At 42.6% G+C, this 72,089-nt stretch overlaps 1 protein-coding gene across 4 annotated transcripts; it reads right to left on the bottom strand.

Annotated features, from left to right (window-relative positions):
- Window positions 1-21,704: 21,704 nt before the first annotated feature.
- Window positions 21,705-53,637, bottom strand: LOC129649665 (keratin-associated protein 5-1-like). 4 transcript variants are annotated; one of them, XM_055577316.1, is made up of 13 exons: window positions 53,509-53,637; window positions 48,939-49,040; window positions 46,493-46,594; window positions 45,461-45,562; window positions 43,007-43,108; window positions 41,999-42,100; window positions 39,544-39,645; window positions 38,523-38,624; window positions 31,457-31,564; window positions 25,711-25,812; window positions 24,398-24,508; window positions 22,145-22,284; window positions 21,705-21,969 (listed from the first exon to the last, which is right to left on the bottom strand). In XM_055577316.1, exons 1-13 carry the CDS (start codon window positions 53,594-53,596, stop codon window positions 21,934-21,936), a joined length of 1,299 nt encoding a protein of 432 aa, XP_055433291.1. In that variant the 5' UTR covers window positions 53,597-53,637; the 3' UTR covers window positions 21,705-21,933. The 4 variants fall into 4 exon arrangements, with proteins under 4 accessions (XP_055433291.1, XP_055433292.1, XP_055433293.1 ...); XM_055577317.1 differs by having other exon boundaries at window positions 22,145-22,281; XM_055577318.1 differs by lacking the exon at window positions 38,523-38,624.
- Between the last annotated feature and the right edge of the window lie 18,452 nt (window positions 53,638-72,089).

The raw sequence follows: 72,089 nt of genomic DNA, 5'->3' as shown, positions 1-72,089 counted from the left end.
TCTACAGGGCTCAAGTTTTGACCTAAGAGTTGGCGCTGGCACCCTCTCATTTCCCCCAACCTCCATGGAACTCTAGAATTCCTTCCTGAGTCACATAACCTGAACTGCTAACAAGGAGAAATTCCTTCGGTAAAGTAAGTTTCATGCCATGCTCAGGTGAAAGGAAAACCCCATCTGAGTGTAATAGCTGTTTTCCCTCCTCCTGCCTTGTACAGAATCCTCATGCCTCCTTCTACCACAGGTTCTCCATAACGTGGACCTAGTTTTTCCACCTGACCCCACTGTGCATTTTATTGGCCTAGGAGAGGGAGTATTTGTGAGCCCTGGGATTTCAGCTTGAGGTTGAGAAAGTGAAGCTCAGTGAAGGGGAGAAAAGGGTAAGGTAGACAAATATTTTGGAACTGGACCAGCTGGAAATAAGTACAGGTTTCTGGGGTACCAGTGACTTTCCATTGCACAAATCCAAATGTACCAGCCAGCAAGCAGCTGCTTCTCCAGGTAGCATCACGTAGGCTTTAGGCTCCAGGGACATTGCAATCCACTGTCAACTGAGATGGTGCTCTTCTCACAACCCAATGTTGGAGGTTCCCACTCCCTCCCCTCCCCGCATCATGCAGCATGTGGGATCTTAGTTCCCAGACCAGGGATGGACCAGCAATGCCTGCAGTGGAAGCACTCGAAGCATGGAGTCTTAACCCCTGGACTGCCAGGGAAGTCCCAGAGGTTCCCTCTTTATCTCTCAAAGTTTCAGGAGGACCCAGTACCCATACCCTCTCTGTTAGGGACTGTTTGGTTATCTTGGCCCTGAGACTACATAATTGCTTCAGGTCTTTCAAGCTCTGATGGCTTCCCTGATAGCTCAGTTGGTAAAGAATCCACCTGCAATGTAGGAGACCTTGGTTAGATTCCTGGGTTGGGTAGATTTCCTGGAGAAGGGATAGGCTACCCACTCCAGTATTCTTGGGCTTCCTTTGTGGCTCAGCTGGGAAAGAATCCACCTGCAATGTGGGAGACTGGTTTCGATCCCTGGGTTGGGAAGATCCCCTGGAGAAGGGAACAGCTATTCACTCCAGTATTCTGGCCTGGAGAATTCCATGGATTATATAGTCCTTGGGGTCGCAAAGAGTTGGATGCAACTGAGCGACTTTCACGTTTCAAGCTCTTGGTGGCCCAAATGGTAGCACCGATCCTGTAGCAAGTCAGTAACCAAGTGTTATGAAACCCTGCTGTGTCAATTCCTAAGGCCTCAAACACTATGAGTGCTTCTCGCTGTAGGAGCATGGTGAGTACAATAGCTTTCAAAGTGGTTGGCTGGAATTAAATTTCCAGATTGACAGGGGAGACTGACAGGCTGCAGTCCATAGGGTCGCAGAGAGTCCGACTCAAGTGAAGTAACTTAGCATGCACAGTCATTCTGCATTTTTGAATGTAGTATAGTGAGAATCCCCATGGACAGAGGAGCCTGGGGTTGCAAACAGTTGGACACAACTGAGCGACTAAGCAAGCACAGCACAGCACATAATATAAGAAAAAGAAGGAATCTTGGAGCCACTAAAATCTGCATTTAAATGCATGTTCTACCACATCCTGGCTGTATGACCCTGACAATCTCTCCATGCTTCTCCATCAAGAGTTAGAAGCTCAGCATACGCAACTCATGGGGTTGTTGTAAGGATAAGGAAATAACATCGGGGAGTATCTGACATGAATAATATACCAAATAAAATATTTTCCTTCTCCTCTAAATGTTTCCCTACCCTCAGTTGGATTTCAAACACCTAAAGGCAAGAGGCTATCCTTTGCGACCTCTCTGGAGCATGTGTTACCATGAAAAGAACCACGGGTTTGAGAGCTGCCCTGAGGATCTGGGCTTGGATGTCCAATATGGCGGCCATTAGCCACCCGTGGCAAGTGAGCACTTGAAATGTGGCTTGTGCAATCAAGGAGCAGGAGAGTTCTACCTTTATTTAGTCAGCTGTTAAGTCATTTAAGTTTACTTTTAGAAGCAGATATTCAGCTTAGTCATTGGAGACATTTAAGCATGTTTGGAACAAATTTGGTACTTGAATCTTCTTTTTCAACTGTACATTTTATGAAATCTAAACACAGGTCAAGAATTTTTGATGAAAATTTAAAGCCCAGAATGAGATACACTATAAATGGAAAATACACACTGGACTTCAAAGATTTAGTGTGAAAAAAAGAAGGCAAAATCCCTCACTAATTTTTTTTTGCACTGACAACATGTGAATGTTGAGATAAATGTTAATTTTACCTATTAAAAGAAAAAAAAAAAAGAATTTAGTTGTCAGTCACTACTTTGGGCATCTTCCTCCAGACCAGGGGTCCAACAAGGCCCTCAGCTACTCTACCATCTCCAGAGATCTGCTTTCTATTTCGTGTGCCCTGCTCAGAGGGTCCCCGTGGGAAGTGCTATGTAGACGACACGATTGGCCTCATCAAGCTTCAGTGTGTGGTAGACCACAGGAACTTTGATTGGAGTCCCAAAGTGAGGTGAGGTGGGGCTTGGAGCCAATCCCAAGGAAGCAGGAGGCATGCACTTTGAGGAGAGGAAAGTGGGAGGGGACGGTGGCCGGGAGGTAAAGAAGTAAACACAGACAGACAATGGGAGCCGGGATTTCATCTGTGGGGTGGATGGCAGCTAGATTGAAATATGGAGTCATAGGACTTCTCTGGTGGTCCAGTGGTTAAGATTTTGCCTTCCAATGCAGGTGGTACATTGTGGATCCCTGGTCAGGGAACTAAGATCCAACATGCCTTGGGGCCATAAAACCAAAACATAAAACAGAAGCAATATTGTAACAAATTCAATAAAGACTTTAAAAAAGGGTCCACATCAAAAAATCTTTTTAAAAAAAATCTCAAAAAAAAAAAGCAAATATGAAGTCAAGGCATAGTTGCGTGACCAGTAGAGAGATTCAGTAGCAAGGGAGACTTCTACCCAACGGAGGTAACAATTAGAGAAGTCTTTGATGCATAAGAAGGGGTGTTAGCCAGACTGTATGAGGAGGCAAGTTAAGCTTTAGTCGTGACTGACTCTTTGCGACATCGTGGACTATCTCCGCCAGGCTCCTCTGTCCATGGGATTCTCCAGGCAAGAATACTGGATTGGGTTGTCACTTCCTTCTCCAGAGGATCTTCCTGATCCAGGGATCAGACGCCCATCTCCTGCTTGGCAGGCAGGTTCTTTACCACTGAGCCACCAGGAAAGCAGGAAAGCCCATAAAGCAGAGTAAATAAGTACAAATATACAGGGATAGAAAAGGAGGGAGTTTCTATTACAAGTTGCAAACTTGCCACTTTTTTCTTTCTAAAAGATATTGATTTACTTTTGGCTCCATCAGGCCTTAGTTGTGGCTCTTGGGTCTTTGTTGCAGCTGGTGGGCGTCTCTCTAGTTGAAGCATGTAAGCTCCAGAGTGACATGCGGGACCTTAGTTCTCTGACTAATTCCTGAAATGGGTTCAGGAATTGAACCCATATCCCTCATATTGGAAGGCAGATTCTTAACCACCAGATCACCAACAAAGACCCCAGGTCAGTAGGTGCCCAATAAGCTACTGGAGATCAGTGGAGAAATAACTCCAGAAAGCATGAAGAGACAGAGCCAAAGCTAAAAAAAACGCCCAGTTGTGGATGTGACTGGTGATCGAAGTCAAGTCTGATGTTGTGAAGAACAATATTGCATAGGAACCTGGAATGTTAGGTCCGTGAATCAAGGTAAATTGGGAGTGGTCAAACAGGAGATGGCAAGAGGGAACATTTACATTCTAGGAATCAATGAACTGAAATCGACTGGAATGGGTGAATTTAATTCAGATGACCATTACATCTACTGCTGTCGTCAAGAATCCCTTAGAAGAAACGGAGTAGCTCCCATAGTCAACAAAAGAGTCTAAAATGCACTACTTGGGTATAATCTCAAAAACGACAGAATGATCTCTGTTTGTTTCCAAGGCAAACCATTCAATATCACAGTAATCCAAGCCTGTGCCCAAGCACTAATGCTGAAGAAGCTGAAGTTGAATGGTTCTAAGAAGACCTACAAGACCTTCTAGAAATAATACCAAAAAAAGATGTCCTTTTCATCATAGGGGACTGGAGTGCAAAAGTAGGAGTAACAGGCAAGTTTGGCCTTGGAGTACAAAATGAAGCAGGGCAAAGGCTAACAGAGTTTTGCCAAGAGAACGCACTGGTCATAGCAACCACAGCAACTCCCTTCCAACAACACAAGAGATGACTCTCCACATGGACATCACCAGATGGTCAAAACCAAAATCAGATTGATTATATTCTTTGCAGCCGAAGATGGAGAAGCTCTATACAGTCAGCAAAAACAAGACTGGGAGCTGACTGTGGAACAGATCATGAACTCCTTATGGTCAAATTCAGACTTAAATTGAAGAAGGTAGGGAAAACCACTAGACCATTCAGGTATGGCCTAAATCAAGTCCCTTATGCTTATACAGTGGAAGTGACAAATAGATTCAAGGTATTAGATCTGATAGACAGAGTGCCTGAAGAACTATAGATGGAGGTTTGTGACATTGTAGAGGAGGCAGTGATCAAAACCATCCCCAAGAAAAAGAAATGCAAAAAGGCAAAATGGTTGTCTGAGGAGGCCTTACAAATAGCTGAGAAAAGAAGAGAAATGAAAGGCAAAGGAGAAAAGGAAAGATATACTCATTTGAATGCAGAGTTCCAAAGAAAAGCAAGGAGAGATGAGAAAGCCTTCCTCAGTGATCAATGCAAAGAAATAGAGGAAAACAATAGAATGGGAAAGACTAGAGATCTCTTCAATAAAATTAGAGATACCAAGGGAACATTTCATGCAAAGATGGGCACAATAAAGGATAGAATTGGTATGGAACTAACAGAAGCAGAAAATATTAAGAAGAGGTGGCAAGAAAACACAGAAGAACTATACAAAAAAGATCTTCATGACTCAGAGAGCCACGATAGTGTGATCATTCACCTAGAGCCAATCATCCTGGAATGCGAAGTCAAGTGGGCCTTAGAAAGCATCACTATGAACAAAGCTAGTGGAGGTGATGGAATTCCAGTTGTGCTATTTCAAATCCTGAAAGATGATGCTGTGAAAGTGCTGCACTCAATATGCCAGCAAATTTGGAAAATTCAGCAGTGGCCACAGGGCTGGAAAAGGTCAGTTTTTCTTCCAATCCCAAAAAAAGGCAGTGCCAAAGAATGTTCAAACTACTGCACAATTGCACACATCTCATAGGCTAGAAATTCTCAAAGCCAGGTTTCAACAGTACATAAACCAAGAACTTCCAGATGTTCAAGCTGGATTTAGAAAAGGCAGAGGAACCAGAGATCAAATTGCCAACATTTGTTGGATCATAGAAAAAGCAAGAGAGTTTCCGGAAAACATCAACTTCTGCTTTATTGACTACACCAAGGCCTTTGACTATGTGGATCACAACAATATGTGGAAAATTCTGAAAGAGATGGGAATACCAGCCCACCTTACCTGCCTTCTGAAAAATCTGTATGCAGGGCAAGAAGTGACACTTAGAACTGGACATGGAGCAAGAAACTGATTCCAAATTGGGAAAGGAGTAGGTCAAGGCTGTATACGGTCACCCTGCTTATTTAACTTATATGCAGACTTCTTCATGTGAAATGCCAGGCTGGATGAAGCACAAGTTGGAATCAAGATTGCTGGGAGAAATATCAATAACCTCAGATACGCAGATGACACCACCCTTAAGGCAGAAAGCGAAGAAGAACTAAAGAGCCTCTTGATGAAAGTGAAAGAGGAGAGTGAAAAAGTTAGCTTAAAACTCAACATTCAAAAACAAAGATCATGGCATCTGGTCCCATCACTTCATGGCAAATAGATGGGGAAACAGTGGAAACAGTGTCAGACTTTATTTTTTTGGGCTCCAAAATCACTGCAGATGGTGACTGCAGCCATGAAATTAAAAGATGCTTGCTCCTAGGAAGAAAAGTTATGACAAACCTAGACAGCATACTAAAAAGCAGAGACATTGCTTTGCTGGCAAAGGTCTGTCTAGTCAAAGCTATGGTTTTTCCGGTAGTCATGTATGGATGTGAGAATTGAACCATAAAGAAGGCTGAGCACAGAAGAATTGACGCTTTTGAACTGTAGTGTTGGAGAAGACTCTTGAGAATCCTTTGGACTTCAAAGAGATCAAATTGTCATACTAAAGGAAATCAGTCCTGACTATTCATTGGTAGAACTGATGCTGAAGCTGAAACTCCAATATTTTGGCCACCTGATACCAAGAACTGACTCATTGGAAAAGACCCTGATTCTGGGAAAGATTGAAGGTGGGAGGAGAAGGGATGACAGAGGCTGAGTTGGTTGGATGGCATCACTGACTCAATGGACATGAGTTTGGGCAAGCTTGGGGATTGGTGATGGACAGGGAAGCCTGGCGTGCTGCTGCCCATGGGGTTGCAAAAAGTCAGAAACGACTGAGTGACTGAACTGAACTGACTGAAGGACACAACATACCCCGATTAGAATCAAATGGGTCCAAGATGGCAGACAAGTGGACTTTGGTTAGACCTTGATCCTCAATCAGCAAGCTAAATGACACTCCCAGAGGCACCGTGACAGTTCCAAGGCACTGTCAAAAGGCCAAGGAGTGGGCAGTGGCCCAATTCCTTGGGTGGAAATCTCCACCCCTTTCCAAAAATAGCTGGGGTAATCTCCCACTCATTAGCATATGAAATTACCCAGCCTCTAAAAACTAACCTGCCACACTCACCCTCTGCGATGACCCACACTCTGTCTGTGGAGTGTACTCCTCTCTAAATCTGAATAAAGCAACTACTTACTTATCACTTTGTCTCTCACTGAATTCATTCTGCAATGAGACATCAAGTACCTGAGCTTCTTTAGGTCCTGAAACCAGGAATGGGGCAGTGTTTTGGCTGGGTTTGAGTCCCAGTCACGTGGGTTCAAGTCCCAAGCAGGATTTTGGCCGGGTTCAAGTCCTGGCTGTTGGAACCAGCCCAACAATGAACCGACCTGAAGGAGTGGTGCCACAGAAGAATAAGGAAAAATAAGACTCAGAAATAAAAGTGGGGACCAGGGGGCTGAGGCCATTCGCAGGCAAAAGCCCAGATCCTAATCCTTGCATGCCTTTTATTGCTAACATCTACTTCCTTGTTAGTGCTCTAGAGATATCTGTTGTTTACAATCTCAGATCAGAGATAAAGATACACAATGCACAGTCCTCAATGTCATTTCTCAGCAACTCCCTCAAGGCTTAATGGTTTTCTATCAGTCACATCAGTACTTCAACCAATTGTTTTCAAGATGTCTTTCCACGATGTACATTTTACTGCTCCCAGCCCTTTGACTGGAGGTGATGAGAAACTCGTTCTTATTTTTCAAAGAAGTCCTGTTAATTATAGTACAGGCCTGTGCATAGCATATTCCCTACACTGGTCACACGGGTTCACGTGCCAAACAGGATTTTGGCTGGGTTTGAGTCCCAGCACACCGGTTCAAGTCCCAGTCTGAGGTAAACAGTTTCACTGCCAGGACGCCCCAATCACCTTGCGAGTTTTGAGGGCAGGCCCTACAGCTCTGTGTTGACGGTGGGGAGGATGATCGAACCCCTGCATTCACATCATGCTGCTGAGCGGACTCTGCTTTGAGGACGATGCACACGGGCAGCAATGGGCTGTGAGTTATACTCATTCTCTCTGAGCTCTGCGTCATGGAACCTGGATCAGGACACAGGTAACTGCAAGTGTACTCCCTGATAGGCAGCTGACCTTTCTGGATTAATCAGATCTGGGTTTAGCGTTGAGTAATGTTGTTCTTTCAAATAAGTCCTCTGAGCCAAAAGAAATAATTTGTTCTGCCTAATTATCAATACTACTAAAGAATGGAGGCCACTTTGAGTGACAGAGGAAAAGGAGGTGGGAAGAAAGGGACCTGGTATATACCAGGCACTTCTATGTGCCAGATTTTATAAACAAACACACGTTGATACATATATGTATTTTATTTTATTTATTTATTTTGGGGGGAGGCTAATTACTTTACAATATTGTATTGGTTTTGCCATACATTGACATGAATCCCCCACAGGTATACATGCGTTCCAGTATTTTAAATATATATAATTGTGTGTATGTGCTCAGCCGATCAGTCATGTCTGACTCTTTGTAATCTCATTGACTGGGGCCTGCCAGGCTCCTCTGTCCATGGAATTTTCCAGGCAAGAATACTGGAGTGGGTTGCCATTTCCTATGCCTGGGGATCTTCCCAGTCCAGGGATCAAACCTGCATCTCTTGCATTGGCAGGCAGATTCCTTAACACCATGCCACCTGGGAAGCTCCAATATATATATAATTACATATACATATAATTTATATATACATACACACGTTATTTTCACTCCTTTTCAAGATCAAAAATACTCTCTCAAGGGTTATCTCCATTTCACACATGGGGAGATAATCACTCCTCCAGATTCACACAACTTCTTAATTACCCAAGTCTTTCTGACTTCAAATCCCAAGCTCTCTCCTCCACCTGACACTGTTTCTGCCTTTTCCTTACATATTGCCACTCACCAGATTCTAGACCCCGGAGAAGGCAATGGCACCCCACTCCAGTACTCTTGCCTGGAAAATCCCATGGACGGAGGAGCCTGGTGGGCTGCAGTCCATGGTGTCGCTGAGAGTCGGACATGACTGAGTGACTTCACTTTCGCTTTTCACTTTCATGCATTGGAGGAGGAAATGGCAACCCACTCCAGTGTTCTTGCCTGGAGAATCCCAGGCACGGGGGAGCCTGGTGGGCTGCCGTCTATGGGGTTACACAGAGTCGGAAAGGACTGAAGTGACTTAGCAGCAGCAGATTCTAGACCCAAATATTAATTCTACAGGGCTCAAGTTTTGACCTAAGAGTTGGCGCTGGCACCCTCTCATTTCCCCCAACCTCCATGGAACTCTAGAATTCCTTCCTGAGTCACATAACCTGAACTGCTAACAAGGAGAAATTCCTTCGGTAAAGTAAGTTTCATGCCATGCTCAGGTGAAAGGAAAACCCCATCTGAGTGTAATAGCTGTTTTCCCTCCTCCTGCCTTGTACAGAATCCTCATGCCTCCTTCTACCACAGGTTCTCCATAACGTGGACCTAGTTTTTCCACCTGACCCCACTGTGCATTTTATTGGCCTAGGAGAGGGAGTATTTGTGAGCCCTGGGATTTCAGCTTGAGGTTGAGAAAGTGAAGCTCAGTGAAGGGGAGAAAAGGGTAAGGTAGACAAATATTTTGGAACTGGACCAGCTGGAAATAAGTACAGGTTTCTGGGGTACCAGTGACTTTCCATTGCACAAATCCAAATGTACCAGCCAGCAAGCAGCTGCTTCTCCAGGTAGCATCACGTAGGCTTTAGGCTCCAGGGACATTGCAATCCACTGTCAACTGAGATGGTGCTCTTCTCACAACCCAATGTTGGAGGTTCCCACTCCCTCCCCTCCCCGCATCATGCAGCATGTGGGATCTTAGTTCCCAGACCAGGGATGGACCAGCAATGCCTGCAGTGGAAGCACTCGAAGCATGGAGTCTTAACCCCTGGACTGCCAGGGAAGTCCCAGAGGTTCCCTCTTTATCTCTCAAAGTTTCAGGAGGACCCAGTACCCATACCCTCTCTGTTAGGGACTGTTTGGTTATCTTGGCCCTGAGACTACATAATTGCTTCAGGTCTTTCAAGCTCTGATGGCTTCCCTGATAGCTCAGTTGGTAAAGAATCCACCTGCAATGTAGGAGACCTTGGTTAGATTCCTGGGTTGGGTAGATTTCCTGGAGAAGGGATAGGCTACCCACTCCAGTATTCTTGGGCTTCCTTTGTGGCTCAGCTGGGAAAGAATCCACCTGCAATGTGGGAGACTGGTTTCGATCCCTGGGTTGGGAAGATCCCCTGGAGAAGGGAACAGCTATTCACTCCAGTATTCTGGCCTGGAGAATTCCATGGATTATATAGTCCTTGGGGTCGCAAAGAGTTGGATGCAACTGAGCGACTTTCACGTTTCAAGCTCTTGGTGGCCCAAATGGTAGCACCGATCCTGTAGCAAGTCAGTAACCAAGTGTTATGAAACCCTGCTGTGTCAATTCCTAAGGCCTCAAACACTATGAGTGCTTCTCGCTGTAGGAGCATGGTGAGTACAATAGCTTTCAAAGTGGTTGGCTGGAATTAAATTTCCAGATTGACAGGGGAGACTGACAGGCTGCAGTCCATAGGGTCGCAGAGAGTCCGACTCAAGTGAAGTAACTTAGCATGCACAGTCATTCTGCATTTTTGAATGTAGTATAGTGAGAATCCCCATGGACAGAGGAGCCTGGGGTTGCAAACAGTTGGACACAACTGAGCGACTAAGCAAGCACAGCACAGCACATAATATAAGAAAAAGAAGGAATCTTGGAGCCACTAAAATCTGCATTTAAATGCATGTTCTACCACATCCTGGCTGTATGACCCTGACAATCTCTCCATGCTTCTCCATCAAGAGTTAGAAGCTCAGCATACGCAACTCATGGGGTTGTTGTAAGGATAAGGAAATAACATCGGGGAGTATCTGACATGAATAATATACCAAATAAAATATTTTCCTTCTCCTCTAAATGTTTCCCTACCCTCAGTTGGATTTCAAACACCTAAAGGCAAGAGGCTATCCTTTGCGACCTCTCTGGAGCATGTGTTACCATGAAAAGAACCACGGGTTTGAGAGCTGCCCTGAGGATCTGGGCTTGGATGTCCAATATGGCGGCCATTAGCCACCCGTGGCAAGTGAGCACTTGAAATGTGGCTTGTGCAATCAAGGAGCAGGAGAGTTCTACCTTTATTTAGTCAGCTGTTAAGTCATTTAAGTTTACTTTTAGAAGCAGATATTCAGCTTAGTCATTGGAGACATTTAAGCATGTTTGGAACAAATTTGGTACTTGAATCTTCTTTTTCAACTGTACATTTTATGAAATCTAAACACAGGTCAAGAATTTTTGATGAAAATTTAAAGCCCAGAATGAGATACACTATAAATGGAAAATACACACTGGACTTCAAAGATTTAGTGTGAAAAAAAGAAGGCAAAATCCCTCACTAATTTTTTTTTGCACTGACAACATGTGAATGTTGAGATAAATGTTAATTTTACCTATTAAAAGAAAAAAAAAAAAGAATTTAGTTGTCAGTCACTACTTTGGGCATCTTCCTCCAGACCAGGGGTCCAACAAGGCCCTCAGCTACTCTACCATCTCCAGAGATCTGCTTTCTATTTCGTGTGCCCTGCTCAGAGGGTCCCCGTGGGAAGTGCTATGTAGACGACACGATTGGCCTCATCAAGCTTCAGTGTGTGGTAGACCACAGGAACTTTGATTGGAGTCCCAAAGTGAGGTGAGGTGGGGCTTGGAGCCAATCCCAAGGAAGCAGGAGGCATGCACTTTGAGGAGAGGAAAGTGGGAGGGGACGGTGGCCGGGAGGTAAAGAAGTAAACACAGACAGACAATGGGAGCCGGGATTTCATCTGTGGGGTGGATGGCAGCTAGATTGAAATATGGAGTCATAGGACTTCTCTGGTGGTCCAGTGGTTAAGATTTTGCCTTCCAATGCAGGTGGTACATTGTGGATCCCTGGTCAGGGAACTAAGATCCAACATGCCTTGGGGCCATAAAACCAAAACATAAAACAGAAGCAATATTGTAACAAATTCAATAAAGACTTTAAAAAAGGGTCCACATCAAAAAATCTTTTTAAAAAAAATCTCAAAAAAAAAAAGCAAATATGAAGTCAAGGCATAGTTGCGTGACCAGTAGAGAGATTCAGTAGCAAGGGAGACTTCTACCCAACGGAGGTAACAATTAGAGAAGTCTTTGATGCATAAGAAGGGGTGTTAGCCAGACTGTATGAGGAGGCAAGTTAAGCTTTAGTCGTGACTGACTCTTTGCGACATCGTGGACTATCTCCGCCAGGCTCCTCTGTCCATGGGATTCTCCAGGCAAGAATACTGGATTGGGTTGTCACTTCCTTCTCCAGAGGATCTTCCTGATCCAGGGATCAGACGCCCATCTCCTGCTTGGCAGGCAGGTTCTTTACCACTGAGCCACCAGGAAAGCAGGAAAGCCCATAAAGCAGAGTAAATAAGTACAAATATACAGGGATAGAAAAGGAGGGAGTTTCTATTACAAGTTGCAAACTTGCCACTTTTTTCTTTCTAAAAGATATTGATTTACTTTTGGCTCCATCAGGCCTTAGTTGTGGCTCTTGGGTCTTTGTTGCAGCTGGTGGGCGTCTCTCTAGTTGAAGCATGTAAGCTCCAGAGTGACATGCGGGACCTTAGTTCTCTGACTAATTCCTGAAATGGGTTCAGGAATTGAACCCATATCCCTCATATTGGAAGGCAGATTCTTAACCACCAGATCACCAACAAAGACCCCAGGTCAGTAGGTGCCCAATAAGCTACTGGAGATCAGTGGAGAAATAACTCCAGAAAGCATGAAGAGACAGAGCCAAAGCTAAAAAAAAACGCCCAGTTGTGGATGTGACTGGTGATCGAAGTCAAGTCTGATGTTGTGAAGAACAATATTGCATAGGAACCTGGAATGTTAGGTCCGTGAATCAAGGTAAATTGGGAGTGGTCAAACAGGAGATGGCAAGAGGGAACATTTACATTCTAGGAATCAATGAACTGAAATCGACTGGAATGGGTGAATTTAATTCAGATGACCATTACATCTACTGCTGTCGTCAAGAATCCCTTAGAAGAAACGGAGTAGCTCCCATAGTCAACAAAAGAGTCTAAAATGCACTACTTGGGTATAATCTCAAAAACGACAGAATGATCTCTGTTTGTTTCCAAGGCAAACCATTCAATATCACAGTAATCCAAGCCTGTGCCCAAGCACTAATGCTGAAGAAGCTGAAGTTGAATGGTTCTAAGAAGACCTACAAGACCTTCTAGAAATAATACCAAAAAAAGATGTCCTTTTCATCATAGGGGACTGGAGTGCAAAAGTAGGAGTAACAGGCAAGTTTGGCCTTGGAGTACAAAATGAAGCAGGGCAAAGGCTAACAGAGTTTTGCCAAGAGAACGCACTGGTCATAGCAACCACAGCAACTCCCTTCCAACAACACAAGAGATGACTCTCCACATGGACATCACCAGATGGTCAAAACCAAAATCAGATTGATTATATTCTTTGCAGCCGAAGATGGAGAAGCTCTATACAGTCAGCAAAAACAAGACTGGGAGCTGACTGTGGAACAGATCATGAACTCCTTATGGTCAAATTCAGACTTAAATTGAAGAAGGTAGGGAAAACCACTAGACCATTCAGGTATGGCCTAAATCAAGTCCCTTATGCTTATACAGTGGAAGTGACAAATAGATTCAAGGTATTAGATCTGATAGACAGAGTGCCTGAAGAACTATAGATGGAGGTTTGTGACATTGTAGAGGAGGCAGTGATCAAAACCATCCCCAAGAAAAAGAAATGCAAAAAGGCAAAATGGTTGTCTGAGGAGGCCTTACAAATAGCTGAGAAAAGAAGAGAAATGAAAGGCAAAGGAGAAAAGGAAAGATATACTCATTTGAATGCAGAGTTCCAAAGAAAAGCAAGGAGAGATGAGAAAGCCTTCCTCAGTGATCAATGCAAAGAAATAGAGGAAAACAATAGAATGGGAAAGACTAGAGATCTCTTCAATAAAATTAGAGATACCAAGGGAACATTTCATGCAAAGATGGGCACAATAAAGGATAGAATTGGTATGGAACTAACAGAAGCAGAAAATATTAAGAAGAGGTGGCAAGAAAACACAGAAGAACTATACAAAAAAGATCTTCATGACTCAGAGAGCCACGATAGTGTGATCATTCACCTAGAGCCAATCATCCTGGAATGCGAAGTCAAGTGGGCCTTAGAAAGCATCACTATGAACAAAGCTAGTGGAGGTGATGGAATTCCAGTTGTGCTATTTCAAATCCTGAAAGATGATGCTGTGAAAGTGCTGCACTCAATATGCCAGCAAATTTGGAAAATTCAGCAGTGGCCACAGGGCTGGAAAAGGTCAGTTTTTCTTCCAATCCCAAAAAAAGGCAGTGCCAAAGAATGTTCAAACTACTGCACAATTGCACACATCTCATAGGCTAGAAATTCTCAAAGCCAGGTTTCAACAGTACATAAACCAAGAACTTCCAGATGTTCAAGCTGGATTTAGAAAAGGCAGAGGAACCAGAGATCAAATTGCCAACATTTGTTGGATCATAGAAAAAGCAAGAGAGTTTCCGGAAAACATCAACTTCTGCTTTATTGACTACACCAAGGCCTTTGACTATGTGGATCACAACAATATGTGGAAAATTCTGAAAGAGATGGGAATACCAGCCCACCTTACCTGCCTTCTGAAAAATCTGTATGCAGGGCAAGAAGTGACACTTAGAACTGGACATGGAGCAAGAAACTGATTCCAAATTGGGAAAGGAGTAGGTCAAGGCTGTATACGGTCACCCTGCTTATTTAACTTATATGCAGACTTCTTCATGTGAAATGCCAGGCTGGATGAAGCACAAGTTGGAATCAAGATTGCTGGGAGAAATATCAATAACCTCAGATACGCAGATGACACCACCCTTAAGGCAGAAAGCGAAGAAGAACTAAAGAGCCTCTTGATGAAAGTGAAAGAGGAGAGTGAAAAAGTTAGCTTAAAACTCAACATTCAAAAACAAAGATCATGGCATCTGGTCCCATCACTTCATGGCAAATAGATGGGGAAACAGTGGAAACAGTGTCAGACTTTATTTTTTTGGGCTCCAAAATCACTGCAGATGGTGACTGCAGCCATGAAATTAAAAGATGCTTGCTCCTAGGAAGAAAAGTTATGACAAACCTAGACAGCATACTAAAAAGCAGAGACATTGCTTTGCTGGCAAAGGTCTGTCTAGTCAAAGCTATGGTTTTTCCGGTAGTCATGTATGGATGTGAGAATTGAACCATAAAGAAGGCTGAGCACAGAAGAATTGACGCTTTTGAACTGTAGTGTTGGAGAAGACTCTTGAGAATCCTTTGGACTTCAAAGAGATCAAATTGTCATACTAAAGGAAATCAGTCCTGACTATTCATTGGTAGAACTGATGCTGAAGCTGAAACTCCAATATTTTGGCCACCTGATACCAAGAACTGACTCATTGGAAAAGACCCTGATTCTGGGAAAGATTGAAGGTGGGAGGAGAAGGGATGACAGAGGCTGAGTTGGTTGGATGGCATCACTGACTCAATGGACATGAGTTTGGGCAAGCTTGGGGATTGGTGATGGACAGGGAAGCCTGGCGTGCTGCTGCCCATGGGGTTGCAAAAAGTCAGAAACGACTGAGTGACTGAACTGAACTGACTGAAGGACACAACATACCCCGATTAGAATCAAATGGGTCCAAGATGGCAGACAAGTGGACTTTGGTTAGACCTTGATCCTCAATCAGCAAGCTAAATGACACTCCCAGAGGCACCGTGACAGTTCCAAGGCACTGTCAAAAGGCCAAGGAGTGGGCAGTGGCCCAATTCCTTGGGTGGAAATCTCCACCCCTTTCCAAAAATAGCTGGGGTAATCTCCCACTCATTAGCATATGAAATTACCCAGCCTCTAAAAACTAACCTGCCACACTCACCCTCTGCGATGACCCACACTCTGTCTGTGGAGTGTACTCCTCTCTAAATCTGAATAAAGCAACTACTTACTTATCACTTTGTCTCTCACTGAATTCATTCTGCAATGAGACATCAAGTACCTGAGCTTCTTTAGGTCCTGAAACCAGGAATGGGGCAGTGTTTTGGCTGGGTTTGAGTCCCAGTCACGTGGGTTCAAGTCCCAAGCAGGATTTTGGCCGGGTTCAAGTCCTGGCTGTTGGAACCAGCCCAACAATGAACCGACCTGAAGGAGTGGTGCCACAGAAGAATAAGGAAAAATAAGACTCAGAAATAAAAGTGGGGACCAGGGGGCTGAGGCCATTCGCAGGCAAAAGCCCAGATCCTAATCCTTGCATGCCTTTTATTGCTAACATCTACTTCCTTGTTAGTGCTCTAGAGATATCTGTTGTTTACAATCTCAGATCAGAGATAAAGATACACAATGCACAGTCCTCAATGTCATTTCTCAGCAACTCCCTCAAGGCTTAATGGTTTTCTATCAGTCACATCAGTACTTCAACCAATTGTTTTCAAGATGTCTTTCCACGATGTACATTTTACTGCTCCCAGCCCTTTGACTGGAGGTGATGAGAAACTCGTTCTTATTTTTCAAAGAAGTCCTGTTAATTATAGTACAGGCCTGTGCATAGCATATTCCCTACACTGGTCACACGGGTTCACGTGCCAAACAGGATTTTGGCTGGGTTTGAGTCCCAGCACACCGGTTCAAGTCCCAGTCTGAGGTAAACAGTTTCACTGCCAGGACGCCCCAATCACCTTGCGAGTTTTGAGGGCAGGCCCTACAGCTCTGTGTTGACGGTGGGGAGGATGATCGAACCCCTGCATTCACATCATGCTGCTGAGCGGACTCTGCTTTGAGGACGATGCACACGGGCAGCAATGGGCTGTGAGTTATACTCATTCTCTCTGAGCTCTGCGTCATGGAACCTGGATCAGGACACAGGTAACTGCAAGTGTACTCCCTGATAGGCAGCTGACCTTTCTGGATTAATCAGATCTGGGTTTAGCGTTGAGTAATGTTGTTCTTTCAAATAAGTCCTCTGAGCCAAAAGAAATAATTTGTTCTGCCTAATTATCAATACTACTAAAGAATGGAGGCCACTTTGAGTGACAGAGGAAAAGGAGGTGGGAAGAAAGGGAACTGGTATATACCAGGCACTTCTATGTGCCAGATTTTATAAACAAACACACGTTGATACATATATGTATTTTATTTTATTTATTTATTTTGGGGGGAGGCTAATTACTTTACAATATTGTATTGGTTTTGCCATACATTGACATGAATCCCCCACAGGTATACATGCGTTCCAGTATTTTAAATATATATAATTGTGTGTATGTGCTCAGCCGATCAGTCATGTCTGACTCTTTGTAATCTCATTGACTGGGGCCTGCCAGGCTCCTCTGTCCATGGAATTTTCCAGGCAAGAATACTGGAGTGGGTTGCCATTTCCTATGCCTGGGGATCTTCCCAGTCCAGGGATCAAACCTGCATCTCTTGCATTGGCAGGCAGATTCCTTAACACCATGCCACCTGGGAAGCTCCAATATATATATAATTACATATACATATAATTTATATATACATACACACGTTATTTTCACTCCTTTTCAAGATCAAAAATACTCTCTCAAGGGTTATCTCCATTTCACACATGGGGAGATAATCACTCCTCCAGATTCACACAACTTCTTAATTACCCAAGTCTTTCTGACTTCAAATCCCAAGCTCTCTCCTCCACCTGACACTGTTTCTGCCTTTTCCTTACATATTGCCACTCACCAGATTCTAGACCCCGGAGAAGGCAATGGCACCCCACTCCAGTACTCTTGCCTGGAAAATCCCATGGACGGAGGAGCCTGGTGGGCTGCAGTCCATGGTGTCGCTGAGAGTCGGACATGACTGAGTGACTTCACTTTCGCTTTTCACTTTCATGCATTGGAGGAGGAAATGGCAACCCACTCCAGTGTTCTTGCCTGGAGAATCCCAGGCACGGGGGAGCCTGGTGGGCTGCCGTCTATGGGGTTACACAGAGTCGGAAAGGACTGAAGTGACTTAGCAGCAGCAGATTCTAGACCCAAATATTAATTCTACAGGGCTCAAGTTTTGACCTAAGAGTTGGCGCTGGCACCCTCTCATTTCCCCCAACCTCCATGGAACTCTAGAATTCCTTCCTGAGTCACATAACCTGAACTGCTAACAAGGAGAAATTCCTTCGGTAAAGTAAGTTTCATGCCATGCTCAGGTGAAAGGAAAACCCCATCTGAGTGTAATAGCTGTTTTCCCTCCTCCTGCCTTGTACAGAATCCTCATGCCTCCTTCTACCACAGGTTCTCCATAACGTGGACCTAGTTTTTCCACCTGACCCCACTGTGCATTTTATTGGCCTAGGAGAGGGAGTATTTGTGAGCCCTGGGATTTCAGCTTGAGGTTGAGAAAGTGAAGCTCAGTGAAGGGGAGAAAAGGGTAAGGTAGACAAATATTTTGGAACTGGACCAGCTGGAAATAAGTACAGGTTTCTGGGGTACCAGTGACTTTCCATTGCACAAATCCAAATGTACCAGCCAGCAAGCAGCTGCTTCTCCAGGTAGCATCACGTAGGCTTTAGGCTCCAGGGACATTGCAATCCACTGTCAACTGAGATGGTGCTCTTCTCACAACCCAATGTTGGAGGTTCCCACTCCCTCCCCTCCCCGCATCATGCAGCATGTGGGATCTTAGTTCCCAGACCAGGGATGGACCAGCAATGCCTGCAGTGGAAGCACTCGAAGCATGGAGTCTTAACCCCTGGACTGCCAGGGAAGTCCCAGAGGTTCCCTCTTTATCTCTCAAAGTTTCAGGAGGACCCAGTACCCATACCCTCTCTGTTAGGGACTGTTTGGTTATCTTGGCCCTGAGACTACATAATTGCTTCAGGTCTTTCAAGCTCTGATGGCTTCCCTGATAGCTCAGTTGGTAAAGAATCCACCTGCAATGTAGGAGACCTTGGTTAGATTCCTGGGTTGGGTAGATTTCCTGGAGAAGGGATAGGCTACCCACTCCAGTATTCTTGGGCTTCCTTTGTGGCTCAGCTGGGAAAGAATCCACCTGCAATGTGGGAGACTGGTTTCGATCCCTGGGTTGGGAAGATCCCCTGGAGAAGGGAACAGCTATTCACTCCAGTATTCTGGCCTGGAGAATTCCATGGATTATATAGTCCTTGGGGTCGCAAAGAGTTGGATGCAACTGAGCGACTTTCACGTTTCAAGCTCTTGGTGGCCCAAATGGTAGCACCGATCCTGTAGCAAGTCAGTAACCAAGTGTTATGAAACCCTGCTGTGTCAATTCCTAAGGCCTCAAACACTATGAGTGCTTCTCGCTGTAGGAGCATGGTGAGTACAATAGCTTTCAAAGTGGTTGGCTGGAATTAAATTTCCAGATTGACAGGGGAGACTGACAGGCTGCAGTCCATAGGGTCGCAGAGAGTCCGACTCAAGTGAAGTAACTTAGCATGCACAGTCATTCTGCATTTTTGAATGTAGTATAGTGAGAATCCCCATGGACAGAGGAGCCTGGGGTTGCAAACAGTTGGACACAACTGAGCGACTAAGCAAGCACAGCACAGCACATAATATAAGAAAAAGAAGGAATCTTGGAGCCACTAAAATCTGCATTTAAATGCATGTTCTACCACATCCTGGCTGTATGACCCTGACAATCTCTCCATGCTTCTCCATCAAGAGTTAGAAGCTCAGCATACGCAACTCATGGGGTTGTTGTAAGGATAAGGAAATAACATTGGGGAAGTATCTGACATGAGTAATATACCAAATAAAATATTTCCCTTCTCCTGTAAATGTTTCCCTACCCTCAGTTGGATTTTAAACTCCTAAAGGCAAGAGGCTATCCTTTGCGACCTTTCTGGAGCATGTGTTACCATGAAAAGAACCACGGGTTTGAGAGCTGCCCTAGGATTTGGGTTTGGATGTCCAATATGGTGGCCATTAGCGACCCGTGGCAAGTGAGCACTTGAAATGTGGCTTGTGCAACCAAGGAGCAGGAGAGTTCTACCTTTATTTAGTCAGCTGTTAAGTCATTTAAGTTTACTTTTAGAAGCAGATATTCAGCTTAGTCATTGGAGACATTTAAGCATGTTTGGAACAAATTTGGTACTTGAATCTTCTTTTTCAACTGTACATTTTATGAAATCTAAACACAGGTCAAGAATTTTTGATGAAAATTTAAAGCCCAGAATGAGATACACTATAAATGGAAAATACACACTGGACTTCAAAGATTTAGTGTGAAAAAAAGAAGGCAAAATCCCTCACTAATTTTTTTTTGCACTGACAACATGTGAATGTTGAGCTAAACGTTAATTTTACCTATGAAAAGAAAAAGAAAAGAATTTAGTTGTCAGTCACTACTTTGGGCATCATCCTCCAGACCAGGGGTCCAACAAGGCCCTCAGCTACTCTACCGTCTCCAGAGATCATTTGTTTTGGAGTGTGCTAGCTTTCCATTTCGTGTGCCCTGCTCAGAGGGTCCCCGTGGGAAGTGCTATGTAGACGACACGATTGGCCTCATCAAGCTTCAGTGTGTGGTAGACCACAGGAACTTTGGTTGGAGTCCCAAAGTGAGGTGAGGTGGGGCTTGGAGCCAATCCCAAGGAAGCAGGAGGCATGCACTTTGAGGAGAGAAAGTGGGAGGGGACAGTGGCTGGGAGGTAAAGAAGTAAACACAGACAGACAATGGGAGCCGGGATTTCATCTGTGGGGTGGATGGCAGCTGGATTGAAACATGGAGTCATAGGACTTCTCTGGTGGCCCAGTGGTTAAGATTTTGCCTTCCAATGCAGGTGGTACATTGTGGATCCCTGGTCAGGGAACTAAGATCCAACATGCCTTAGGGCCAAAAAACCAAAACATAAAACAAAAGCAATATTGTAACAAATCCAATAAAGACTTTAAAAAAGGGTCCACATCAAAAAATCTTAAAAAAAAAAAAAAAAAAGGAAATGTGAAGTCAAGGCATAGTTGCATGACAAGTAGAGAGATTCGGTAGCAAGGGAGACTTCTACCCATTGGAAATAACAATTAGAGAAGTCTTTGATGCATAAGAAGGGGTGTTAGCCAGACTGTATGAGGAGGCAAGTTAAGCGTTAGTCGTGACTCTTTGCGACATCGTGGACTATCTCCGCCAGGCTCCTCTGTCCATGGGATTCTCCAGGCAAGAATACTGGATTGGGTTGTCACTTCCTTCTCCAGAGGATCTTCCTGATCCAGGGATCAGACCCCCCATCTCCTGCTTGGCAGGCAGGTTCTTTACCACTGAGCCACCAGGAAAGCAGGAAAGCCCATAAAGCAGAGAAAATGAGTACAAATATACAGGGATAGAAAAGGAGGGAAATTCTATTACAAGTTGCAAACTTGCCACTTTTTTCTTTCTAAAAGATATTGATTTACTTTTGGCTCCATCAGGCCTTGGTCGTGGCTCTTGGGTCTTTGTTGCCACCGGTGGGCGCCTCTCTAGTTGAAGCATGTAAGCTCCAGAGTGACATGCGGGACCTTAGTTCTCTGACCAGGAATTGAACCCATATTCCTCACATTGGAAGGCAGATTCTTAACCACCAGATCACCACCAAAGTCCCACAGCTCTTTTCTTAATGAAAGATGTGGCGAGAAAGATGGTGAGACTGGAATGGTGGAGGTTGGAGTGAGAGGTAGATGACATGGGTGTTTGAAGAAAGAGAAGTGTGACATTATCATCTTGGTGGTTGGGAGAGTGAATTTTCTTGGGAGAAAGCGTGGATAGATATCCAGGCAGTATTGAGTGCCTGGGCTGGTTCCAGGAAAAAGGATGAGGAGGAAACCAGGCCATGAATTGTGATGGATAATGAAAAAGAGAGAAGGTCTGTGGATTGGGGTTAAGTACTCGTTTGCGGTGGAGGTCTTAATGTAAGTGAACTAGAAATCTTACATAGAAAGAATGACTTACATAGAAAGAATGATAATGCCACAGAAATCATTTTATTCAGAAAAAAAGATAATTCTAAAAGCAGTCACGCCATGAATCATCAAACAATTGCCAGAATCCAACACTTAAAACTGAGTTATTTTGGATCCACATCCTGTGATCCTGGGGTTCCGGAAAAGACAGTAAGAAAGCACAGATCTCAGAATAAAGATACATTTGGAAACAATTACTGAAGGAGGCCAAGGTTCATTTATCATCCAAACGGATAGTGAAGCCCAGATCCTAAAACACAAAGATAATTATGTTACTTTCCAGAAATTCCTGCTCTTTGCTTCCAACCAGCTTTCTCCATGTGCCACCCAGACTCCCACGAGCAGAGTGGCAGCTGGAGTCCCTTCTGGGCTGGCAAAGGCCAGCAGGGACTCAGCCTCCCCGTAAGTAGCTCCGCGATACTCACAGGGACTTGGCAAGATTTTCCACACCCATTGCTGCAGCATTTTTGGCCTGGGGGACAGGATCCATCTCCTGTGCACCTTTCAGCACAAGTTCCAAACATTCCTTCTGGCACCCTTGGACATGTTCCAGGTCTCTGTTCTGCTGAAAGACAAAATAGACCTTCCATAACCCAGGCTGGCTCTATAGAAGGGAGTGGGACCCAGTGCTGAGAGATAGCTTAAGAGTCTCACTTCCTGAGGGACCTCTAGCCTCTTCCCTTCTTGATGTCCCCATCACCCCCCTTTCTCAACTTTGGAGGCACACAGGGCTGCTTTGTCTATGGGAAAACACACTGATGACCATGACCAACTGCTGTAGCGTCTTGGGAGAAGAGGAGAGAGCCTTGCCACTAACCCCCTTCTTTTGGTTCCAGATGAAACTAGATAATTAAATCCCAGATCACAAACAGCGCCAGCTTCCCACCGATTCTACACGCCTCCAGGTGCCAACGAACACTGAGTCCCACAGTGAGAAAAATCATCAGGCCATCAGCAGCATCATTCTAGTACAGGGTTCTGATGACTGTATTTGGAAAGAAATAGCCGATGAAAGACAAAAGGCCAGGTTTCAAGTTTTTAAAAGGGAGCTCCCTGGCAGTCCAGTGGTTAGGACTCGGAACTATCACTGCCATGGCCTGGCTTCAATCCTTGCCCGGGGAACTAAGATCCCCAGTCCAGTATCCAGTGCAACTCACACTGGGTCCCGTGACCCGGAAGGATCAGCATTCCCTAGGAGCTTGTTAGAAATTCGATTCTTGGGCCCCACCCCAGACCTACTGAAACTCTAGGGTTGGAGCAGAGCAATCTCGATTTAACAAACCTTCCACTCAGGTTATTCTTACACATGTAGCTATTGGAGAAACTGCTGTATATCATCCCCCCAAACAGTCTACCCTATTGAGTTGGGGGCATGGAAAATGCAGGCTGGAAATTACTCTTGTGCATCAGGTGAAATGGGGGTCGACAATTCTCTCTACTCCGTGTTGGGCAGAGACCTCCTTGATCTGTGGGATTCCCTTACATACTCCTCCAACACACACACGCCCCCTAAAAAACATCTAAGTGTGGTCCTTGAGCCCAAGACAATGGAGAGGTGTGTTAGCAAGCTGTTCTTTGGATTACACATGCAGTCTTAACTCTACAGCCTCCCTAGTTCCCAGGCCACTTTATCTGTTTGTTGGTTGCGCTGCATAGCATGTGGGATCTTAGTTCCCTGGCCAGTGATTGAACCCGCGCCCCTCTGCATTGGAAGCTCAGAGTCTTAACCACTGGACAACCAGGGAAGTCCCTCTCAGGCCACTTTGATTCACCCACCAAAATTATAGCAGCAGTGCTCGACCCTAGCCTTCACTCAGGAAAGTAAGGGAACTGAAGGTTCTGCGGGGAAAGTGCACCTGCCCGCCACTGCTGGCAAGTATCAGCCTGGATCACGAGGTAAATGGGACAGTGCACAGAGTAGTTTAGGATAAGCCTTAGTCATCAGATGTATTAAAATAGAAAAATGTTAAAATAGCCATGTTGAGAAAAATCACAAGTTGCAGAATAATACATGTGGTGTAATATTTATATGATAGTATGTGTAACTCTATCATGCTCATGAAATCTCATATATGTATAAACTTATAAAAACAAGCAAGAAGAGATTAAAAACCAAATCAAGTTCATTATGACCTCTGGGAAGGGAAGAATGGAATGGGAAAAAAGATACTTGTTCAAGTGGTTTCAAGTGTCTTTGAAATGTTTATCTATCTAAAATAAAGATACGAAGCAAATATAGAAAAATGTTAAAAAAAAAAAAAAAAAGAGAGAGAGAGAGAATCAGCCTAGGCAGGTGTACATACTGGGGGACTGAATGAATGGACCTGAGTGTCACACTGGTGTGTTTGGGTGTGAGACATCGGCTAACTTGTTCGTAACCATGTTCTTTTCGGCCCTTGTGGAAGAATAATTTGGTACCTGAACGTTATTTCACTTTTGTTTTAAGAATATTTCCAGCCTTTTCAAGTTTTCCAATACTTCTAAAGCAAGATATTATCAATCCGCCTTCATGGTCTTCTAGACTTGGGAGACGGGGCATCTTTTCCTACTCTGTCAGAGGCTCTTGTGGCCCCACGATAGCAGCCTCCTCTCTCTATGTGCAGCGGGTCTGATAGCCACTGTCCTAGCAGGGCTGAGCATTCAGTGGGTCAGGGACGTGGAAGCCTTGCAGCTCTTACCTCGCCGGTCCTGGGTGGGTGAGCAGACACGGCCACATCCATTGCTGACACACCGGCTTCCTGCCGGGCAGTCCCGGTGTCCTTGGCATTGGTCCAAGCAGATACCTACCCCTAAAGAAAATTCAGCGGAAAACTGTTAAGCCTGGCAGGATAGCAGGGGAGGGCTGTGAGAAGGTTTGCTTGTTTTAAACTTTTATTCAATTCAAAAAATATAGACAAGCTATCTACATATTTTGCATCATCATGAAAGTAGTACATTTCAAAAGTTTTAAAACAAAAAGTACTCAACTATATAAAGTAAAAAGAAAGTCTCGCTTTCCCCCAACCCGTTCAGCCCATTTCCCAGGAGATATCTCCTATTTCCTGTAGCTCCTTCTGGAATCTTCTCTGTGCTTTTACAAATATAAAGGCAAACACACCAATAATGCACAGATGTATACACACAATGCAAGGAGATGTTTATCTATTAAATTACAAATATGTGGCGTGAGACTATACGTATTTTTGGTATTGAAAGATGTCTTCATTAGGCAATTTAGTAATGTATATCAAAAGCTTTCAAATGTAATTGGCCATTCCATGTTTAGGAATTTATCCTATGAAATGTGATTTAACTCAAGGACATTTATCTTGTACTTGTTATTAAAAAGTAACTCAAAATGATAGATTATCTAATTCTTCAATAGTAGAAGAGGGTATGGAAATAAGGCATATCCACATACTGGGAAACAATGAAGCTTTTAAAATGTGTGATAGAATTGTGTTTATTGATTAGGGGTGGTCTATGACACCACATTTGTAAAAATCATATATCCTGGATTTTTGTTGGTTTGTTTGTACGTCTGTCTCTGCTACTACGAGGTCTTTAAAGATGCAGATCTCCGCTTTGCTGTCTCCCAGCGCTCAGCACAGTCCCAGGCATGCAGTAACCACAAAAATGGACATCTATTCCCTGTGAAATCTGAAAAAAATATATCTGTGTGTGTATGAAATATGGAAGCTTTTATTTTAAATGCTAACATCTTTATCTGAGTAATGGGATCATGGATCATGTATCTTTCTAATTAGTAGTATTTCTGAGTGTTTTTTTTTTTTTATAACGAACATTATAAGCTGTATAACAAAATAAAAGAAGGAGTTTCAAAAAGTTAGGACACAGCTCTGTGACACGCTTTTCCCTCCGGAAGAACAAGCCTGAATGTGGAGACTGTGGGAATTAACCATCTAAGGAGGGAAGTTGGGGCAAAGCTAAGCACACAGTCTCCCTGGGTTGTGTGGGGTCTGGGGACCTGGGCAGGGCTGGGTGTTTTTACCTGCTGTGCGGACTGGAGAGCAGATGCGACTGCATCCCTTCCTGATACATCGTTCTCCAGCCCCACAGTCCCAGTGTCCTCGGCAGCGTTGCACACAGATTCCTAATGTCAGAAAAGGATCAGTGAGTTGGTGGGAATGTAAATTGGTACAGCCACTGTGGAGAACAGGATGGAGGTCACTGTATCCAGTGGCCTTTGGTTCAAAGGAATGTCTCCTCTTTGAGCGACTTGACTGAATTTGCTGCTTGTGCTTCTAGAGTCACGTGGCTCAGTGGTAAAGAATTCTCCTGCCAATGCAGGAGATGCAAGAGACACGGGTTTGATCCCCGGTTTACTCTTGCCTGGAAAGTCCCATGGACGGAAGAGCCTGGTGGGCTGCAGTCCATGGGGTCGCTGAGGGTCAGATGCAACTGAGCGACTTCACTTTCACTTTTCACTTTCATGCATTGGAGAAGGAAATGGCAACCCACTCCCGTGTTCTTGCCTGGAGAATCCCAGGGATGGGGGAGCCTGGTGAGCTGCCGTCTATGGGATCACACAGAGTTGGACACGACTGAAGTGACTTAGCAGTAGCAGCAAGGAACTAAGATCCCACATACCTTCTGGCCAAAAAACCCCAACATAAAACAGAAGCAATGTTATAACAAATTCAATAAAGACTGTAAAAATGGTCCACATTTTTAAAAAATCTTTTAAAAAATAATTTAAAAAAGAAAGAAAATCATTCAGAGGCACAAAGATTTGATCTAGGGATCTTGCTTGAGGGCAAAGTGGGGGAACAATTGGGTATGTAACTTGTTAAGGGACCTCTCAAATTTTCTTCTGATCCAGCTGTGCAGAGAATTGAGCAGAATGGTTGCTAGGGAGATGGTGGGGGGGGGGGGCGGGGGGGGTAGGATAGGATGCCCTGAAAGAGTGAGCCAAATTAAATGGAATATGCAACCAAAGCCTTTTTAGGGGATGGGAAATGGGGTCCCAGAAATAGAAGGCAAGAGGAGGAAATGGCAAGTCCTGGCAGCTTGCAGAGAAATGGACATCTCTGATCAACAGTGAGACTGGCACCCCTGTGGCTTTGAGAAACCAATCTGATGTGGTCACCAACTCACTGCCAGTGAGTTTGGCTGGGAGACCTTGGCTTGGGGTTCTGGACAGAGGCCCCCAGGCCCGACGGGAGGAGAGTTCATGTCCCAGGTTTCCAGCTCCTGGCTCCTGTCTCGAGGATGGTCTAACCTGCACATCCTAATTCTCTGGTCTGGTGGGACTGTTCTATGAACGAGCTCATCTCCTGTAAGATTTCCAGAGCTTTGCCATTAAGGGAAGAGAAGAACAAGTAATCCCTGTGAAAGCTCTGCAAGTTGAGCCTGTGCGCTCACACCAGCTTCCTGCAGCATCTATTTATTATCCAGGATAGACTTGTCATCTGAGATGTGGAGTTTCTTACACAAAGAAAGTCATCTGAGAGAAGAAGCTGATCCGTATCCAACAGAGTATGTGTCAAAGCTGAATCTCATCTGTTCCTTTCCAGTTTTTATTCCATTTCCCTCTTCTGGGTGACCTAAATTAAATTAGCCAGGTTTAGAGAATCCCAGGGACGGGGGAGCCTGGAGGGCTACCGTTTATGGGGTTGCACAGAGTCGGACATGACTGAAGCGACTTAGCAACAGCAGCAGCAGCAGCAGAGGGATAAAAGGTATAAGTGGACTGAACACTAAGATTCCTTTTGCTTGTCCCAGCTCCCATGAGTTCAGGCACAGGGTGGCCCCATGCAAGGAGTCACTGGTTATCTGAGCACATATGCTTTGCCAGAAGTTTATACTGTGAAAATGTGTTAAGGAAACCTAACTCAAAATCAGAGTGGGGATGGGAGGAGAGTTTGGGGGAGAATGAATACATGTATATGTGTGGCTGAGTCCCTTTGCTGTCTACCGTAACATTGCTAATCAGCTATTGTGTTGTGTTAATTGCTCTGTCCTGTCTGACTCTGCAAGTCCACGGACTATAGTCCTCCAGGCTCCTCTGTCCATGGGATTCTCCAGGCAAGAATACTGGAGTGGGTTTCCATGCCCTCCTCCAGGAGATCTTCCCAACCCAGGGATCGAACCCAGGTCTCCACATTGCAGGCAGATTCTTTACTGTTTGAGCCACCTGGGATTCCAATCAGCTATACTCTAATATGAAATAAAAAGTTCAGAAAACAAATAAAGTGAGGAAACCACGAAGGGAGAGCTCGCACACAGGTACCACTCAAGGCAGCTTGTATTCTCCAGCAGGAAAGAGGAAGATTTCCTGTTGGCTGGCAACTGGGAGCCGCCCTTGCCTGTAGCCAATGAGAAGCCACCACCACTTCAGACTCTCACTTTCCTCCAATGAACTTCTGTTCAAAACAACCCTTCCCAACTTTCTCCTGTCCTCTATAAAAATGCTGCTGTCCTTCGCTTTCCTGACTTGCCCCTAGTTTACCACATTTTTCTTGTCTCTAATTCTAAATCCTCTGCTATTCTCAAAAAAACTTGATTGTGCTGGCTGAATTGCTTACCATTTTCTTGTAAAAGGCTGACAATACTGTATAAATTCATATATTTCATTTAGTCCTTTTAGTAACAGAGATATCATTTTCTGGGTTTCCTTGATGTGGAACTGAGGGTAATAAAATATTACATACGGGCTTCTCTGGTGGTGCAGTGGATGGGCGTCTGCCTGTCAATGCATGAGATATGGGTTCTTATCCCTGGTTGGGGAAGATCCCACATGCGATGGAAAACTAAGCCCATGCGGCACAGCTGCTGGGTCTGTGCTCCAGAGCCCAAAGCCACCTCTAATGCACCGGTGTGCTGCAGCTACCGAAGCCTGAGCACCGAGAGCCCCTGCTCTGCAACAAGAGCAGCCACGCCAATGAGAAGCCCACACACCACAGCGGGAGGAAGCCCGAGCAAAGCCAGGAAGACCCAGCGCAGTCAAAAATAAAATGAATAAATAAATGAATTTTTTTTTTAAAAAATTACATACCTTTCCCCAGTGTCCCCAGAACAACATTTTGAAAAAAATTCCTAATTGCATGAAGTGTTGCCTCTTACTGACAGTGTTTCCTATTACTCCATTCTTTTCCCTATTGTTACTTTTTTTTTTTTTTAGAAAGTATGTGCTATGGTCAGGACCAAATACAGATCTACATTAGCTCATTGAGCCATCACCATATGCTCTGACATAGGTGTTGACCCACATAACAGCAGAGGAACTTGAAGTTAAGCAGCTTGCTCTGAACCCCACATTGGTGAGCTGCAGAGGTAGAATTTGAAGTTTCTGGAGCCTTGCCCTCCACCTCCCTCTATGCCAAGAAAGGACCTGGAGTCAATCCTGACTCAGCCACTCACTGGCTTTATAACCATGAGCAATTCACAGTCACTTAGACCCAAGAAACTTCAGTTTCTTCATGCAGTATAATAAGGGGGTATGTAAAATCTAGTGAGAAGAACCAGCATTGAAGTATTGCTTAGAATAGCAACAGTAAACAAAATCCCACCTGATATGTCCACTAGAAGGTGATTTACTGAGGTGATGTAGTATGTTCTATATGGTGGGATAGACGAAATTTAGTTAAATAAATAAATTTATTGAATTAATAATTAAATATGTGAAATAAAGTAAAATTAACTCTATTAAGTGTTTACAGTGAAAGATGCTCCCATAAAACTTGAGTGACAGAAAAGTATGGGGTGACTTTTGGGGGTTAAAAATATAATAATGGTAAATATTATTAATAATTAATAAATGCAAATAATAAGTATAATGCTGTAGAAATGTTCATTATTTTCTAGGCAGTCAAAATATTATGATTATATAAGCATTGTGAGAGAGCTTATTCTTAGGTAGATTGATAAGGAGTTCAGGGCTCTCCAGGAGGAGAAAAGGACAAACTTTTTTTTTTTTTTACATTTCTGTGTCTTAGTCACATAAGATGTTTTTTCTTAACCTCTAAGATGTTATTTCTCCTCTATTTCTCCTAAGACTAACTTTCATTAAGCCCAGAGCTAATGGCTTTTTTGGGGGCTCCAAAATCACTGCAGATGGTGATTGCAGCCATGAAATTAAAAGATGCTTGTTCCTTGGAAGAAAAGTTATGACCAACCTAGGCAGCCTATTAAAAAGCAGAGACATTACTTTGCCAACAAAGGTCCATCTAGTCAAAGCTATAGATTTTCCAATAGTCATGTATGGATGTGAGAATTGGACCATAAAGAAAGCTGGGTGCCAAAGAATTGATGCTTTTGAACTGTGGTGTTGGAGAAGACTCTTGAGAGTCTCTTGGACTGCAAGGAGATCCAACCAGTCCATTCTAAAGGAGATCAGTCCTGGGTGTTCTTTGGAAGGACTGATGTTGAAGCTGAAACTCCAATACTTTGGCCACCTGATATGAAGAGCTGACTCATTTGAAAAGACCCTGATGCTGGGAAAGATTGAGGGCAGGAGGACAAGGGAATGACAGAGGATGAGATGGTTGGATGGCATCACCGACTTGATGGACATGAGTCTGAGTAAACTCTGGGAGTTGGTGATGGACAGAGAGGCCTGGCATGCTCTAGTCCAAGGGGTCGCAAAGAGTCGGACAGGACTGAGTGACTGAACTAAAAGGTTACACAACACAACAGAACATCTGGCTTAAGGGTATGTTTTTTCTTAAGCTCTGTACTGATGATTACATAAAACAACATATCTTGCTTGAGGACATGTTTCTCCTTAACAAAAACCTTCTGACTGATCCTGTTCTTTTAAGATGCCTGTTGTGGGAGTGAGTCTGGTAAGACCTTTCTATTGTTAGTAACCAATGCAAAAAAGTATATAAAGCCCCACCCAAACTAGTAAGTAGGACACTCTACCCGCTTCTGATGTCTGTGTCAGAAGATTTCCCTATCACTTTTTCACTGTAATAAAACTCTGCTACACAAAAGCTGGAGAAGGAAATGGCAACCCACTCCAGTACTCTTGCCTAGAGAATTCCATGGACTGAGGAGTCTGGTGGGCTACAGTCCATGGGGTTGCAAAGAGTCGGACATGACTGAGCGACTTCACTTTCTACACAAAAGCTGAGTGATCAAGCTTTTGTCTCTGGCCCTGGATCGAAATTCTCTCCTATGGACGCCACAAATCTGACACCGTTCACCATAAGCTATCAATTGTTCAGTCACTAAGTCATGTCCAACTCTTTTTGACTCCATGGACTGTAGTCCGTCAGGCTGCTCTGTCCTGGGATTTCCCAGGTAAGAATAGTGGAGTGGGTTGCCATTTCCTTCTCCAGGGGTTTCTCCCAGACCAGGGATCAAACCTGTGTATTCTGCATTGGGAGGCAGACTCTTTACCACTGAGACACCAGGGAAGTCATAAAAGCATACCATACATATATATATATATATGTAAAAAAATTATATCATAATCATAGTGTGTATATACATATGCACACACACTTATATAGGCTCATCATTAGTTTCTTATTTTTATATAATGAGTATGACTTGTAAAAAAAAAAAGGAAATGATTAAGGGTCTTTTTAAGGGATCTTTATTGATGAGATACTGGGCACCTGGCCCTCTGACCTGTTTTCCCCCTATAAGGGCAAGAGTGGAGGAAGGGGCCCCAAGAACGTTGATGGGTTTCTGTCTCATTTCTGATCAGCAGCACAGTTTTGAAAAGGCCAGGCAGGGCTAGCCCTGGCACACCTGGTTAGGGAACCAGGCAGGGCTCTTCGTCTTACCTATTGATGCTTCGGGTGCGGGGGAGCAGACCCGGTTACAGCCTTCGCTGACGCACTGTCTTCCGGCTCCACAGTCCCGATCTCTGAAGCACTGGAACTCACAGACGCCTGCGAGAGAAGATGCATCAGAAACTTAAGTCTCAGAAGCAGGTACTAGGAAGGGGCTGCAGCAGAGAATAAAGGGAACCCTTCTTAAGAGGCAGCATCTGCGTTTTATCACTTTAACAAAAGTTCACAATCTATATAGAACTTTTCAGCTTAAAGACTGCTTTCACAATGTACATGACATAACAGAGATGATATTATTCAGAGACGCTGATCCCACGTATCTTTTTGTTCCTGATTCTTCCTAGTTTCTGGCTTTCCAATCCGCACCCACAACCACCACCTCATGGAGTCAATGGCAACCCCTACTTTGTGGGGAAGGCACACCAGCCTGAAATAAAAAGGCCAGGGCCTGGCAGTGAGTTTTGAATTAGGTTTTGTTGAATTAGACAACAGGCTCTGCTGAGAGAGAAAAGATTTTCTAAATTTCAGAAGTGCCTCTTTGCTTATACAAGCCTTAGAAATCTGAGCAGAGAGAAGACGCTGGAGATTATGTGAGTTCTCATCCCATAGAAAATAGGAAAGTCCTTCTGGTCAATGAGGAAGAGAGGGTAAGGAAGTGGGTATCAGAAAGGAAGGAGAGAGTGGGAAGGCAGAGAAAGAGGGAGGGAGAAAGAGGAGGAGAAAGGGAGAAAATATTTATGGAAACAAACATAAACTTGACCTTTTTGTTTTACTCCTAAGAAATATATTCTACAGGAAACATTTCCACTGATGGACAAAACTATAAAATCACGTTCATTATACCATCCTGGGCAATAGCAAAAAAAAAAGTCAAGCAAATAAAACGACCATCAAATGGTAACTGGTTAAATGAATTAAAGTAAATGTATTCACTGCTGCTGCTAAGTCACTTCAGTCGTGTCCGACTCTGTATTCACTAGTCATCATATAATCCTAAAATTATGAAATCTATCTGTGTGGACATGGCAAAATGTCCACAACTCATGTTAAATTGTAAAAGACATATATTCATGCAGGGCTTCCCTGGTGGCTCAGATGGTAAAGAATCTGCCTGCAATGTGGGTTCAATCCCTGGTTTGGGAAGATCCCCTGGAGGAGGGCAGGGCAACACGCTCTAGTATTCTTGCCTGGAGAATCCCCGTGGACAGAGGAGCCTGGCGGGCTACAGTTGAGAAGAATCAGACACAACTGAGCGACTAAGCATAGCACAGCACATATGTCATGCATGATAGGATACTTAATACAAGAGAATAGGATATATGCTAATTTATGCAACTGGAGGCCACAATAGAGGGCTTATGCTAATTTCAGTATGGTTCACAGAGAGACCCAGGCTGTCTCTCATTGTCTATGTGGCTACAGGTAAATCTTTTCATTACTGTAAGCCTTGGTTCCCTCATTTGTTTAACAATATCCGTTACTACTTCTGAGATTTAAAAGCAACAATCTCAGAACATGCCTGGAAAATAGCAGGAACTCAGAATTTGATGTTTCTTCCCACAGTGACTATGTATCTGTCAAGGAATCAGTTAATGCATGAGGTTGGTAAATCCTTCCAGACACCAAGTATCGTCAAATAGTAGACGCTGCAAGTTTTCAAACACATGTGGAAACTACTGTACTCAATAAATTACTAAACAGTTTAATAGCATCACTGAGTTAACTGGATAATCAACCAATGTGGACTGCCTGACACTTTTTACATAATTACAGTGTCCTCATGGGGCAATTTTGAACATTTGAATCCAAACACTTTAAAGTGTTCAGGTCTCTAGGTTGGACTGAAGGCTTGTTAATTGTCCTCCAAACAGAGACCAAGGTGAAAACAGGGGAGGGCCCATGGCAGGGCTGGGATTTCATTGGAGATTTTTGGACTCCGGATATCCTGGTTTTCCACAATCACATGAGAGTGATGCTCCCTTTCCATGAAGGGCATCTTCTGAAACGGCGCATAAGTGGCTCCCATACAGCCAGGGTCTTTTTCTACCATTTAGTGAGCCCTTGTTATTGTGCCGGTTCTAGGCAAGTGACTCACATCTGTGATCTCATTTATTTGTCACAAGATCACTAGCAGATGGGCCTTCTTAATGTACAGAAACCGAAACTCTGGGAGCTTGAGTAACTTCCACAAGACCCCAGAGCTAGAAAAAAGCAGACACAGAATCTGAGACACCCAAATCTTTCAAAATAAAGATTTGAAGAGAAGCTTCCTCGTTACCACTGCCACCTCTCTGTAGCACTAACTTCTGTGTTCACCCACGAACCAGGATGGGAGGACAGCCCCAGAAAGCTGCTTCTATCAGAAGACCTTCTCAGGATGACCTGTGGATCCTGACTAAGGGAAGGGAGGGGAGCTGTGGAGGAAGGCAGGCAGCCAGCAAGACGTGGGGAAATCCCACTGGGACAGGGCTCGCTTGCTGCAGTTGGGACTTTCAGAACAGAACACACCATATGACAGATGCGGGTCCTTTCTATTCAGCGTTCTGTGCCTTGAGGAAATGAAGAAAGAGACAGAAGTGGTGACTCTTGCAGGAGTTCCTCTTGCAGGGAGGCTGTAGAAAAGTGTTCAGGGTTTTTCAAGTAGAGGACACCAGCTTTGCCATGTATTAACAAGTCACATAACTTTTCTGACCTCAAACTTCTATGTCTAGGAAATGAGTGTGACAGGACAGCTTAAAAAGATGTTATGAGGAATCAAGGCACTCACACTTCCCCCTCATCCACTCCACCCAGGGCTGCCATGTATGGTTTTACAGGTTGTGCACTGCACAATTATGTCCGGTGACAGGATGAGCAGGACTATAATCCATCCCATCTTCATCCTGAAGCCTTCCACCTGGGCACTGCCTCCACCCAGAGAGAAGGGCAATTTTTCCACATGGATAAAGGTATTTGGTCACCAAACTGAGCACCCACTGGACTCTGACCACCATAAGAGGCCTTTTTCTCATTCTCCCAGAGGTGACATTTGAGCTTGTGGTGATTTCCATCCATCCTTAGTGGCCCAGCCAAAAGCCAAGTGGATGTCTGTCTGTGCGAATGCTCCCTCCTGACCAAGGGAGCCTCAGGGAAGGCGTATATCTGGCACTCACCCTTCACTTGTTTCTGAGCTACCATTTATTGAGCACTGACTAAGTGCCAGGCACCTGGCTGCATATTTAGCACAGTCTCACTTAATCCTTAGAATCACCCTGTGAGATAGGACTATTATCCTTGTTTTAGCATGAGTAACTTGCAGCCATCTCAGAGCTGGGAAAAGGAAGGGCCAGGGTTTGAATGTGGTCTGTGTGACTGCAAGCCTCCTTGTTACCCTCTACTGCTGTGAAGGCTCTCTGGAGCTAGCAGCCGTGTTCTCATGTGAGCTGGGACAATGATGTCAGCCCCAGGACTAGCCTTCCCCATCAGAAGCCCCAGGGCCTCCTGTCCTAGCTCCGCAGAACGGGGCTGTGCGGGTCAGGAGGGGAGTCCCAGGGGAAGTCCCATCAATCAGCCAGACCTGGGGAAATACCCACCCTGGGACAGAGGCGGCTGCTCCAGTTCACCTTGCAGAGAACAGGACAAGAAGATCTGAGCAGGAAGGAGATTAAGCGGGCAGTGTGGCCATGAGAATGAGACAGAGTGTGGCCAGCAGCTGCCACGCCAGGGACACACACTTGTGGCCACTTCATGCAAAGATGCAGGGTGGTTTTTTTCCTTATAGTGTGAATGTGGAGGAAAATACAGGCCACGTGGATAATGTCCCTTCCTTGTTACTTTGGGTGATCAGCTGGGAAGTACTCTGGCATTGGATATGAAGAGTCGCTGCCGTTTATCAACTGCCTGATATAGGAGGAGCACATACTCTCCCTAAGGCCCAGTTTCCAAGCACTTGAAATGCGGATAATAAGATTTGCTTCTTGAAGGTGTAATGAAGATAAAATGCAAAGGTGAGGTCTACAGACATTTCTACCTTATCCGCCTTAGCCCGCACCATGTTATGATTGCAGAGGTTATGCAATGGTCAGTGGCAGCCAGCAGATGGCGCCACGGTAGCTCACACTACAGACCTAGCTCCCGAGCCAGGCGCCCCGGCATCGCCCTTCCTGAAGCGGGGACAACAGCTGGGGGCGCTGTTAAGGCACCCCTTGGTGTCACTGTCTGCAGTGTGAGCCAGGTGACTTAAAGAAGAGGGTGGGCACAAATCACGGTAAAACGAGAAAGAGGAACAAAATATATTTGGTTCATTTTTAAGTTTCCTCATCTGGAAAATGGAGGTGAGGTGAATACCTACATCTTTCATACCTAAAGTTCTCAAGATTAAACAAAAGAATGAACTTTGAAAAGACCTGACATAGAGGGTTGCCAAATATGGGCCTTCCCATCTTTTCCTTTTCTTTGGGATGCCAACTTATTGCAAAGAATCATTGAAATAATCCCTAAGAACCATATCTCATAAACATCACTCATGTTGTTTTAAAATTGCATGTAGGGACTTCCTTGATGGTTCAGTGGTTAAGACTCCATGCTCCCAATGCAAGGGACCCAGGTTCGTTTCCTGGTCAGGGAACTAGATCCCACATGCTGCAACTAAGATCCAGCACAGGCAATAAATATGTATTAAAAAAAAATCATAAAAAAATTGCATGTAGTTTAAAACAATAAACTCATATGAAATTATTATCACTGTCAAATGGTGAAAACTTAAAACTATATGCAGCATTTTAAAGTCCATGAAACTTTTTGACCTAAACAATACATCCTTGGAAAAGCAAATTAGCCAAGTATGTTCGAATTAAAAAAAACAAGCCAACATACGTGCCCTTTGAGTCAGCAATATCACTTCTAGGAATGTTTCCTAAGGAAAGAATCAAGTTATACACGTAAAGATTTAGTTCCAAGGGGATCCTTTGATAAAAAAGTATTAGAGAAGTTGAAAAGCCCATTGATTAAGGATTAGTAAACAAAATGTGGTATATGTACAATAAAAATACTTTGAAGTCTTTAAAAAAAATAAAGTTGTATAACACATGTCCACACTTGTGGCAAACTATTCACTACATATTATTGAGTGTTAACAGATAAAGGAAATTAAAAAAATATATTTGTGGAGGGTGATGCCATGATTATTTGGCACCATACCTCCTGAATATATATGTGGAAGAATATGAATGTACATGTAACTCTGTTTATCTCCAGGTAATAAGAGTATAGGCACATCTTTCACCAGTTTGTTTTGTGCAGGCATGCTAAATTGCTTCAGTCCTGTCCTGCTCTTTGCGACCCTACGGACTGTAGCCTGCCTGACTCCTCTGTCTGTGGGATTCTCCAGGCAAGAATACCACCTCCAGGGTATCTTCCCAATCCAGGGACTGAACCTATGTCTCTCATGTCTCCTGCACTGGCGGCCAGGGGAATGGGGGGCGGTTCTTTACTACTAGCACCACCTGGGAAGCACAATTTGTTCTGTAGTTCCTGCCTTTTCTGCAGTAAGTATGTATTTCACGTGAAAAATTAAGATTCAGTAGTGGTCTATGGAGAGAGTCTATGAAATTGCTATATGCTTTGACAATCCACCTATTAAAAATCAGGGAGGAAAGAACATACAAAAAGCAGAGTAAGCTTGGTAAGTAACTTAACTTGATTCAGGGGAAATGAAAGGATGTTGCTTAAAATCAGCTGCTGGGGGCAGAAGAGTGGAGAGGAAGGAAAGGAGGAAATTAGCTAATTTTATTATATGTCTGTAACTCATACTAAGAAACCTATAGATGATAATTAAAAAAAGAGGGGGACCAAAGAGAAGACTCTTGAGAGTCCCTTGGACTGCAAGGAGATCAAACCAGTCAATACTAAAGGAAATCAACCCTGAATATTCTTTGGAAGGACTGATGCTGAAGCTGAAGTTCCAACACTTGGGGTACCCGGTGTGAACAGTCAACTCATTAGAAAAGACCCTGAGTCTGGGAAAGATTGAGGGCAAGAGGAGAAGGGGGTGACAGAGGATGAGATGGTTGGATGGCATCACTGACTCAATGGATGTGAGTTTGAGTAAACTCTGGGAGATAGTGAAGAACAGGGAAGCCTGGCGTGCTGCAGTCCATGGGGTTGCAAAGAGTTGGACACAACTCAGCAACTGAACAATAGCAAAGGTAGTACTCTACGGTCTTGGTATAAGGTAACTATCAGAACAAAACCCATAAAGCTTTCTAAATGCAAAGCATGCAGTAACAGACAGGGAAAAGGAGAGACAGATGACACAAATAAAAAAGGCTATATAATCAATGACTATATACCTGATAAATACATTCACAACAGTGAATAAAATACCAACCAAAAAAGGTAAGATAAACCTCATGTATCTCTTTCAGAGATGTACATAGAAATAATATGTAATAAAATGATATCTGGAATTTCCTTGAAAATATCAGGGGATGAGGGGAGGCGGGTGGGATTAGATTTGAAAGAAGGATGACCACATGTTGATAATGGTTGAAGCTGGGTGATGGGTACACGGTCTATCATTCCACAATGTGTCTGCTTTGTGTGAAGAATTTCCCAAAATACAAACTGACACTGAAATCTGCTTAGGAACATTCAAAACACCTTAATGAGTAAAAAAATGTGCAATCACTAACACATCCATAGAGAGAGTAAGTGTGGAAAGATTAACAATGATGTTTCTCTGGGTGATGATACTGTGGGTGTCATTTATATGGTTACATAGTTTTAGATGTAGAGTCTTGTTTTGCACCCATAAATATATATTTGGGGGGGAGGGGATAAAAAGAAGAGTTGTTCCTAAAAAGAAGTGCCCAGGCTGAAAAAAGTTGAGAATTATGGAATGCAATGAGATCGTGATTGAAGACTCCCAAAAATCTCCTTTTTAAAAATATTTTATGATGAAAGCTTTCAAAACCATACTCAAGAGTTAATTGCTATTGAACAACTGTTGAAAGGTTGGGCAGAACAAAGCATATATTCCTGCTGAGACCAGGACATCGGGCAGGGCGCTCAGCCTTACTTGCTTGTGGGGCTGGTGAGCACACGTGGCCACACCCATTGCTGACGCACTTCTCTCCTGCCGCGCAGTCCCGGTCTCCTTGGCACTGCTCCACACAGACACCTTCACGGTCAGAAAAGACTGGGTTGAGACTCTTAAGCTAAATAAATTCTTATAAATGACCATAACATAAAAACAGCTGCGTATACTTAGATCTAGGACTTTGCTGTTTAGATATGATCTCACATAGAACCTCATCTGACCCTAACAGCAAATAATAGCTGAGGTATTTGCAGGGATATTTGGAGAAATGCCTTAGGACTGAAGTCTTAGGAAAGAAAGACACAAAGAAAGTAGGTTAATGGTAACCCCAATGATCTTTAACCAGTAGGTTTTATTTTTGGTGTTTTATAGATGAGGCTGTTGAGAGATTGGCTGGTCCATGGCAGAGTTGGGACTTGAAGTTCGGTTGAAGTTCAACCGGACTACAAGTTCGGTTCTTTGCCTTTAAAGCACATGTGCCTTTTCCTATACAATTCAGTGAAATTAACCTTGAATATAGAGTTGAGCCCCTAAAGGTCCAGAAATTATTTCTGATGCAAGTAGAGGATTTACTGGATTCTAATCCCTAAAAAAGGTCTCAATGTGACTTTTGAAACTCATAGAGACAGAATTTAAAGATGGAGGCAGCCCTGGAAGCTGCATCAAAACCTTTGGCAAAAGAACAATGTCTCAACCAACAATCACATCACCACCACCAAGAGAATTCTCACTGTGGGTCCTGCCTCAGGGTTGACCTGCTTCTGCCCCCCTCACGATTCATCTCCTCACTTTTATCACCTGTAACTGGGTGACTGATGTATGGCCTGGGCAAGTGAAGAGAGTCTGGACTAGACAAGTGACTCCAGACACAGTGATTATCATAAACACCTCAGGCATTCCAGTGTGTTTCTCTGGATGACCACACAATTGTGCCAGATCAGATCGCGTCCTGCACTTAACTCTTCCAGGACAGAGCAGGGTGCAGAGAGTCAGGACTCACCTACACTCATCAGCGGGGAGCAGATTCGCCGACAGCCGTCCTGGATGCACTGTTTTCCTCTCCCACAATCCCTGTCTTCTCTGCACTCGCTGCTACAGATGGCTGATGAGCGGAAATACGTGGTTAAAAGCTCTTCTCTTACAATCTCAGAATAAATACTTCAAATGCCTTTACATATCATTCAAAAACCATCAATTCCCTAGAAATACATCTATCCAATTATGTGCAGAAAACTACACGATATGACAAAGAAAAAAAAATTAACTATCATAAATGCAGACAGATGTCATGTTCATGGATAAAAAGATACAGTGTTTTAAAGACATCAGTTTCTTACCAAATTGAAATTTAATACGGTCCCAGTCAAAATTGTAAAAGGATTTGTCACAAAAATAGACAAGCTGACTCTGAAATTTTATACTAAAGTTCATCAAAATCAACAATTATCCAGATAGGAATCGAGATAAGTTTAGCAAACTTGCAGGACTGAAATGTGGTTGGATGAACTGGGCTCTCTGTATGAAAAAAAAGACATCTTGTCTCCTACCTCACACCACACAACAAATCTGTTCAAGTGAGTTATAGATCTAAGGGAAAGGTAAAGCAATAAAGCTTCTAGAAAATGCTATAAAAGATAGCTTCAGGACCTTGGGATAGGCAAATATTTCTTAAATTTTACAGAAATATTACTGAGCATGAAAACAGATAGGTAGATGGAATCTCATTTAAATTAAATCTCATTCAATCTTCATTGAATGACAACATTAAGACAGAGAAAAGACAAGCCTCATTGAGAGAAAATGTTTATAATACACATATACAACAAACAATTTGGATCCGGAGTTCCTTACAAGTCAATAGTAACAATTTATAAACTAAGAGAAAAATGGGGAAAAGGATTCAGCAGACACTTCATAAAGGAGATAATTAGAAGTTGTGAGATGAAAATAATGTCAGATTCTGAGAAGGTGGTTTTAATTGTGCAGATGAGCATAGTTTTTGAACCTTCTAGAATCTCCCCTTAAAAACAGAGCAATCAAAATAGCACAAATCAAAACACATGGACAACAGATCTGTAGAACAAGATATCCCCTCAGCCTCCAGAATGTGAGTGGGTGGAAGGAGACAAAACACCACCCTCCACCAGACCAATGAGGTGTCTGCATCTGTGCAGAAATCCAAGGAAAGCGATGAGGTGACTGGTGGAGAAGACTGGGGACATCATTCCTGCGAGAGCTTCCTAAGGAACCCACTAGAGGTTGACTGTCAGCCTACCAAAGTACTGGTGAGATATGAAAATTGGGACTAGTAAGGTCATTAAATACATACTTACAGAAGAGTTAAGACTTAATAATATGAAGAGACTCTATGAACCCTCTATATGCTGTGACAATAGACTTATTAAATATCAGGAAGGACAAAGGAAAGAACACATGAAAAGCAGAGTAAGCTTGATAAGTACCTTAACATGATTCAGTGCAAATGCAAGGATATTGCTTAAACTTAACTGCTGGGGATAGGGAAGTAGGGAGGAAGGAAAGAAGGAAATGAGCTAATTTTATTATGACTATTACTCATAGTAAGAAATCTATAGGCAATAATAAATAAAGGGTGGGGACCATGGTTAGTGCTCTAAGGTCTTGATATAAGGTATCTATTAGAACAAAAACATAAAGCTTTCTAAATGCAGAACATATAATAAGAGAGAGGGAAAGGGATAGACAGGTTGCAGAAATAAAATAGGTTATATAAGGAAAGACTATGTGTCGAATAAATACATTTACAAGAGTAAATAAAATAACAACCAAACAGATAAGATAAACCTTATACATCTCTTTTAGAGCTATATGTAGAATTAATATGTGATAAAATAATGCCTGGAATCTGAAAATACCAGAGATGGGGGAATGGGTGGGGTTAGACATGAAGGAAGAAAGACCACACGTTGACAATGGTTGGGTGACGGGTACTTGGTGTATCGTTCTACCAATCTGTCTGCTTTGTACATAGATTTCCCATAATAAAAAGTTGAAACTGAAATTCGCTGAGGGAAGGCTAAATATCTTAATGAGTTAAAAATGTGCAATCACTAACATGCCATACACATGGACAGAGTAAGTGTGGAATGACCAACAGTGATGTTTCTCTGGGCAAAGGGAGTGTGGGTACCATTTTTTGTTTCTATAGCTTTGGTTGTAGAGTCTTACTTTCCAACCATAGATATATATTTGGGGAGTGGTAAAGTGACTGTGCTGGAAAAAACTGAGAAGGACTAAATGCACGGTACCATGATGAAGGAGTTCAAAGAACACCCCATCCTTTGAATGTTTTATGTTGAAAACATTCAAAACCATGCTCAAGATAAATTACTGTTGAACATCTGTTGAAAGGTTGGGAAGCATCAAGTACATAGTCCTTTTAAGCCCGGGAATTAGGGCAGGGCGCTCAGCCTTACTTGCTTGTGGGGCTGGTGAGCACACGTGGCCACACCCATTGCTGACGCACTTCTCTCCTGTTGCGCAGTCCCGGTCTTCTCGGCACTGCTCCACACAGACACCTTCACGGTCAGAAAAGACTGGGTTGAGACACTTAAACTAAAGAAATGCTTATAAATGACCATAACATAACAATAGCTGCATATACTTTGATGTAGGACTTCGCTGCTTAAATGTGATATAACATAGAACCTCATCTGACCCTTCCAGCAAATAATAGCTGAGGTATTTGCAGGGGTATTTGGAGAAATGCCTTAGGACTGAAGTCTTTGTAGGAAAGAAAGATGCAAGGAAAGCAGGTTAATGGCAACCCCAATGATCTTTAACCAGTAGGTTTTATTTTTGGTATCTTATAGAGGAGGCCATTGAGAAATTGTCTGGTCCATGGCAAACTTCAACTGGACTTCAAGTCCGGTTCTTTGCCTTTAAAGCACATGTGCCTTTTTCTATACAATTCATTGAAATTAACCTTGAATATAGAATTGAGCCCCTAAAGGTCCAGAAATTATTTCTGATGCAAGTAGAAGATTTACTGGATTCTAATCCCTAAAAAAGGTCTCAATGTGACTTTTTGATACTCATAGAGACAGAATTTAAAGATGGAGGCAGCCCTGGAAGCTGCATCAAAACCTTTGGCAAAAGAACAATGTCTCAACCAACAATCACATCACCACCACCAAGAGAATTCTCACTGTGGGTCCTGCCACAGGGTTGACCTGCTTCTGCCCCCCTCACGATTCATCTCTTTCCAGCTCACTTTTATCATCTGAACCTGGGTGACTGATGTATGGCCTGGGCAAGTGAAGACAGTCTGGACTAGGCAAGTGACTCCAGACACAGTGATTATCATAAACACCTCAGGCATTCCAGTGTGTTTCTCTGGATGACCACACAATTGTGCCAGATCAGATCGCGTCCTGCACTTAACTCTTCCAGGACAGAGCAGGGTGCAGAAAGTCAGGACTCACCTACACTCATCAGCGGGGAGCAGATTCGTTGACAGCCGTCCTGGATGCACTGTTTTCCTCTCCCACAATCCCTGTCTTCTCTGCACTCGCTGCTACAGATGGCTGATGAGCGGAAATATGCGGTTAAAAGCTCTTCTCTTACAATCTCAAAATAAATACTTCAAATGCCTTTACAATATCATTCAAAACCCATCAATTCCCTAGAAATACATCTATCCAATTATGTGCAGAAAGGTACATGATACGACAAGAAAAAAAAATTAACTATCTTATAAATGCAGAGAGATGCCATGTTCTTGGATGAAAAGACAGGGTGTTTTAGAGATATCAATTTCTTCCCCAAATTGAAATTTAATACAGTCTCAGTCAAAATTGTAGAAGGATTTGTCACAAAAATAGACAAGCTGACTCTGAAATTTTATATGAAAGTTCACCACAACCAACAATTATCAAGATAAGAATCAAGATAAGCTTAGCAAACTTGCAGGACTGAAATGTGGTTGGATGAACTGGGCTCTCTGTATGAAAAAAAAGATACCTTGTCTCCTACCTCACACCACACAACAAATCTGTTCAAGTGAGTTATAGATCTAAGGGAAAGGTAAAGCAATAAAGCTTCTAGAAAATGCTATAAAAGATAGCTTCAGGACCTTGGGATAGGCAAATATTTCTTAAATTTTACAGAAATATTACTGAGCATGAAAATAGGTAAGTAGATGGAATCTCATTTAAATTATGAACTTTTCTTCATTGAATGACAACATTAAGAGAGAGAAAAGAATAGCCTGATTGAGAGAAAATGTTTATAATACACGTATACAACAAACAATTTGGATCTGGAATTGCTTACAAGTCATTAGTAAGAATTCATAGCCTAAGAGAAAAATGGGGAAAAGGATTGAGTATACACTTCATAAAGGAGATATTTGGAAGTTGTGAGTCAAAAATAATGTCAGATTCTTAGAAGGTGGTTTTAATTGTGCAGATTGGCATAGTTTTTGACCTTCTAGAATCTCCCCTTAAAAACAGAGCAATCAAAATAGCACAATTCAAAACACATAGACAACAGATCTGTAGAACAAGATATCCCCTCAGCCTCCAGAATGTGAGTGGGTGGAAGGAGACAAAACACCACCCTCCACCAGACCAATGAGGTGTCTGCATCTGTGCAGAAATCCAAGGAAAGCGATGAGGTGACTGGTGGAGAAGACTGGGGACATCATTCCTGCGAGAGCTTCCTAAGGAACCCACTAGAGGTTGACTGTCAGCCTACCAAAGTACTGGTGAGATATGAAAATTGGGACTAGTAAGGTCATTAAATACATACTTACAGAAGAGTTAAGACTTAATAATATGAAGAGACTCTATGAACCCTCTATATGCTGTGACAATAGACTTATTAAATATCAGGAAGGACAAAGGAAAGAACACATGAAAAGCAGAGTAAGCTTGATAAGTACCTTAACATGATTCAGTGCAAATGCAAGGATATTGCTTAAACTTAACTGCTGGGGATAGGGAAGTAGGGAGGAAGGAAAGAAGGAAATGAGCTAATTTTATTATGACTATTACTCATAGTAAGAAATCTATAGGCAATAATAAATAAAGGGTGGGGACCATGGTTAGTGCTCTAAGGTCTTGATATAAGGTATCTATTAGAACAAAAACATAAAGCTTTCTAAATGCAGAACATATAATAAGAGAGAGGGAAAGGGATAGACAGGTTGCAGAAATAAAATAGGTTATATAAGGAAAGACTATGTGTCGAATAAATACATTTACAAGAGTAAATAAAATAACAACCAAACAGATAAGATAAACCTTATACATCTCTTTTAGAGCTATATGTAGAATTAATATGTGATAAAATAATGCCTGGAATCTGAAAATACCAGAGATGGGGGAATGGGTGGGGTTAGACATGAAGGAAGAAAGACCACACGTTGACAATGGTTGGGTGACGGGTACATGGTGTATCGTTCTACCAATCTGTCTGCTTTGTACATAGATTTCCCATAATAAAAAGTTGAAACTGAAATTCGCTGAGGGAAGGCTAAATATCTTAATGAGTTAAAAATGTGCAATCACTAACATGCCATACACACGGACAGAGTAAGTGTGGAATGACCAACAGTGATGTTTCTCTGGGCAAAGGGAGTGTGGGTACCATTTTTTGTTTCTATAGCTTTGGTTGTAGAGTCTTAACTTTCCAACCATAGATATATATTTGGGGAGTGGTAAAGTGACTGTGCTGGAAAAAACTGAGAAGGACTAAATGCACGGTACCATGATGAAGGAGTTCAAAGAACACCCCATCCTTTGAATGTTTTATGTTGAAAACATTCAAAACCATGCTCAAGATAAATTACTGTTGAACATCTGTTGAAAGGTTGGGAAGCATCAAGTACATAGTCCTTTTAAGCCCGGGAATTAGGGCAGGGCGCTCAGCCTTACTTGCTTGTGGGGCTGGTGAGCACACGTGGCCACACCCATTGCTGACGCACTTCTCTCCTGTTGCGCAGTCTCGGTCTTCTCGGCACTGCTCCACACAGACACCTTCACGGTCAGAAAAGACTGGGTTGAGACACTTAAACTAAAGAAATGCTTATAAATGACCATGACATAACAATAGCTGTGTATACTTTGATCTAGGACTTCGCTGCTTAAATATGATATAACATAGAACCTCATCTGACCCTTCCAGCAAATAATAGCTGAGGTATTTGCAGGGGTATTTGGAGAAATGCCTTAGGACTGAAGTCTTTGTAGGAAAGAAAGATGCAAGGAAAGCAGGTTAATGGCAACCCCAATGATCTTTAACCAGTAGGTTTTATTTTTGGTATCTTATAGAGGAGGCCATTGAGAAATTGTCTGGTCCATGGCAGAGTTGGGACTTGAAGTCCAGTTGAAGTTCAATCGGACTTCAATTCTGGTTCTTTGCCTTTAAAGCACATGTGCCTTTTTCTATACAATTCATTGAAATTAACCTTGAATATAGAATTGAGCCCCTAAAGGTCCAGAAATTATTTCTGATGCAAGTAGAAGATTTACTGGATTCTAATCCCTAAAAAAGGTCTCAATGTGACTTTTTGATACTCATAGAGACAGAATTTAAAGATGGAGGCAGCCCTGGAAGCTGCATCAAAACCTTTGGCAAAAGAACAATGTCTCAACCAACAATCACATCACCACCACCAAAAGAATTCTCACTGTGGGTCCTGCCGCAGGGTTGACCTGCTTCTGCCCCCCTCACGATTCATCTCTTTCCAGCTCACTTTTATCATCTGAACCTGGGTGACTGATGTATGGCCTGGGCAAGTGAAGAGAGTCTGGATTAGACAAGTGACTCCAGACACAGTGATTATCATAAACACCTCAGGCATTCCAGTGTGTTTCTCTGGATGACCACACAATTGTGCCAGATCAGATCGCGTCCTGCACTTAACTCTTCCAGGACAGAGCAGGGTGCAGAAAGTCAGGACTCACCTACACTCATCAGCGGGGAGCAGATTCGTTGACAGCCGTCCTGGATGCACCGTTTTCCTCTCCCACAATCCCTGTCTTCTCTGCACTCGCTGCTACAGATGGCTGATGAGCGGAAATATGCGGTTAAAAGCTCTTCTCTTACAATCTCAAAATAAATACTTCAAATGCCTTTACAATATCATTCAAAACCCATCAATTCCCTAGAAATACATCTATCCAATTATGTGCAGAAAGGTACATGATACGACAAGAAAAAAAAATTAACTATCTTATAAATGCAGAGAGATGCCATGTTCTTGGATGAAAAGACAGGGTGTTTTAGAGATATCAATTTCTTCCCCAAATTGAAATTTAATACAGTCTCAGTCAAAATTGTAGAAGGATTTGTCACAAAAATAGACAAGCTGACTCTGAAATTTTATATGAAAGTTCACCACAACCAACAATTATCAAGATAAGAATCAAGATAAGCTTAGCAAACTTGCAGGACTGAAATGTGGTTGGATGAACTGGGCTCTCTGTATGAAAAAAAAGACACCTTGTCTCCTACCTCACACCACACAACAAATCTGTTCAAGTGAGTTATAGATCTAAGGGAAAGGTAAAGCAATAAAGCTTCTAGAAAATGCTATAAAAGATAGCTTCAGGACCTTGGGATAGGCAAATATTTCTTAAATTTTACAGAAATATTACTGAGCATGAAAATAGGTAGGTAGATGGAATCTCATTTAAATTATGAAGTTTTCTTCATTGAATGACAACATTAAGATAGAGAAAAGACAAGCCTCATTGAGAGAAAATGTTTATAATACACGTATACAACAAACAATTTGGATCTGGAATTGCTTACAAGTCAATAGTAGGAATTCATATCCTAAGAGAACAAAGGGGAAAAGGATTGAGTATACACTTCATAAAGGAGATATTTGGAAGTTGTGAGTCAAAAATAATGTCAGATTCTGAGAAGGTGGTTTTAATTGTGCAGATTGGCATAGTTTTTGACCTTCTAGAATCTCCCCTTAAAAACAGAGCAATCAAAATAGCACAATTCAAAACACATAGACAACAGATCTGTAGAACAAGATATCCCCTCAAACTCCAAAATGTGAGTGGGTGGAAGGAGACAAAACACCATCTTCCACCAGACCAATGAGGTGTCTGCATCTGTGCAGAAATCCAAGGAAAGCGATGAGGTGACTGATGGAGAAGACTGGGGACATCATTCCTACGAAAGCTTCCTAAGGAACCCACTAGAGGTTGACTGTCAGCCTACCAAAGTACTGGTGAGATATGAAAATTGGGACTAGTAAGGTCATTAAATACATACTTACAGAAGAATTAAGACTCAATAATGTTCATGAAGAGAGTCTACGAACTGTCTATTTGCTGTGACAATGTACCTATTAAATATCAGGAAGGACAAAGGAAAGAACATATGAAAAGCAGAGTAAGCTTAACAAGATCCAGTGCAAATGCAAGGATATTGCTTAAACTTAACTTCTGGGGATAGGGAATTGGAGAGGAGTGAAAGATGGAAATGAGCTAATTTTATTATGACTATTACTCATAGTAGGAAATCTATAGGCAATAATAAAAAAAAGGGTGGGGACCAAGGGTAGTACTCTAAGGTCTTGATATAAGGTATCTGTTAGAACAAAAAACAGAAAGCTTTTTAAATGCAAAACATATAATAAGAGAGAGGAAAAGGGATAGACTGGTTACACAAATAAAATAGGTTATATAAGGAAAGACTATGTGTCGAATAAATACATCTACAATAGTAAATAAAATAACAACCAAACAGGTAAGATAAACCTTATACATCTCTTTTAGAGCTACATGTAGAATACATGTAAAATGTGATAAAATAATGCCTGGAATCTGAAAATAACAGGGATGGGGGAAGTGGGTGGGATTAGACATGGAGGAAGAATGACCACAGGTTGATAACGGTTGGGTGACAGGTACATGGTCTATCATTATTCCAATCTGTCTGCTTTGTACATAGATTACCCATAATAAAAAGTTGAAACTGAAATACGCTGAGGGAATGCTAAATATCTTAATGAGTTAAAAATGTGCAATCACCAACATGTCCATACACATGGACAGAGTAAGTGTGGAATGACCAACAGTGATGTTTTTCTGGGCACAGGGAGTGTGGGTACCATTTTTTGTTTCTATAGCTTTGGTTGTAGAGTCTTACTTTCCAACCATAGATATATATTTGGGGAGTGGTAAAGTGACTGTGCTGGAAAAAACTGAGAAGGACTAAATGCACGGTACCGTGATGAAGGAGTTCAAAGAACACCCCATCCTTTGAATGTTTTATGTTGAAAACATTCAAAACCATGCTCAAGATAAATTACTATTGAACATTTGGTGAAAGATTGGGAAGGACCAAGTGCATAGTAGCCCAGGAATTGGGAGGAGCACTCAGCCTTACTTGCTTCCGGGGCTGGTGAGCACACGTGGCCACACCCATTGCTGACGCACTTCTCTCCTGCTGCGCAGTCCTGGTCGTCTTGACACTGCTCCACACAGACCCCTTCACGATCAGAAAAAACTGGGTTGAGACACTTAAATACCATGATTATTTATGTTGTAAATGACCATGACCTAATAACATCAGGATACACTTTGATCTAGGTCTTCATTGTTTTAACATGAACCCACAGAGAACCTCATCTGACCCTTTCATCAAATAATATCTGAAGAATTTGCAGGAATATTTGGATTTAAATTCAGGGACATTTCCTTTTAAAGCACATGTCCCTTTTGCTATACAAGTCAGTGAAATTAACCTTGAATACAGAGTAAAGCTCCTAAAGGTCAAGAAATTATTTCAGATGAGAATTTATTGGATTCAGATCCCTGAAAAAGTCTCAGTGTGGCTCTTTGATACTCCTAGAGACAGAGTTTAAAGACGGAGGCAGCCCTGGAGGCTGATCAAAGACTTCAGCAAAAGAATAAAGACTCCACCACGAATCACATCACCACCACCGAGAGAATTCTTACTGTGGTTCCTGCCACAGGATGACCTGCCTCTGCCATCCACATTATGAATCTCTTCCAATCTCACTTTTATACTCTGTAAATGGAGGTTGTCTGGTGTTGTGGTTTGAGCAAGTGAAGAGAGGCTAGACTAGATGAGTGACTCCCAAATGTGGCTGATGATAACAATCATCTTTACAATGAACTACAGATAGTAGGACCTCTTCAGGCCTAATTACTCAGCTTCTCCAGGGTTGAGCCTATACACATATATTTTAATGAGGGCTCCAGCTGACGCTGATGCTGAGATGGACTAGAGATTCTTCCAGAGCTAGTATGTCTGAAATTTTAGGATTTCATCAGCTTTTGCCAATTTGTGGAGGAAGGTTGGGGACCGCAACTCTTTGTCAATATCCAACCACTCATTCATTTGCTCATGGTTCATTTACTCATTCATTCATTTCCCTTGTTTCTAATTCATTAGCTTATTCTAAGAAAAATGTCAACTCTGTGTAAGGAACAGGACTAGATGTTTCAGGAAGGCAGATTAAAACTAGGATGGGAAATCAAGTTTGCTCTGAATAACAACAGTTCACAGCTATGCATGTTAAACTATGCAAGTTTAATAGTAAGTGACATGAGAAAGGGACTGCAAAGACTAGATAGGAGTGGTTTAGTGATTACTGTGCTAGAGAATTAGCTGGGATTTGAACTCACAAATATAATCACACACATTGACAAAGACCATCCAATGGGGAAAGAATGGTCTTTTCAATAAATGGTGCTGAGAAGATGGACATCCACACGCAAAAGAATAAATTGGGATTACTGCCTCAAATCATATGTATACATACATACCTATAGTATGGGCTTCCCTGGTGTCTCAGACAGTAAAGAATCTACCTGCAATTTGAGAGACCTGGACTCAATCCCTGGGTCAGGAAGATCCCCTGGAGAAGGGAGTGGCTACCCATTCCAGTATTCTTGCATGGAGAATTCCATGGACAGAGGAGCCTGTTGGACTATAGTCCATGGGGTCACAAAGAGTCAGACACAACTGAGTGAGTAACACACACCCATACAATATACACACACCTATACACAAATTCACTCAAAATGGATCAAAGACCTAAATGTAGGAGTTAAAACTATAAAGCTCGTAGGAGGAAACATAGGTATAAATCTTTGTGATCTTGGATTGGCCAATGGTTTCTTAAATACGACAACCAAAACAAAAGCAAAAAAAGAGGCATATAAGTTGGCCCTCAAAAAATTAAAATCTCTTGTGCATTAAAGAACATTGTCAAGAAAACGGAAAGAAAATCCATAGAGTGGGAGAAAATATTTGCAAATCATATGTCTGATAAGGGTCAAATATCTAAAACATGCTTCTGAGGTGTCTCAGTGGTGAACAGTCTGACTACAGTGTAGGAGACATGGGTTGGTTCCCTGGGTTAGGAAGATCCCCTGGAGACGGAAATGGAAATCCACCCTAGTACTCTTGCCTGGGAAATCCCATGAACAGTGGAGCCTGGTGGGCTATAGTCCATGCGGTTGCAAAAGGGTCGGACACATCTTAGCAACTAAACAATGACAGCAATCCAGAATATATAATGAATTCCTACAACTCAGCAAGAAAAGGACAAACCCTCCCATCTTGCAAAGGGAGGGCTTGAATAGACATTTCTTGAACAGATTACATACAAATGAACATTAAGCATATGAAAAAGCACCCAATATCATTAATCACTGCTGCTGCTGCTGCTGCTGCTAAGTGGCTTCAGTCATATCTGACTCTGTGCGACCCCATAGATGGCAGCCCACCAGGCTCCCCTGTCCCTGGGATTCTCCAGGCAAGAACACTGGAGTGGGTTGCCATTTCGAAATGCAAATTGAAACCACAGTGAGGTATCACGGTAAGATATCCCACAATCACTATGATGGCTATAATTAACAGTCAGGTGTCAACAAGTGTTGGAAAGGATGTGGGAGGGATGAGAACTCTCACAGATTGATGTTGGGTACACTGGTGCAGGCTCTGTGGAAAGCAGAGTTTGGCAGTTCCTCAAGAAATTAATCACAGACTTGCCACATGACTCAGCAATTCTACTCCTTGCAAATCCACCCGAGGGAACTGAAAGCATGTTCACACAAAAATTTATACACAAATGCTCATAGCAGCATAACTTGCTTACTAGCCACAAAGTAGAAATAACACAAATGTCCATCAACTGATGAATGTATAAATCATACCTGGCAGAGCTGTACGATCCAGCCATAAAAAGGAATGGAGTACTGGTAGATGCCACAATTTAGATAAACTTTGAAAATGTTGAAGAAGCCAGACACAAAAGCCCACATTGTTATATAATTTCTTTTAGAAATTATATGATATGAAATATCATATAATATTTCTAGATTATATCATATCATATTTCTAGATATGAAATATCTAGAATAGAAAAATGCTTCAAAAATGGAAAGTGGATTAGAAGGGGGTGGGGGGTAGGGAGGAAAGAACAGGGAGTTTGACAATGGATATGGGCTTTCTTTAGGGAGTGATGAATGGTCTGCAATTAGATGGTGGTGATGGCTGAACAATGTTGTGAATATACTAAAAACCACTGAGTGGTACACCTTAAAATGGCAAATTTTACCTCAGTAAACACACACAAGCAAACACAGAGCTTGAGACCTCAGACAGCCTGATTTAATTGGTCCAGCCGAGGGTCTTGGCATTGGTCTTTTTAATACACTTCTGGGGTGATTCTAAAGTATTGGCAGAGCCTCTTCCTACCCAAAATGTGGTCTGTAGGCCAGAGTCATCAGCATCACTTAGAAGCTTGTTAAGAATGCAGAATTTTGGACCCCATCCCAGACCTGAATCACAGTCTGCAGTTTAACAGGATCCTTGGGTAATTCCTGTCATATTAAAGTTTGAGAACTACCACACTAGTCTAGAAGAACTGACTGTGTCCATTATGTTTATGATGTAAATAGTATACTGGGGCTTTCAAGGATTGAGGAGATTTCCACAGTCCGGGGTTGGGGAGGTTGTCACATAACAGAACATATTTACATGTTGAAGAAATCAATTGCCTGATTAGAGCTGCACTTTGGGAAGAATAATTTCACACTCAAGCATAGAGTTGGCTGGAATTCAACACACAACATGTGTTTTAGAGGAGAAAGAGTTCCAAGAGTAATGCAAGGGTTCAGGTATGTAACTAGGGTGGTGGCAATCAGATTGCAAAGGCTATAAGAGAAACTGTGAAAGAAGATTTGACAAAGTCTGGTCATTGATTATATGGGGGGAGCAAGACAGCCAGAGAAATCACCTTTGGCTGTGGAAGTGTAGGAAAAGAAAGCCAAAAGCACAGAAAAGGGAGAGCAAAGAGAAGCCGTGGAAGAGTGTTTCAGATTAAAAAATCGTGAACAATGTCAGATTCTGCAGAAATACCAAGGAGGTTGACTATTGAAGAAAATTATTAGATTGTCAACCAGGAAGATATTGATGCTTTGGGAGAGTGAAGTCGGGGGATAACTGATGGAGGAGGGTTGTTGGTGGTGATTGTCGTGGTGGTGGTGGTTGAAGTGATATTAGAAAGGCTCAGGTGTGGTTGGTAACTGTCAAGAAAGACAGAAAACAGAAGTGGGTTCAGAAGCATGTTTCTCAACAATGCAGAAATGTATTTGTTTTAGGTAGAAGCAAATGGAGAGAAGAGGGTGGAGATGCTGGGAACAGACCCGGAAGCTGATGGAGCAGAGTCAGAGGAGGAGGTGAGGGCAGTGCAAATGGAGAGGTTGGCCTTTGGAGAGAGGGAGAGAGGAGGTCGGCAGACACAGAGGGATGCTGGCGTGGGGACTTGTGGGGAAAATTAAAGCGTGCCTCAGCGTCTCCTCATGTGGACTGTTCTCCATGTTTATCCATCCCCGCTCCATCCCCTCTTTAGATTGCACAGGACAGTCCTAGATTTTCCACTTTCTGACTCTCTTGTTCTGAGAGGTGGGACGAGACTTACCAATTGCCTGGAGTCTTGTGTTGAGGGTGAGGAGACTGGCCAGGAGGAAGAGACCACCCAACTTCATGTTGCTAGTTGAGGACATCATGCGCGTAGACGAGGCACATGTGCGAGGCCCAGGCAGCTGAGATTTATACGCTGCTGGACAGAGAGCCTGGCCTGCGTTCAAGGAACGTTTAGGAAACTTGAAACTTGGACCTCTGCCAAGCAGCTGACTTTGCTAGGGAAAAAAGAACCAAAAAAAAAAAAAAAAAAAACCCTCACAAACTCTGTGTGGTGTTGGGCAATGTTTGTTTTCCAAGCAAGTTCTTTGAGACATGGTTCTTAGTGTAATTAAAAAAAAAAAAAATCTATCAGATGAGAAAGCAAGAGAAGTAAGGGCGGGTGAAGAAGACAGTGATAAAAGATAGATGAATATAGATAGAGAGATAGACAGATATATAGAAGCCACGCCATGCCAAGTGGCTGCAGTTGTGTCTGACTCTTTGCTGCCCCATGGACTGTAGCCCACCAGGCTCCTCTGTCCATGGGATTCTCCAGGCGAGAATACTGTGGTGGGTAGCCATTTTCTCCTCCAAGAGATCTTCCCAATGCAGGGACGGAACCAGAGTCTCATGCACTGCAGGCAGATTCTTTAGCATATGAGCCACCACGGAAGCTCAAAGATAGAAGAGGTAACTCAACAACCTCTGTGTGCAAGGTGCTTTCCTCTTTAAGCATCACAACTGAGGTACCACAAGGTTAAACCTCAAGCTTGCTTGAGGTTACAGAGCTACTAAATGGGGTTCAGACTCAGATATTATTGGGTTCATATTTCATGACTCCTTTCCTATAACCCTCTGTCTCTGCATCAGCACCTGGGTCTAAATATTGTATTGCATCATATGATACTGTTAAGTGACCCATCTTTCTCCTTCTTCCCTAAAGGTGGTGCTAAATATTTGTGCATCTATATGCTTGTAGATGTATGTGGATGTGGTGGAACAATAACATCTCAAGTAGTACCAGCACTCACCTCCTCTTAGGAATAACAGAGTGAGTTGGGGGATTTGGGTACTCAAGAGGTCTTTAGTGTCAACTGAAATTAGACTAAGGTAAGGAGGATACCTTGACATATTACTTGTACAATTAACAATGAAAGATGGAAGAAAGAAAAACTCCCTAAAATAGGAAGACTAGATTGGAGAGTTGCATGACTAGTGTCAGGAAGTGCTGTTAGGAGGGCTTATTAAACATATCATATTGCAGCATAGAGAAACATATCTATCCAATCCGTCTCCCATACCCCTGGCTTCCCCTAAACTCTCTGATACTGTGTTTACCCTACAGGACTTAAGAATCCACCAATCAGAGCTCTTCGTGATGCTGGGAGAGAGATGAGCAAACTTGTCCCTGGTTGCCAAGCCCTCTTTCTTCAGTCTGGGTGCCACTGAAAGGCATTTACTCTCTCTTCTCACCTTCACAAATTCTGAAGAAATAAAATTGGAATCCTTCTTGTGCAATCAGTTGAAAAAATAGCTGAGCCAAGTCTCATGCATAAACAAGTTTTGGCTCTCCCCTCTTGCCCCAGCTGTCCTGCACAGAAAGTACCACGATAGGGTCAGAATGCCTCAGCTTTTGCTTTCTTTATCTGGGAAGATGGGACACTGGGGAGATGAAAACCCAGATGCTCGTTCTAGTAAATCACATGGTTGTAAATCAGGGCAAACTCCTCTCCACTTTCGATTTCTCTTTCTAACCCCTTCAATACCTTGAAGTACCCTCACTCTGATCTCTGTCAACAGCATTTACTGGCAAAACCTGCACTGTTGGAGACACCTATGGACTTTATGCTTCCCTGCACCAAAGTACCACCCAGCAGGGATGGGTTCCACCATAAATTCCTGATCAACAGCTTCAACGATGCCCTGCAATTTTAGTACAATTTCAACACAAGCTCCCACTCTTCATAAAGTGAAGTGAAGTGAAAGTCACTCAGTCGTGTCCAACTCTTTGTGACCCCATGGACTATATAGTCCATGGAATTCTCCAGACCAGAATACTGGAGAGGATAGCCTTTCCCTTCTCCAGGGGATCTTCCCAACCCAGGGATTGAACCTAGGTCTACTGCATTGCAGGTGGATTCCTTACCAGCTGAGCCACAAGGGAAGCCCATTCTTTATCAGGATTATTGAAAGTCTTGTCCATGGTTCTCAAACCTCAGTCTCTTCCAGTCCTTCATACTCAGAAGTTGACCTTGACTCCTCCTTTACAGGAAAAAAATTCAAACTACTAAATCAATTTCTTTAAGAGATATAGGACACTTAGTAGCAAAGTGCCTCTGTTAAGATACGTTTTGGTGAACAATTTCCCCATCCCTATAGGGTGGATTTCTGTGGGTTCTGTGGGTGCAGCACCCAGCTGACCATGATCCCATGAATCTGATCTTGTCTTCTCCAAGAAGGTTCACATCTCATCCCTGGGGGTAAGGATGCCTTGGGCACTCTATCTTAGTCCTAGATTTAGTGACTGTTTCTTATATCTGCCACCCTCATACTCTTTAGAATTCTCTTTACTCCTGCTAGTCAATCCCTCAGTCAACAAAAGAGTCCAAAATGCAGTACTTGGGTGCAGTCTCAAAAACAACAGAATGATATCGGTTTGTTTCCAGGCAAACCATTCAACATCAGAGTAACCTAAGTCAATGCCTCAACTACTGATGCCAAAGAAGCTGATGTTGACCAGTTCTATGAAGACCTACAGCACCTTCTAGAGCTAACACACACACACACACACACAAAATGTCCTTTTCATCACAGGAGATTGGAATGCAAAAGTAGAAAGTCAAGAGATACCTGGGATAACAGGCAAGTTTGGCCTTGGAGTACAAAATGAAGCAGGGCAAAGGCCAACAGTTTTGTCAAGAGACCATGATGATCATACCAAACACAATTTTCCAACAACACAAGAGATGACTGTACATATGCACCTCACCAGATATCTGGTCAACATGAAAATCAGATTGACTATCTTCTTTGTAGTCAAAGATGGAGAAACTCCACACGATGAATAAATACAAGACCTGGAGCTAACTGTGGCTCAGATCATCATTTCCTTATTGCAAAATTCAGGCTTAACTTGAAGAAAGTGGGGAAAACCACTAGGCCATTCAGGTGTGATCTAAATTAAATCCCTTATGATATGCAGTGGAGGTGATGAATAGATTCAAAAGATTAGATCTGATAGACAGAATGTCTGAAGAACTATGGACCAAGGTTCATAACACTGAACAGGAGGCAGTGACCAAAACCATCTCAAAGAAAAAGATGTACAAGAAGGTGAAGTGGTTGTCTGAGTAGGCTTTGCAAATAGTTGAGGAAAGAAGAGAAGTGAAAGGCAAGGAAAAAAGGGAAAGATATACCCAACTGAATGTGAAGATCCAGAGAATAGCAAGGAGAGATAAGAAAGCCTTTTTAAGTGAATAATGCAAACAAATAGAGGAAAAAAATAGAATGGGAAAGACCAGAGATCTCTTCAAGAAATTGGAGATATCAAGGGAACATTTCATATAAGGATGGGCACAATAAAGGACAGAAAAGGTAAGGACCTAACAGAAGCAGAAGAGATTAAGAAGAGGTGGCAAAAGTATTCAGAACAACTGTACAAGAAAGGTCTTAATGACCCAGATAAACTCAATGGTGTGGTCACTCACCTAGAACCAGACATCCTGCAATGTGAAGTCAAGTGGGCCTTTGGAAGTACTACTACAAACAGAGCTAATGGAAGTGATGAAATTCCAGCTGAGCTATTTAAAATTCTAAAAGATGATGCTGTTAATGTGCTGCACTCAATAAGTCAGCAAATTTGGAAAACTCAGCAGTGGCCACAACTGGAAAAGTTCAGTTTTCATTCCAATTCCAAAGAAAGACAATGTCAAAGACTATTCAAACTACCATACAATTTTTCTTATTTCAATGCTAACAAGGTAATGCTCAAAATCCTGCTAGCTAGGCTTTAGTAGGACATGAACTGAGACCTTTCATATGTACAAGGTGGATTTAGGACCTAACAGAAGCAGAAGAGATTAAGAAGAGGTGGCAAAAATATTCAGAACAACTATACAAGAAAGGTCTTAATGACCCAGATAAACTCAATGGTGTGGTCACTCACCTAAAACCAGACATCCTGCAGTGTGAAGTCAAGTGGGCCTTTGAAGTCAAGTGTTAGAGGGACCAGAGATCAAATTGTCAAAATCTGTTGGATCATGGAGAAAGCAAGGAAATTCCAGAAAAACATCTACTTCTGCTTCATTTACTACACTAGATCCTTTGACTGTGAGGATCACAACAAACTGTGGAAAATTCTTTAAAGAGATGGAAATATCAGACCACTTTACCTGTCTCATGAGAAACTTGTATGGGGCTCAAGAAGCAACAGTCAGAACAAGACATGGAACAAGTAAATGACTGGTTCAAAATTGGGAAAGGAGTACATCAAGATTGTATATTGTCACCCTGCTTATTTAACTTAGATGAAGAGTAAAGCATGCAAAATGCTGGGCTGGATGAATCACAAGTTAGAATCAAGATTGCTGGGAGAAATATCAACAACCTCTAATACACAGTTGATACCACTCTAATGGCAGAAAATGAAGAGGCACTAAAAAGCCTCTTGACGAGGGTGAAATAGGAGAGTGAAAAAGTTGGCTTGAAATTCAATATTAAAAAGAAAATTAAAATCATGGCATCTAGTCCCATCACTTCATGGCAAATAGAAGGGGAAAAGTGGAAACAGTGACATGTTTTGTTTTCCTGGGCTCCAAAATCACTGTGTATGGTAACTGCAGCCAGGAAATTAAAAGATGCTTGCTCCTTGGAAGAAAGGCTATGATGAACCTAGACAGCATACTAAAAAGCAGACATATCACTGCCCAGAAAGGTTCATATAGTCAAGTTCAGTTCAGTTGCTCAGTTGTGTCTGACTCTGCGACCCCATGGACTGCAGCACGCCAGGCTTCCCTGTCCATCACCAACTCCCAGAGTTTACTCAAACTCATGTCCATCGAGTTGGTGATGCCAACTCATCCATCTCATCCTCTGTTGTCCCCTCCTCCTTCTGCCCTCAATCTTTCCCAGCATCAGGGTCTTTTCAAATGAGTCAGTTCTTTGCCTCAGGTGGCCAAAGTATTGGAGTTTCAGTTTCAGCATCAGTCCTTCCAATGAATATTCAGGACTGATTTCCTTTAGGATGGACTATGGTTTTAGCAGTAGTCATGTATGAATGTGACAGTTGGACTATAAAGAATGCTAAGCACCAAATAATTGATGCTTTTAAAATGTGGCATTAGAGAAGACTCTTGAGAGTCCCTTGGACTTCAAGGAGATCAAACTAGTCAATACTAAAATGTATCAATCCTTAATACTCATTGGAAGGGCTGATGCTGAAGCTGAAGCTCCAATACTTCGGCCACCTGAGGGGAAGAGCTGACTCATTGGAAAAGACCCTGATGCTGGGAAATATTGAGGGTAGAAAGAGAAGTGGGCAGCAAAGGAGGAGATGATTAGATAGCATCACTGACTCAATGGACATGAGTTTGAGCAAACTCTTGGAGGGAGAAAGTGGAGGACAGAGGAGCCTGGTGTGTTGCAATCCATGGGGTCGAAAAGAGTTGGACACAACTTAGTGTCTGAACAACAACAAAGTAAATCCTTTGTTACTCTAATCCCTCTTGCAGTTAGTCATTCTTTATATTAAAGTTACTCTGTTCAAGTGACAGAATGGTCCCTTTCTCCTGGTTGAATCCAGATTGGTACTCTACCAAAGCTAACTCAAGAAGAACTAAATAACCTGATAGCCCTATATTTCTTTGAAAATTGTACCAGTAGCTTAAATGTTTTTTTTTTTTTTTTTCTGTAAAGGGGGAGGCAAGTGTGAGGGACTGAAAGAGATTGATGTTTGAGAAACACAGACAAGATTTTCAATAGTCCTTTGCAAGAGTGAGAGTTTGTGTTGAAATTGTACTAAAATTGCAGGGCAAAGTTGAAGTCCTATATGAAGCTGTTGATCATGAATTTATGATGGAATCCATCCCTGCTGGGTGGTACTTTGGTGCAGGGAATCATAAAGTCCATAGTTAGGGGTCTCCAACAGTGAGGTTTTACCAATAGGTGCTATTGACAGAGGCCAGAGTTAGGCAACTTCAAGGTAAAGAGGTTAGAAAGAGAAATAGAAAGCAAAGAAGAGTTTACATTGATTTTCAACCACATGATTTACTTGAATGAGCATCTGAGTTTTAATTCATCACCCTAGAGCCTTGTCTTCCCGGAGAAAGTGAAAGTTTGGGCATTCTAACCCCACTGTGGTACATTCTGTGCAGGACAGCTGGGGCAGGGAAGGAAAGCCAAAACTTGTTTACACATGAGAGCTGGAATAGATATCTTTTTGACTGATTGCACAAGAAGAATTCCAATGAAGCTTGGAAGAGTGAGTAAATGCCTTTAAGTGGCACCCAGACTGCAGAAAGAGGGCTGCCATTCAGGGACAGGTTTTTTCATCTCTCTCCCAGCAACGAAAGGAGTACCAGTTGATGGATTCATAAGTCCTGTAGGGTAAACACAGTATCAGAGAGTTTAGGGCAAGTCAGGGGTATGAGAGACAGATTGGATAGATATGTTTCTCTATGTTGCATTATGATAAGTTTAATAAGCCCTCCTAAGCTGAGCACCAAAGAACTGATGCTTTTGAACTGTGGTGTTGGAGAAGACTCTTGAGAGTTCCTTGGACTGCAAGGAGATCCAACAGTCCACTCTAAAGGAGATCAGCCCTGGGTGTTCTTTGGAAGGACTGAAGCTAAAGCTGAAATTCCAATACTTTGGCCACCTCATGCGAAGAGCTGACTCATTGGAAAAGACTTTGATGCTGGGAGGGATCGGGGGCAGGAGGAGAAGGGGACGACAGAGGATGAGATGGCTGGATGGCATCACTGACTCGATGGATGTGAGTCTGAGTGAACTCCGGGAGTTGGTGATGGACAGGGAGGCCTGGCGTGCTGCAATTCATGGGGTCGCAAAGAATCGGACACGACTGAGCAATTGAACTGAACTGAACTGTACTTCCTGACCCTAATTGTGCAACTCTTCAACCTAGTCTCCACATTTTAGGGAGTTTTTCTCTCTTTTATCATTAACTGTTAATTATGCAAGTGATATATGAATGTCTTCCTTACCTAAGTCTTATTTCAGTTGAAATTAAAGACCTCTTGATTACCTAAAGCCCCCAACTCACTCAGTTATTCCTAAGAGGTAGTAAGTGGTGTTACTACTTGAGAGGTTATTGTTCCAGAATTTTTCTGCTACATGCATATAGATGCACAAATATTTAGCACCGCCTTAGGAAAGAGAGAGAACAAATGTGACCCCTAACAGTGTCATACGATGCAATACAATATTTAGACCCAAGTGCTGATGCAGAGACAGAGGGTTACAGGAAAGGAGTCATGAAATATGAAGCCAATAATATCTGAGTCTGAACCCCATTTTGTAGCTTTGTAACCTCAAACAAAAGAGTTGGGGATACCAGACCACCTTGGCTGTCTCCTGAGAAACCTGTATGGGGCTCAAGAAGCAACAGTCAGAACCAGACATGGAACAACTGAGTTATTCAAAATTGGGAAAAGAGTATGTTAAGGCTGCATATTGTCACCCTGCTTATTTAACTTATATGAAGAGTACATCATGAGAAATGCCAGGCTGAATGAGTCACAAACTGGAATCAAGATTTCTGGGAGAAATATCAACAACCTCAGATATACAGATGATACCCTTCTAACGGCAAAAAGTGAAGAGAAACTAGAGAGCGTCTTGATGAGGGTGAAAGAGGGGAGTGAAAAAGTTGGCTTAAAACTCAACATTCAACCAGTTGAGTTTGGTTGGCAACCAGTCCCATCACTTCATGGCAAATACATGGGGAAAAAATGGAATCAGTGACAGGTTTTATTTTCTTGGGCTCCAAAATCACTGTGGATGGTGACTGCAGCCATGAAATTAAAAGATACTAGCTCCTTGGAAGAAAAGCTATGACCAACCTAGACAGCATATTAAAAAGCAGAGACGTCACTTGGTCAACAAAGTTCATCTAGTCAAAACTATGGTTTTTCCAGTAGTCATGTACAGATGTGAGAGACCATAAAGAAGATTCAGCACCAAAGAATTGATGCTTTGGAATCGTGACGCTGGAGAAGACTCTTGAGAGTCCATTGGATTGCAAGGATATCAAACCAGAGGAAATCAACCCTGAATATTCATTGGAAGGACTGATGCTGAAGCTGGAGCTCCAATATTTTGGCCACTTGACACAATAAGCAGGCTCATTGGAAAAGATCCTGATGTTGGGAAAGACTGAGGACAGGAAGAGATGGGGTGGGGGGCAGATGATGAGATGGTTGGATGTCATCACTGACTCAATGGACACAAATCTGAGCATACTCCAGGAGACAGTGAAGGACAGGGAAGCCTGGTGTGCTGCAGTTCACAAAGAATTGGACACAGCTTAGTGACTGAACAACAACCTCAAGCAAGCTATTTAATCTTGTCATACCTCAGTCGTGATGCTTAAAGAGGAAAGCATTTTGCACACAGAGGTTGTTGAGTTACCTCTTCTATATATCATCTGTCTATCTTCTCTTCTCTCCTTGTCTTTCCCTTTCTCCCTCTCTTACTTTCTCTCTCTCACCTGATATATTTATTTATTACTAAGGAGATATAGTCCCCTTGTCTCAAAAACTGGTTTGGAAAACAAACATTGCCCAGCACCACAAAGCTTATGAGTTTGTTTTTTCCCAGAAAAGTTCACTGCTTGACAAAGTCCAGGATTCAAGTTACCTAAATGTTGACGGTGGCCATGAACTCTGGCCCAGCCCTCTGTTTAGGAGGGTATAAATCTCAGCTGCTTGGGTCTTGCTCCATCATCAGCACACAAAGGCCTCAACTAGCAACATGAAGTTGGGTGGTCTCTTCCTCCTGGCCGGTCTCCTCACCCTCAACACAAGGCTCCAGGCAATTGGTAAGTCTTGTCCCACCTTTCAGAACAAGAGAGTCAGGAAGTGGGGAATCTAGGACTGTCCTGTGCAGTCTAAAGAGGGGATGGAGCGGGGATGGGTAAACATGGAGAACAGTCCACACAAGAAGACCCTGAGGCACGCTTTAATTTTCCCCACGAGTCCCCATGCCAGCATCCCTCTGTGTCTGCCGACCTCCTCTCTTCCTTTCTCCAAAGGCCAATGTCTCCATTTGTACTGCCCTCACCTCCTCCTCTGACTCTGCTTCATCAGCTTCTGGGTCTCTCCCCAGTATTTCTAACCCTCTTCTCTCCATTTGATTCTGCTGCTGCTGCTGCTAAGTCACTTCAGTCATATCTGACTCTGTGCGACCCCATAGACGGCAGCCCATCAGGCTCCCCCGTCCCTGGGATTCTCCAGGCAAGAACACTGGAGTGGGTTGCCATTTCCTTCTCCAATGCATGAAAGTGAAAAGTCAAAGTGAAGTCGCTCAGTCGTGTCTGACTCTTAGCGACCCCATGGACTGCAGCCCACCAGGCTCCTCCATCCATGGGATTTTCCAGGCAAGAGTACTGGAGTGGGGTGCCATTGCCTTCTCCGCCATTTGATTCTACCTACAAGCAAATAAATTCCCGCATTGCTGAGACAACATTTTTCTGAACCCTCTTCTGTGTTCTCTTTCTTTCTTCCAAACCACTGAGCCCTGAGCCTTTCCAATGTATCTTCAACTACCACCATTACAGTCAGCCCTGATACCAACCCCCCCCAACTCCACTCTCCAAAGGCACCAGTACCTTCTTGGTTGACAATCTAATAATTTTTCTCAGTTGTCAATCTCTTTGGTATCTCTGCAGAACTGACGCTGTTCAGGATCTATTCAGTCAGAAACTCTCTTTGCTTTCTGATGGCTTCTCTCTTTGCTCCTCCTTTCCTGTGCCTTTGGCTTTCTTTTCTTTCTACCAACACCACCCCCCCCACCCCCAACCTTACAGACTTACAGTCAAACATGATTTCTCTGGTTGCCTTGCTCCTGCCTTGAGCTCAGTCACTAAGTCGTGTCCCACTCTTTGAGACTCCATGGACTGTAACCCACCAGGCTCCTCTGTCCATGGGATTTTCCAGGCAAAAGTACTGGAGTGGGTTGCCATTTCCTCCTCCAGTGGATCTTCCTGACCCAGGGATCAAATCCATGTCTCCTGCATTGGCAGGTGGATTCTCCACTATTGCGCCATCTGGGAAGCCTGCTCCTCCCACTCCGATGTAATCAATGACCAGTCTTTGTGAAATCTTCTTTCACAACTTCTCTTCCAGCCTTTCCAAACTGACCTGTACCACCCTAGTTACATACCTGGACCCTTGCAATACTCTTGGAACTCTCTCTCATCCAAAACATGTATTGTGTGTTGAATTCCAGCCAACTCTATGCATGAATGTGAGATTGTTCTTCCCAAAGTGAAGCTCTAATCAGGTGACTGATTTCCTCAAAATGCAAATGTGTTCTCTTATGTGACGACCTCCCCAACTCCTGCCTGTGGAAATCTCCTTAATCCTTGAAAGCCCCACTGTACTGGCTATTTCCACCATAAGCATAATGGACATACTCATTCCTTCTAGATTAGGGCAGTAGTTCTCAAAGTTTAATATGACAAGAATCATCCAAGGGACCTGTTAAATTGCAGACTGTGATTCAGGTCTGGAGTGGGGCCCAAGATTATGAATTTTTAACAAGCTTCACGGTGATGCTAATAACCCTGGCCAACAGACTACATTTTAAGTAGAAGAGACTCTGCCAGCACTTTTGAATCACCCCAAAAAGCTTGTTAAAAGAGACCAATGCCAACATCCTCTGCTCAGGCTCTCTGAGGTCTCTAGCTTTCTCTGTGTGGGGTGTGTGTGCTTACTGAGATAAAATTTACCATTTTAAGGTGTACCACTCAGTAGTTTTCGTATATTCACATTGTTGGGCAGCCATCTAGCTATCATCTAGCTGTAGCTCATTTTCATCACCCCCAAAAGAGATCCCATGCCATTATCCAACTCCCTGTTCTGAACTTCCCCCACCCCTGACAACTTCTAATCTACTTTCCATCTCTAAGCATTTTTCTATTCTAGATATTTCATATAAAGGAAGTCATTTAATAATGTGATCTTTTGTGTCTGGCTTCTTTCACTATTTTCAAGGTTCGTTTAAGTTGTAGCAGCTATCAGTACTCCACTCCTTTTCATGGTTGGATTGTGTGGATCTACCAGATATGATTTATATATTCATCAGTTGATGGACACGAGTTATTTCTACTTTGTGGCTAGTATGAAGTTAATGCTACTACGAGCGTTTGTGTGCGAATTTTTGTGTGAACATATTTTCAATTCTCTAGGGTAAAATTCGGAGAAGGCAATGGCAATCCACTCCAGTACTCTTGCCTGGAAAATCCCATAGACAGAGGAGCCTGGTAGGCTGCAGTCCATGGGGTCGCTAAGAGTCGGACACGACTGAGCGACTTCACTTTGACTTTTCACTTTCATGCATTGGAGAAGGAAATGGCAACCCACTCCAGTGTTCTTGCCTGGAGAATCCCAGGGGCGGGGGAGCCTGGTGGGCTGCCGTCTCTGGGGTTGCATAGAGTCAGACACGACTGAAGCGACTTAGTAGTAGTAGGGTAAAATTGCTAGGAGAGGACAAAAAATTGCTAGGAGTGGACATAGTTACATAGCACGTCTATATTTAATTTTTTGAGGAGCTGCCAAGCTGTTTTTCACAAAGCCTGCACCAATTTAACTGCGATCAACCATCGAGAGTTCCAATTGCTCCCATATCCTTGCCAAAGCTTGACACCTGACGTTTGATTATTGCCATCATAGTGATTGTGAAGTGGTATCCCACTGTGGCTTCAATTCACATTTCCCCAGTGACTAATGATGTTGGACACTTTTTCATATGCTTAATGATCATTTGCATATGATGTATTCAAGAAATAGCTATTCAAGTCCTCCTTTTGCAAAATACAAGTGTTTGTCCTTTTCTTGCTGAGTTGTAGGAATTCATGATATATTCTGGATATTAGACTGTTATTAGATATATGATTTGCAAAGATTTTCTCCTAGTCTATGATTTGTCCTTTCATTTACTCGATAGTGCTCTTTAACGGAAAAAAAGTCATTAATTTTATGAAGTGCAATTTCTTTACCGCTTTTGTTGCTTGTGTTTTGGGTGTCATTTCTAAGAAATCATTGCCCAATTCAAGGTCACAAAGATTCACACTGATGGTTCCTTCTAAGAGTTTTAAGTTTTAGCTCTTATAGTCAGGTCTTTGAGCCATTTTGAGTGAATTTTTGTGTATGTAGGTATATACTATGTATGCATGCATTTATGGTTTGAGGTAGTAATCCAAATTTACTTTTTTGTATGTGGATGTCCATTTGTCCCAGCATCGTTTGTTGAAAAAAAAAATCCCATTCTTTCCCCATTGAATGGTCTTTGTCAGTGTGTGTGTGTGTGTGTGTGTTTAAATCCCAGCTAATTCTCTAGCACAGTAATGGTTAAACCACTTCTCTCCACTCTTTTCAGTACCTCTTTCATGCCACTTTCTATCAAACATGTTTAATGTTGTGAATTCAGTCTGTTGAGAGCAAACTTTGATTTCCCATCCTGATTATTTCTGCCTTGCTGATAGGAAACCTGACTCATACCTCTATTACTGCAAATATCTAGTCCCTGTTCTTTACATATGGTAGGTATTTTTTAAAGAATAAGTTGATGAATTAGAAACAAGGGAATGAATGAGTAAATAAACTATGAACGAATGAATAAATGGCTGACTGTTAATAAAGGGTTATGATCCCCAGCCTTCCTCCACAAATTGGCAACAGCTTATGAAATCCTAAAATGTCAGAGACATGATGTCTCTGGAAGAATCTCTAGTCCAGCTCAGCATCCGCGTCATCTGGAGCCCTCATTAAAATATACACATATAGGATCAACCCTGGAGAACCTGAGTAATCAAGTCTGGACAAAGTCCTACTCTCTGTAGTTCATTTGAAAGCTCCCAGATGATTCTGATCATCAGCCACATTTGAGAGACTCACTCATCTAGTCCAACCTCTCTTTGCTTGCTCAAGCCACACACCAGACAACCCCCATTTACAGATGATAACAGGGAAAGTGAATGAGATTCATGGTGAGGGTGGCAGAAGCAGGTCAGTCACTGGCAGGACCCACAGTGAGAATCCTCTTGTAGATGGTGATGTGCTTGTTGGTTGAGATGTTCTTTTGCCCAAGACTTTGAAGCAGCTTTGAGGATCTGCCTCCGTCTTTCAACTCTATCTCTATGAGTATCAAGACTAAAATCCAATAAGTGCTTCCATCAGAAATAATTTCTTTGTTGATGTATGGCAGAAACACAATATTGTAAAGCAGTTAACCTTCAATTAAAAATAAATATTAAAAAAAATAGTTTCTTGACCTCTAGGAGCTCAACTCTGTATTCAAGGTTAATTTCACTGAGTTGCATAACACAAGGGACCTGTGTGTTAATGGTAAACAACCCTGAATTCAGATCCGAATAACCCAGATCTTATTTACTGGAAGGGTCAGATGAGGTTCTATTGGAGCTCGTGTTTACACAGTGAAAGTCCTAGATCAAAGTGTATCCTGATGTTATTAGGACATGGTCATTCACAACATAAATAATCATGGTATTTAAGTGTCTCAACCCAGTCTTTTCTGATTGTGAAGGTGTCTGTGTGGAGCAGTGCCAAGAAGACTGGGACTGCACGGCAGGAGAGAAGTGCGTCAGCAATGGCTGTGGCCACGTGTGCTCACCAGCCCCACAAGCAAGTAAGGCTGAGCGCCCTGCCCGAATTCCTCAGCTCCACAGGAATATGCTTGGTCCCGCCCAACCTTTCAACTGCTTAACATACACACACCCGAATAGTTCAAACAGTTACCTTATACTAAGTTCTTTGAGTACTACCCACTACTCTGTGTGCTAAGCCTCTTCAGTCATGTCCCACTCTGTGCGATCCTATGCTCTGTAACCTGCCAGGCTCCTCTGTCCGTGGGATTCACCAGGCAAGAATACTGGAGAGGGTTGCCATGCCTTACTAGTCCTCATTTTGCTATCTCTCCAGTACTTGGGTTAGCTGACAATCCATTCTTAGTAGATTCCTCAGGAAGTTCCCATGGAAACAATGTCCCCAGTCTTCTCCATCAGTCACTGCATTGCTTCCCACAGATTTCTGCAGAGGCAGACACCTCACTGCTCTGGAGAATTTAGTGTTGTGTCTCCTTTCATCCACTCATATTTTGGAATTTGAGGGGATACCTTATTCTGCAGTTTTGTCGTCTGTGTGTTTTAAATGTGGCTATTTTGATAGCTTTGTGTGTGTGTTTATGGGGAGATTTTAGAAAATTCAAAAATGTATGCAATCTACACAATTAAAACCATTTTTCCAGAATCTGACATTATTTTTGTTGAACAACTTCTTTTGCCTTTATGAAGTGTTTGCTTGATCCTTTTGCTCATTTTTCTGTTATGTTATCAGTTGGTGCTATTGATTTATGAGGAATTCTGGATGCAAGTTGTTTGTTGTATGCATGGATTATAAACAGTTTCTACTAATGTGGCTTTATTTTCACTCTCTTAATGCTCTCATTCAATGAAGAAACATTACTAATTTTAATGAGATTCCATCTGCCTATCTGTTTTAATGGTCAGTAATACTTCTGTGATATTTAAGAAATAATTGCCTATCCCAAGATCATAAAGCTGTTATAGTATCTTCTAGAAGCTTTATTGCTTTACCTTTTAATTAGGTCTATAACCTATTTGGAACAGATTTTGTTGTGTGGTATGAGGTAAGAGACAAGATTCCTTTAAAAAATATATATATATATACATATATATGAACAATCCAGTTAACCCCATTGCATTTCAGTTCTGCAGCTTTGCTTAAAATTATCTTATTTTCTTGATTATTGTTGGTTTGGGGGAAGCCATATAAACTTTTAGAATAAGCTTACCCATTTTTGTGAAAAATTCTTCTATGATTTTGACTGGGATAGTATTAACTTTATTGGGGTGGGAGAAATGATATGTTTATAACACAATCTTTTCATCCATAAACATGGCATCTCTCTCCATTTATAAAATAGCTAATTTTTTTTCTTAGTAGTATCACATACATTTCTGCACATAATTGGTTAGATTTATTTTTTGAATGTTATTGTAAAGGCATTTAAATTATTTATTTTCAAACTCAAGACTTCAACGTTTTTAACTGCATCTTTCCTCTTGTCAGGCACCTGTATTAATGAGTGCAGAGAAGACAGGGACTGTGGGGTAAAAAAAGAGTGCCTCCAAGTGGGCTGTCGGCATGTCTGCCTGCCTCTAGCTACAGCAGGTGAGTCCTGACTTTCTCCACCACCGTCTGTCCTGCGAGAGTTAGGAGCTTGGGGTTATCTACAGTTGCACAACTGTGTGGTCTCCCAGAGAAACACTGGAATGCCTGAGGAGTCTCTCTGTTCTTGCCCTTTGAGCAAAAGACTGGTCACCGCACCCTTTCTCCCTACATTGTGAAGTCTGGGAATGCTGGAAAAAAAAAAATCTCATTTAATTTTGCACAAGGAATGTTTACTTATTACAGAAAAGTCAGGAAGTACGGGACAAATTGATGGCAAGATGTGCCTATAAACATAGTTATGTGTATGCTCATATCCTTCCACATATATATTCTGAGGGTAAGGCCTTTGCACCACAATGAAGATCCCACGTACTGCAATTACCAACAGACGCAGCCAGAAAGAAAAAAAGAATGGAAGGAAGGAAAGAAGATTTTTAAAAAAGAGCAAGAGAAGAACTGGATGGGAGTTGGCAAAGTAAGAATGGGTGGAATAGAAGCCCTAAGAAAGAGAATAGCATATGCAAAGGTCCTGAGGCAAAAATGAGGATCATACATTTGAGATGAGAAAAGAAGATTGGTGTGGCTGGAGCTTCAAAACAAGGGAGAAGGCTGAGCCTCAGGAGACAGGCAGGGACCCAATTATGGGGCATTTGGCAGGACATGCTCCAAGGATTTTGGATTTTATTCTGGGTATAATGGGAAGCTTTGGAGGGTTTTCAGGTGGCTGCAGTGGAGAATAGATGGGATGCGGGAAGAATGGAAGTGGAGAGACCTAGTGGAGCATATTGTGGTTGTCAGGGCAGGAGATAAGCACGATTTCTATTGGCGTGAGTTTTTTCATGTCTGCAGGTAAAGTTTGTGTGTAGGAATCTATTGCAGTTACTTCAATTTTTAAATGAATATTCAGTAAAGCAACAAATTAAAAATACAGCTTACCAGTGGATAAAGAAGATGTGGTACATATATACAACAGAATATTACTCAGTCATAAAAATGAATGAACTGATACCATTTGCACCAACATAGATGGACCCAAAGTCTGTCATACCGAGTAAAGTAAGTCAGACACAGAATCAGAAACATCATATGGCATCCCTTAGATGTGAGATCTAAAAAGACATGATGCAAATGAGCCTATTTACAAAACAGAAACTGCCTCACAGACTGAGAGAATGAACTTACAGCTTCTGGGTGGAAGGGGGAAAGGGATAGTTAGGGAGTTTGGGATGAATAGGTACATACTGCTATATTTTAAAAGCGTAACCAACAAGGACCTATGGTATAGCACAGGGAACTGTGCTCAATGTATGTGGCAAGCTGGATGGGAGGGAGGGGAGTTTGGAGGAGAATGGATACATGTGTTTGTATATGTATGGCTGAGTCCCTTTGCTGACCTCCTAAAACTATCACAACATGGTTAATGGGCTATACTTCAATATAAAATAAAAAGTTTTTAAAAAGGAAGAAAAAATATAGCTTCCCATGTTTCACCCATCTTAGCCTACTTATAGCAAAATTTAAGAAGTCCTTAATGAGTGCTTAATCAAGTAGAACAGATCAGTCTTGAACAGATCAGTCTTAAACCATCAGTCCCATTTAAATTTTTTTCGATTAAATTTTGATAAACAATTTAAGCTGCTTTAATTAATTTATTCAATTTTAAAAAGTACTTTCCACACCCGATCTAACACTCAGAACCTTCCAAAGTACTGCACTCCTGTAATAACAAATTAAACTTATGACTATAGAAAAATCAAGTTGTGTTAGACATGTCAATGTTCTCTGTTAACTTAGCCAAGTTCTCTTACATCTCTCAACTCAAAAATCACAAGCACAAAATAAATTGTTTAATTACACATTTTATATTAGAATTACAAGGATTATCTGTTATATACCCCAAGAGGCCATTAAAAAATGTAAGTGCTCTAAGTTCAAAATTATATACATGATTCCAGTGATTACAAATTTATGGCAATTCCCTGGTGGTTCAGTGGTTAGGACTCAGCACTTTCACTGCAGAGAGCTGGGGTTCAATCCCTGATTGGGTAACTAAGATCCAGCAACCTGCATAGAGCTGCCAAAAAAAACAAAAACCTTTTAATTAATCTCTGTGTCTGAATATTAATATTTTGGACCTGATTTATATATTTTTAAAATTAATTAATGAATTGTTTATTAACTTATTTGGCTGAGTTGAGTCTTAGTTGGTCCGCAGGATCTTCCTTGTATCACGCGGGATCTTTCCTTCAGCGCACAGACTCTAGTTGGGTCATGCGGGCTTAGTTGTTCCAAGGCATGTGGAATCTTAGCTTGCCACCCAGGGATTAAACCTGCGTTCCCTGCGTTACAAGGTGGATTCTTAACCACTGGACCATCAGGGAAGTCCCCACATCTTTTTAGGTTTAATTACCACCTTTGTGAGGCTTACCCACTAAGGTGCAGCGTTACTGTCTTATGCAAATTGAGATTACTGGGCCAATTTTATACGGTCTCCACCAGTTCATCATCCCAGCACTGGAGGATGCTTAGTAGACAGAAGCCAGCACCTCCACTGAGGGTGTAGCAAACATTCCTAATGGCTATGCTAGATTTTTCTCCTGTCTTTAGCTCTTTCAGGACTTCCCTGGTGGCTCAGATGGTTAAGCATCTGTCTACAATGCGGGAGACCTGGGTTCGATCCCTGGGATGGGAAGATCCCCTGGAGAAGGAAATGGCAATCCACTCCAGTACTACTGCCTGGAAAATCCCATGGACAGAGGAGCCTGGTAGGCTACAGTCCACAGGGTCACAAAGAGTTGGACACGACTGAGTGACTTCACTTCACTTAGCTCTTTCAGGACGTTCATTACCCTCCCCTCTGGCACTAAGGACACTTTAAGCCAATCCATCAGCCCTTTAGATCCTTCTGTAATTCTCTGTGTTCTGTGTGGATGGAATCTTGCATCTCCTTCTAAGGTTACAGCTGACGCCCTGCAGCAATTTCTTCCCACGTAATTCAGTTCTGAATGCCTGTGGTCTTCCTGGTGCTCCGCCTTGACTCCGGGTGCCTTGTTGGATTCTGCGCACCGGCCAAGCTCTCACTCGCTTCTGAGGCACATCAGGAGGTCATGCGGATGAGAGCTTGGATGAGGGTGGTGGTGGAGAAGCC

The sequence above is a fragment of the Bubalus kerabau genome, chromosome 4, assembly GCF_029407905.1.
Source record: "Bubalus kerabau isolate K-KA32 ecotype Philippines breed swamp buffalo chromosome 4, PCC_UOA_SB_1v2, whole genome shotgun sequence".
In the NCBI taxonomy this organism is placed as follows: domain Eukaryota; kingdom Metazoa; phylum Chordata; class Mammalia; order Artiodactyla; family Bovidae; genus Bubalus; species Bubalus kerabau.
Note: the sequence above shows the minus strand (reverse complement) of the source record. Positions and strands in the feature narration are given on the sequence as shown.

What these genes read in the sequence shown, in the direction of transcription:
- LOC129649665 (XM_055577316.1), bottom strand. Translation starts at nt 53,596, where the DNA reads ATGATGTCCTCAACTAGCAACATGAAGTTGGGTGGTCTCTTCCTCCTG. An exon ending in CTCACCAGCCCCGGAAGCAA is followed by an intron (nt 46,595 to 48,938) that starts GTAAGGCTGAGT and finishes TCCGCTCATCAG; the next exon opens with CCATCTGTAGCAGCGAGTGC. An exon ending in CTCACCAGCCCCACAAGCAA is followed by an intron (nt 43,109 to 45,460) that starts GTAAGGCTGAGC and finishes TCCGCTCATCAG; the next exon opens with CCATCTGTAGCAGCGAGTGC.